Source organism: Somniosus microcephalus, chromosome 26 (genome assembly GCF_052327205.1).
Source record: "Somniosus microcephalus isolate GS21.2 chromosome 26, FLI_Smic_1.0, whole genome shotgun sequence".
Lineage (NCBI taxonomy): Eukaryota > Metazoa > Chordata > Chondrichthyes > Squaliformes > Somniosidae > Somniosus > Somniosus microcephalus.
In genome coordinates, this window is record NC_141012.1 from 22,131,428 (window position 1) to 22,199,522 (window position 68,095).

A 68,095-nucleotide genomic window follows, 5' to 3' on the forward strand; every position below is an offset into this window, starting at 1 on the left:
GTGAAGCTGTCAAACACTGACATTCTCTGTAGTTTGATGAGTCATTGTGTTCAGGACTCATCAAACATTTCAACTTTGTAGGTTTCAGATGGCTGTTGGTTCAGAGGATCCAACAGCCAGTTTGTGAAATCGACAAGGAAGATGTCGGGACTCCCGATCCAGGATGGATGAAGGCTGTAGGCAGAAACCAAGGTAAGTGAACATTTTTTAACACTCACCTTACATACTTACCACTCCACACTTGCACCCATCACTCACCTCTACATCTCACTTTCAGGTCCCTCCGACCCCCGCAGACCTCCTTCACGTCTCCTCCAACCCGACGAGGTTCTCCAAGGTCGGGAAGCCTTCACCTGAGAAGGTAAAATGGCACTAATCCTTTTTTCTGCCTGTTAACTACCTGTTAACTATCCGCCCCCACTTTCTGCTACTTTACCGGCAGTCCCACCTCCATGCCCGCCTCCTCGGGGCTGAGAAAATTCAGCCCAATGAGTAAAGTTCTCACTAAGCGTGGCTGTTTGGAGGTCACATTCAGGCCGCTCACCAGCTTTTCAATGCAAGAAACCGCGCGTGTGCGAAGATTTGAATTGACCGCACAGCCCGTTAAAGGGACCGCACGCCAAAAATAAATTACAGGTAACATTGGTTATGATGGGTGACCAAAAGTTTGGTCAAAGAGGTGGGGTTTAAGAAGGGTCTTAAAGGAGGACAGAAAGTCAGAGAAGTGGAGAGGCTTAGGCAGTGAATTTCACAGTGTGGAGCCGTGACGGCAGATGGCACAGTTGCCAATGGTAGGGCAAAGGGGGGGGTGGGTGGGGGGGAAAGCGCAATAAGTCAGAATTAGAGGAACGGAGAGTTGGGGGACAGGCTGTAAGGCTAGAGGAGGGTACAGAGATAGGGAGGAACTTAAACATGGGGATCAGAATTTTAAATTTGAGGCCTGTGGGACCGGTAGCCAATGTAGATCAGCAAGGACAGCATGATAGGTGACCAAGATACGGGCAGCAGAGTTTTAGATGAGCTGATGTTTAGTGAGTGGAGGATAGGATAGGATAGGATAGATAGGCCATGGGAGTATTGGAATATTCAAGTTTAAAAGTGACAAAGGTATGAATATGGGTTTCAGCAGCAGATGGACTGAGCTAGGGGCTAAGGTGGGCGATGTTAAAGAAGTGGAAATAGGTGGTCCTTGTGCTAGAGAGCTCAGCTTGGCATCAAACAGTCTGGTTCAGCCTGACACACAGGCTGTGGAGGGGGATGACAGTTTGTGATGGGATCCGAAGGCGATGGCTTCCATTTCCTCAGTGTTTAGCTGAAGAAAATTTCGGCTACTCCAAGACTTCTGTGAAGTGCCTTGGGACATTTTACCACATTAAAGGCGCTATATAAATTCACATTGCTGTTGCTGGCTGTCTGACAAGCGGTCTGGCACCACAAGGTAGTGGCAGGGTCGAGGGAGGGAGTGGAGAGGTAGAGCGGGGTACCATCAGTGTACATGTGGAATCTGACCCCCATATCTGAAGATATTTCTGTCACTGATTCTGAGCACTGTTGTGTATGTAACCTGTTCCACCTTAAGAGAGCTTAAGCCTGTTCCACCTTAAGAGATGTACTACTTTCTCAGGCTGCTGTAGACGTAATACCGGGGGTGAACACACCGGTATATAAGCACTGTGCAGTAATCTTGTATTCAGTGTAGTCCCTACCTCCAACCAGTAAAGACCTGTTTATTTGTTACTGATTAAGTCTGAGTATTAATTACTTGAACAACTCACAGACTTAACACTGGCGACGAGTCAGATTCTTACCCTGCGGCAGTTATTCCACGGCGGCTTCGTCCACAGACAGGACGTTGAAGAGAGGTTTCAAATCTCACCACCCCACTGGAAGCGACAGGCATTAGGACCCTGAAGCCTCCATCAGCGACTGAAAACTGGAGGACAGAAGGCATCCTGCAGCTTCTTTTTCAACCTCGGTGGTGGGTAAGCCGAGCAGCGTTGGCTGCAAAGACAGGGCTGGGGAAGTTGGAGGAGATAAGGGCCGCACTCGGACTGAAAGGCGCGGCGGCTGCAGAAGCTCAAGGTGCGAGAGCCGCGGGCACAGCGCGGGCTATCGATCGCACAGAAGATAAGGGCCGAGAGCCGCTTCGGTCGGGAGCCACTTCGCGATCCAGCGATCGCATCCGCTGATAAGGGCCGCACTCGGGCGATCGCGGCGAAGATAAGGGCCGCACTCGGGGGCTGAAGGGAGACGGCGTCGGGGGACGGGTGAAGACCGCCAAGCGCGGGAAAACCGCCATTTTGTGGGCGGAGGACGACGGCAAGAGCGGGAAGCCGCCATCTTTGATAACAAGTAAAGAAAAGAAAATCTGAGAAATTGCAAATCTACAATGCCTAAACACGGGAATATTAGCACCTTTGATAGTGACCTCGAAGATTGGGCCATATATGTTGAAAGAGTAAAAAATTATTGTAAGGCCAATAAAATTCGTGACCAAGATAAAGCTCTAACATTATTAAATTTAATGGGTGCGAAGACATACGGGCAATTGAAACACCTGTTATCACCAGATGAACCGGCGGATAAGACGTTCGATGAGATTGTTACTGTCCTGAAAGATCATCTAAACCCCACGCCGCTGATGCTAGCGGAACGATTTAAATTTTACGACAGAAGGCAGCTACAGCATGAAAGCAATGCTGAATATTTGCTGGAATTGCGTAAATTAGCGAAATATTGCCAGTTTGGAACGGGACTGACAGATGCACTACGAGACAAATTTGTGTGTGGTTTATTTAAACAGGATACACAAAAGCGACTGCTCGAGGAGAATGAGCTGACGCTTGAGAAGGCGGTCACTATGGCAGCAGCACACGAAGCCGCAGCGAGAGGCACGGCAGTAATGCAGCTACGGTCACCGGAGCTCAGTGCACACAAATTGGGTGTGAGTTCTGGCAAATGTTATCGCTGTGGAAAGACAACGCATGATCAGAACCAGTGTTGGTTTAAAAACCAAGAATGTAGAACTTGTGGTAGGCTTGGACACATAGCTAGAGTATGCAGGTCAGGGAAGAAGACCAGCAACAAGAAGTCACCGCAAGGAAAATACGCAAAAGTACACAAGGTGGCCGAACAGGAGTCCGATTCAGACGCTAGCAGTAATGAACTGGCTGGCTTAAGCAGTATTGAACTGGCTAGCTTAAGGGTACTCAACGTTGGTAAGGGTGCAGACCTCCAGACAATTTGGGTTACTCTTCAAATAGAAGGAGTCCAAGTAAAAATGGAATTGGACACTGGATCGGCATTGTCGGTCATGAATAAGAAAGATTACAGAAGGTTATTCCAACATATTCCCCTACAGGATACGGAGATTATATTGACAACCTACACGGGGCAGAGAGTGTACCCCATCGGGACAATAAAGGTTGCAGTGGCCAACAAGGGCGAAGGAAGTCAAATAATGGACTTATATGTGCTACCGGAAGGAGGTCCACCACTACTAGGCCGGGAGTGGTTTAGAAACATAAATATGGACTGGCATTCGCTAAAAGCCATAAAGAGTGAGAACTCGGTGCAGATAATCAGCCCAGACTCTGGAACTGATGATGGTAAGACCAACCCGTGTGCAAAAGACAAAGTTTCAGCACAGAATTCCACTGAGATAGAGAATTCTGAGTCTGTCCAGTCTACTGACATGCACATTTCTGAGGGACACCGGGCTCGAACTCAACTCCATTTCAAACTGCAACAGCAATTAGAACAAATGATTCGCCGTTTTGCGCAAGAGATGAATGCGACGAAAGAGTTCTTTGATATAGAGTGGGAACATCTGGAAAGACAACAGAAGCAGCTGCTGGAGCAAATGGAGCAGGAGCACACAAAACGTCTGATGTCAGAGGAGTTAACGGTCAGCCAACTCCTGCATATGCTGAAGGACAGGACTCTGAAATGGGAAAAACTTGAAAACGAACTTCAATATTCAAACGAAAGGGGTTCGGAGCTCTCAAAGGTTATTGGAAGAGCTGAGGTGGCAACACAGACTGAGATGACTGCAACAGAGCAGCCCTTGGATGCCAAAAGTACGCTGACTCACGTCAACGTAGAACAACAGACCGCTGAAACAGCTGCTCCGGTAGAGAGATTGAATAGTCCGATCAATCAATCTCCAAAAGAAGTTGAAGTAGCAAAATCACAAATGAGGTCACTAGTAAACGACTTGCTGAAAGCCCAGAAAAAGCTGGATGCAGAGGTACACATGAAGAAGTCTCTTCAGGAAAGATGTCTGGATTTGGAACAAGAGCTGGCTAACGTCCAGCTGGGTATGGAGGAAATAGACGACCCTCTCACTGGTCTAGCTCAGGACGACACCGAATATTACCATGACCTGGTGGACGACACCGAATATTACGATGTCCTGTCCTGCCCAGCTTGTAACTTCGACTCCCAAAGTGCAGAAATCATGGAGGAGCACCAAAAGTCTACGGAACATCGGGAGAAGCTGGCTATACGACGGAAACAGGAGGAAGAGAAGGAGGAACTGCGCATGCAGCTGGCAGCTGTGGCAGCTGACAATGGAGCCCAGAGAGTCTCCAAGAAGCAGAAAAGGAAAAGGAAAAACAGAAGATGACCCATCTGAACCATTATCACCTCTACCAGATCACACACGTGGTCCCTCCGAACGGAGCCAAATCAGTTCGGAAGTTCAAGCTGTTAAATCCATGAAAGGACTATTGAATGAGTAACGTGAACCGACTACACCACAGAGATTGAATCTGTGAACTGTTTTCCGCAGAGACTGAATCTGTGATATGTTACGTTAAACATGAAGTTATATATGTATATATGTTATTACGTTATGTTAAATGGGGGGATGACTATAAAGCTAAGAAGGGAGGAGTGTTGTGTATGTAACCTGTTCCACCTTAAGAGAGCTTAAGCCTGTTCCACCTTAAGAGATGTACTACTTTCTCAGGCTGCTGTAGACGTAATACCGGGGGTGAACACACCGGTATATAAGCACTGTGCAGTAATCTTGTATTCAGTGTAGTCCCTACCTCCAACCAGTAAAGACCTGTTTATTTGTTACTGATTAAGTCTGAGTATTAATTACTTGAACAACTCACAGACTTAACAAGCACCTCCTCCAGTTTCACTTTCTGTGCTTCCGGTAGTACCTTGGGTTATCTGTATTATGGTTTATTTTCAGTAGCTGTTCACAGTCCATGCTTTTGAAACGACACTGGCCTGGAATCTCCTCTGAATTACCACCCAGTTTGGGGTGCATTTGGGGGAGCGTCAACAGAAGAAAATGTGTTCTTAATGGCTACTGCCTCAAATCCGCCACAAGAAAAACTACACCTGAATTCTCCACCCCAAAAAAAAGCCAGTTCCCTTTAAGGCCCACCACAAGCCTTTTTGCCAAATTTAAATGGGGTCAAGTGGGCATAGCTAACCCCTCTATCTCATTCCCCAAATAATTACTGCCACTATATATCCATGCTTGTACGTGTGCCGCAAGGCATCTCTCAGCTGGATACCACATTGAGGAAGCCATTTTGTGTGCTGCCAATGAAGGTTGGTGTTTCTTTGCATGTGTTCTTTTTAATACTTTGGGGGTTGAGGCAGGATTTTTGCTGCTACTTTTACTCAGCTCTGCTCAAAATACTGCTTTGTATTCTAAACATGGAATTCTCAATGGGAATGCCTTACTTGGATGTTATGAAGAGATGGATGAACACGTGGAATGGACTAGGCTGGAGGCTCCTAGCATCAGGCATCACCAAAGGTATCTCTTTCCTACACTCACTCACTAGGGTCTAGAGACCAAGAAGATCTTACTTAGACATTCCCACAAGGCAGGTGCAAAAGAAGGAGAGGAAGTGGAACAGGAGAGCCAGCAGCCAGATGCCAGAGCAAGGAGAGCACAAATGAAAGCCCAGAGCATCCAATAAATAAAGACTGACTCACCAAATACAGTCACTTCACATCTGCCTGTTCTCCCTCCTATATGCCTTCACAAAGTCTCTCACTTTCCAGGACTCCTTCATGAGACAGAAGTCTACAATTCCCCTGACATCATCCAACTCCCAAAAGTTGAAAGCAGAGACAGAAATGAACTCACAACACCATGTGATCAAACCGTGCTTATTCTAAACAATAATATTCACCAGGAAGTGCCACAAAAATCTATTCTCCCTATCTGCAACTTCTTCTGAACACCATGACTAGCTTTCTGCCAGCTACCTTCCTTACTCTAGTTCCTAATCTACTGCTCCTATGAAGTGCTCCCTAAGTGGCATGACATTGAGTGGCCAGTATGCTTCCCCTGGAGCCTCAGAAACCTTGCGATGACTCTTGTCTCAGTGTAGTTGCAGTCCCAGAGCTTCCTACAGCCTGGAACTTGCAATAGCAGGAGGTGCTGGGCCCAAGCCTGAATCTCCCTCATGTGAAGGGAGCCTTAAGGAAGTGTGCTCACTGCCACTCTCTGGAGAGACAGTGACAATCTGCGCCCAATCCTTGCAACCCACTGGTGGCGGGCACAGGCTCAGAGTTGCTGTTGTCCCATTTAGGTCTTGAAAGCCATGTGAAAATGTTCAGTTCGAAGCATCTATTTAAGCATTGGTAACTGCCTCTCTGAATGCCACCGATGTCCTTCGAAGCTCTTCCTGGTGGCTTGATGCTGCAGCAATTTCCAGCACTGTCACGGTCTCCAGAGTGTTCTGCAGGTCGTGAGAAACATTTTGCAATGTGTTGCAGATGTGGATAGTGGACTCCTCCCACTTATCCATCATCTCAATCATATGCATGAAAACCGTCACCACTGCCGTCACATGGGAACAATGTTCCCAAATCAATGCTCTGCTGAAGTCTGCACCCCTGAAATCTGGGTCCGTAGGCTTCTCAGCTGATGGCAGTTGTTTCTTCCCATCCCTATGGAAATAACACGCTCCCTCTCTTCCGCTCTCAGTCCTCATTCTGACTAGAGCTCAATGACTCAACCAGTTATAACCCTATCAAGTGCCTTAAATAATTCCTAGCGATTGGGTATCTCTGTGCTGGTGCTTGTGCTAGTAAGAGGCCAGGATAGAGTAGGTGACAACGTGGCAGCATCTGTTGCTCTAGAAGTGCCCGGGCGATCATCAGCGTGGCTGGCCTCGTCCTCTTATGAGCTGAACAACAGAAGGGCGTGTTTAGCTGTGCACACAGTGACATTTTCCCTTGAAGAAATAGTAGCTGAGTGTAGCTGAAATTACATAAGATGAGCCTTGCCCAGCCTTTACAAACTTTCCCTTGCCAGCTTGCCTATAATCTTGCCCTCTCCTACGTGCTCTTCTGTCCTTCTGCCTACTATACCCAACGCCTCCTCTTCCTGTGTACTCAGGGTTTTCTGGAATGGTGGTCCTCTCCCGGTGGCCCTTCTGTGACACTGGTTGTATGTCTTTCTTTCCTTTGGAGGGATAGAAGGCAATGTTACAGGCTTGTAACTGTTATGGAGACTTTCCCTATAGGAGGTCATGTATGCCATAATGATGAGAGGTGAAGGTGCCTTATCCCTTTAAAAGAAGTGTTTTTTAAAACAGAAGCCCTTGTGTTAGGCACAGTAAGTTGAGAGAGTAGATTTGAGTAAAGGTACTTGAGAGTTTGGAGAAATTGCCCTTATCAGAAGTGAGTTCCCTTGCCATTGCTGAGGGGGAGAGTAGGTAAAGAAGTGAGTGAAGCTGGTTGAGTGGTAGAGGATGTGTATTGGCACCAGAGCCTCGACTTACCTTGGGCCATCCATGTGAAATCATTGAACCCCTTTCTACATTTGAGGCAATTATTGGGGTGCTGGAGACTGCACTGACTGCACCTGCTGCCTCCCCCCAGACAACCTGCACTACTCTCCTACGGGGCCTCCTGTCCTCAGTGTCCATCAGATGTGCCCCTCACTTCTGCCAACAGCACCTCCATGGACTCATCGAGAAATCTGGGATCCCTTCCAGCTGCTCACATCCCTGAGGCTGTTGCTTCCTCTGCCAACCAGTCGAGAAATAATGTTGCCCTTTAAATGGTTACAGCCTTTTAAAGGCTGCGCCAGAACTGCATTCTGCTCCCTCCTAGCAGTGGTAATCCAATGAAGGGCAGTTTTCTGGTCTTCAAACGGCCCTGGGTAGCTAATAAGGGTTCTGGGCCCAAACTGTGGCTGGCTCTCATCGGTGGGTGTTAAGACCATCCTAACCGCAACGTGCCAACAGGAGGCAAACTTAGGCTACCATTTGTTTCTAGGATGGCAGTAAGCCCTAGGTCAAAGTTCAAACTGTAATCTACTGTGGTTGGTGCTACTTGAGGAAAGTTTGTGCTTTTGTTGAAATAGGTTTCAGTGCTATCTTGCATTCATTTTGAATGCTTTATCTGGTTTGTGGCATACATTCAAGCACAGGGCAAGGGACGAGGTTGATGAAGGAGACATGTCTCTCCCAAATTGTTTGTGTGGGTTGTGCCCCTCTTTCCCTGCCACACTATAAATGCCAGAACTATAGCCTCTTTATAGTTATTTGTGTCTTTAGTTTGCTACATATTTTCCTTGGAAATTATAATACAAAATTATAAGATGTTATAAGTGGACACTGGTAATTATCAGTAATGTGACATGTAAAGGCATTGTTTTTCATTAGTTTTCATCATTTCTAATATTAATTCTACACCATATTTTTCCAAGTTTAAACTTTTGAGGTGCTTGCATTTTCAGCGATTTTGGGTATAGAGGAATAATGAGAAACCTCATCACATAGTTCAATAGATTGGGAACGGCTAGGATGTAATCACGTGAAAAAGTGGTTTATCGCACAGATAAAGAAGTGTTCAAGGGTTATTATGGTGAGGTACCAGAGGGTTTCCAGGGCTGGTGGTCCAATACCCCAGTTAAAATCAACACCTTTGGAAGAGGCAGGGAGATACGAGGAGATGAAGTAGTAGAAAAAAAATATATCTAAAAAAGAAAATAATGCTTGCAGCAAATGCTGGAGCAGGTTTTAAGCCAGATAGCCAAGTCGCAAAAAATTCATTTTTTATAAATTGTGCATCTATCTCCACAGGTCATAGAAACCTGTGTAAAATTATCTTACATCTTGGATTTTACAGTAATTGTAAAGAAAAAATAATTGTTAACCTTTCATTTTGTGATGGGCGCCGTAACCAAGTCTAACTTTTCTGTGAATGTTTTGTTGTAAATATTGACTAGAACTCACACAGAATATGCAGAAAATGTAACCAAACCTTTAGAAGTAATGAATATGTGGGCGTGATTGGAAGACAGCAATCTCATGAAAGGGTTTTGTTGATAACATAAGCCATGAGAGTGGAGTTAAGACATTTATAACCGTCATCTGAATCCGTAGCCAGCTTGTGCAATCACTCCCATTAGTCTTGCCAACAAATACTGCGATATTCATGAGGAGGTTTTTTTTGCGTTTTGAAGGTACTTTTTGTCGATATTCATTTTCATAAGAGACATCGTCAACCAGTGCACTCATCATTGGTGTGTGAAGGGATCCACAAAACGCTACGGCCTAGAAATTCGTCTTGGGCGGTGGCGCAAAACGCGCGGTACCGGATCGGCCGCCCGTTATGCGCAGCGCCTGATATTCAGCTCTATTGACTGCAGTGGAACTGAATATCAGGCGCTGCGTATAACAGGCGGCAGAGCCAGTACCGCCCACATTGCACCTTGGCCCGAGACAAATTTCTAGGCCTACAGCTTTAGTCAAACACCAATGAATATCAGAAATGAATATTTCTCTTCTTGTGCGGCTTAAATTGAACTGCCACCGCATGTACATACTTGCCCTCAACAAACAATAAGACCACCAATTCATAGATATTTACAATTTTATTTGTGCACAATTAAACAGATGTATACATGGTATACAGAACAGCCAATAAACGGTATTTATGCCTTTTGCAATTTAAAAATGCAAAAGAGTAAAATAAATCCCAATAACATATGAACCATCTTTTAGATGGAAGAACAGTAACTGCAGTCCCTCCCAACCAGAACGCAAGTGAAAGGGTTACAGAGTTTGGCATATATGATGTGTTTTTAAAAAAAAGAAGCACTACCACAATATAAAGGGGGAAATGGAACAAACCATTAATACGAGGTGGCCACGCATTTTAGCGACTCGGTCACGGTACATGAAGAATTCAGACTTTCTCATGATAATAACGGGGCAGACGAAACAACTCTACAAGTGATTTTTTTTTCGTAAAAGAGATTCAAAAATTTCCAAAAATTATCACAAATGTTTACAGGCAAGGTTATAAAATGTGCAAATGTGGACAAAACAAATAGCACCATAGTTACAATCCTACCACAAAAAAAATAATTAAGTTGTCAGTTTGGTTTTTGCATTGATGGTTTTGGAACCCAGTACACATAATAAATAATGTTGCCAGCATACAGAAAATGATTTATGCACCATGGAATATTGTCCCTCTCAGAATAAATTATTATATATAAAACATGGTGGTTTACTAAGAGATACTTGGAAGAGATCATTTTATAAACAGGCTCAGCTACCTACACTGTAATGCTCGAGTTTCGGATAACATCCAAATGTGTTTATATTTATACAGAACTGTACCACAAGCCTAATGTTCTACTTTTCTTTCATAAATACAGTTTTGTTAGAACGTAACACTTTGTAACTGATGACACCAGTTAAACTTGACTAAACGTCACTCAACATGTCATACTATAGTATTACTGGGTAAAATATTCTAATACATTTCACAAAGAACAGGTTATCTACCTAATACATTTCATAAAGTAGCACAGAAGATTGCCCGTTTACAAATAAACTAACTTCCACATCTCTGAAGTTAAGGATGGTCACCCCTTTTATCATTGACCCATCAATATATTACATTAGGGCATATATCCCTGCATAATATTGCAGCTGCACCTACACTGGTCCCTGTATTATTTTGTGCTCAATGGTGAATAAAACACCATCAAGCCATTAAAATCTTTGACTGCTTCCAACTTGGTGACAATTCGCATTGCGTAAGTGCTCAACAGGCAGTCATCACTTCTTACTTATTCACTACATGGTCAATGAAGTCACCAAAACAGTTTAATTTACAAATGTCAGAGGTAGACTTCAACATGTAACTTTCAGGTAATTTCATGCACAATTATGCATCACAGATCTCCATTTTTCCCAATGTGGAGTAGTTCTTTTTTTTTTCAATATTCCATTTGGATTCAGCAGTAACAGATGTAACTGTCACGAAAAGGTTGCTGGAAACCAATGATCGCCCGCCATTTCTAAAGACTACTCTATCTGAAACAATGTCCACTGATACCTCTCAGCAAGGTCTCACAGTACAAAAATCCAGCTCCTGTGGCTTCTTCCTTATACTGCAATGTTCTCTGGGCAAAGCATGCCCAGTATCAGCTTTACATTTGATGAGACGTCTCTTGAAGCCTTTGCCACAACTCTTTGAGCATGGTGACCATCCGCCAATCTCCCACACTGGGCAAGGATCGCCACACTGCCGTATGACTTCTGGTTTCTGGGTGGTATCACAATCAAATGCTATTTTACCATGATTGTCTTCACACTCAACAGATCTATGTTGCAGTCCATTTCCACAAGAAACAGAACACTGAGACCATGTTCTCACCACCCATTTATAACTGGGTCTTTTATAATCTGGTTGCCTTGTATCAATTTTATTTAATTTGCTCAAACTGTCATTGATCAGCAAGATTCCTCTTGTGTCTTTTTTATTGGAACTATGTGAAGATTTATCTTCTTTGTTGTCCTTCGGTAGATAGAAGGAATAGCGAACACGAGGAGGAGTCATTTTTCCAACTGATAGGACTTCAATGACCAATGGTTCCTGGATGGGTCTAAAAGCTTGAAGGCTTTCAACAGAAGTTGCTGTTCCACTATACCTCAACAAGCTTCCCTTTATTACAATGTCCCGCTCCACTGCAGAAACGATGTAGTGGCCATTGAGTATATATTTGCCGTGCTCATTCTTAACTGCCAAATAGTTGTCATCATTGGTCATGCCTCTGTATCCTCTTTGCTTGACATCAATGCTGGTGGCTCCAACTGGTATCGTCACAATATAATTGTACCCATGTCTGTTGAAAGGAAACATTTTATTTTATATTAAGTACGCTAAGTATTGAAATATTTAATGGGCATCTTTCCCCTTCACCGACTCTCTGCTCCACCTTTGGTGGCCCCAAACAAACACATTCTCTAAATTTCTTGCATTGCTATCTCTCTTTCCTCCTTCAAAAGCCTCCTAAAAACCTGTCTCCTTAACTGATCATCTCCCTTAACTTTTCTCTACCCCTACAAGGTGTCCATTTCCATTTGTGTGAAGGACCTTGGGACATTTTACTGTGACGAAATTGTATAAATGCAAATTGTTGAATTCCCCTTGTCATTTTCAAAGAGTATGGCTATTTAGTTATAGCGCATATGTAGTAAGTCACATGGTTAAACATATGGCTGAGAATGAGAAACATTCAATTAGTGGAAGATTGAGAGGGGGACCGGAAGTGGTGTTGTATCTGAGAGAATTATTCAGTCAGAACATCACCAACAGAGCGGTTTTCCCAGCCTGTTTAATATCAAATACTTTACAAGAAGCAAACACACTCTCAAATACAGACAAAGGAAATAGAACCTTTGGTGATAGCAATAAAATGAAGGCCATTAAACCTCATTTCCTTCAAAGTTTACTCCTTTTAATCTCTTTGGTAATTTTCTAGACTCAATTCCCTGTTTAGACTGCCCTTGAAACAGATAGATCCATATAAGAGCAATAATGGAGCAGCACGATGGAGATTCAACACTATGGCATGAAGCAAGGTTCAAATTCTCGCCCACACCTCCCCATATGGTGAGCTTTTGGTCCCAGTTATGCCATTATGGGGTTTGCTATGTGGATGCCTAGTGCTGCCCACAAGCAGGAAGAGAAAATCATCCCGGACCCTTAATGCTCCTTCCAGCTATACAGCAATATTGGCAGAAACTTGCGAGCAAGTTACCTGCCACTCATTTTGCCAGGGATAATATAATTGGTGTGAGGAAAGCTTAAAGCGAAAATAAAAAATAACTAGTATTAAAAAAACAGCAACAATGTTGCTGCCTGGTATAGGAACAGGAGAAGGCCATTCAGCCCCTCGAACATGTTCTGCCATTCAATTAGATCATGGCTAATCTGTATCTTAACTCCATTTACCCATCTTGGTTCAAGATTTCTTATTACCTTTGCATAACAAAAATCTATTAACCTCAGCTTTAAAATTTTCAATTGACCTAGCCTCAACAGCTTTTTGAGAGTTTCATATTTCTACTACCCTTTGTGTGAAGAAATGCTTCCTGACATCACCCCTGAACAGCCTAGCTCTAATTTTAAGGTTATGTCCCTTTGTTCTGGACTCCCCCACCAGAGAAAATAGGTCTCTATCTACCCTATCAACTCCTTCAATCATCTTAGACACCTCAGTTAGATCACCCCTTACTCTTCTATACTCAAGAGAATACAAGCCTAGTCTATGCAATTTATATACATGGCCACCATGTTGTTGACATCCCAACATTAGTTTGCTAAGCTTGGGCTTCCCAGATCTCAATAAATGGAACTTCTCAAAAATGATGTACATTTTTTTTTGAAAGTGTGAAATTCTACCACTTTTTTTCCCTTTCCAATTACCTTAACTCCCTGGGACACTTACCACCTGTGGTCAGAGCAAATAGGCAAGCTGGTCACAGGCCTTCAAATCCTGCTCTGACCTGACTGCTAAAATGTGTAAAAGCAACTCAGGGATGGCTTGCCCTCTGTTTTTTTTTCCCCACCTCATGTGGGCACCTAGCTTCCACTCAGTGGGGGGAATTTTGCCAGCCCTGGGGAGGCGGGTTTGGAGGCGGGACTGCCTGGAAAATGGCAGAAACTGGGAGCGGGTACCGATCCCACTCCCAACCCGCCTCCGTGCCATCTTCCCGGGAGGCGGGACCCCGACTCGCGCAGGGACCCATCTCCTCGAGGCGGGAAGGGGATTACAGCCACTTAACTGCCTATTATCTACCTGTTAACAGGCAGTTAAGAGGATTATCCCCATTTTACCAACACAAGTGCGGGCTTCCCGACGTCGGGAAACCCCGCCAGGATCAGTGAGGCGAGCAGTGGGTCTGCGGGGGTGTGAGGGGTCGAAAAGTCCACTGTGGAGGTGAGTGATGGGTGCAAGTGTGGAGAGGTAATATGGGAGGTGAGTGAAAAGTGTTAGAAAAAGTTTACTTACCTTTGTTTCTTCCTGCAGGCTTCAATCGTTGAGGATCCAGAGGTGCCTCATCTCCACGGCAGAGATGACAGAATGGCTGCTGCATTCTCCGATGTAGCAGCCATCTGATTTCTGCTCAGGAAAGAGGTTTGGTGAGTCTTCAGTACAAGGACTCACCAAAGAACAGTGATTGTCAGTGTTTGACAGCTTCTCAAAGCTGTCAAACAATGACAATTCATCTGTAAAAGATTTGACAGATGAATCGTCATACGCTGACTTCCTCTGTCACCGGCTTTCCCTTAATTGGCCTGCTAAGCCTGCAGGGCGGGCTTAACAAGTTCAATCAAGGGAAAATAACGTGGGTTGGCCGAACGTCATTGGGGGCGGGACTGAAACCCGACAACCAGCAGTCCCGCCCCCATTGATAAAATCCAGCCCAGTGTTTCCCTCAGAGTAATGTAGCTCCACATTGATGCTGCAATATTTGACACCACTGCGACATCTATAGCATGTGTTTTGGGCGATTGTTTGACTCTCTACAGACAATAAAGCTTCCAGAGAGCAGTACCAAAATTACACCAGGAGCACACATTTGCTGGTTCTATTTTATCTTCAAACAAGTTTCACTTTCTGGGGAATTTCCAAAGGATTAATGGGCATCCTGTCACTATGAAAGTTAATTTGCATAGACTAGGTCATTCTTCTTGCATCAGGATTATGTACCTAATTATGGAAATGACTATTATCTTTTATATAACTGTGAAATTCGAATAGATGCTAATGGAATTTTAGTGGGAAAATATTAAAGTTAAAAGCAATTAAATTGAAATGTAATGAAAAAAGAAAAACGTACATGGGTTTACTGAATAATCCAGAAACCTTCTTGCAGCTTTTGTGATCACCTCCACATATTCCGCATTTGTCAAACTTCTTGTTGGAGCCAAGCTTTCCATCGCACCCAGCTTTTATACACTTTCCTTGGACACATACTGCTGAAGTATCTGGCATACATGGAGTTCCATCTACCACCTTTGAGAAAGACATTGTGAATTATGAACCATCAGTGACTCGACCCTTTACATCTCATCCCCCGCAGACGGGGGCCCAGTTTTTCAAATTTAATGTTGACAGATAGATCAGCCATGATCTTATTGAATGGCGGAGCAGGCTCAAAGGGCCAAATGGCCTTCTCCTGCTCCTATTTCTTATGTTCTTATAGTCAAGCACTGATTCTTTTGGTCTCTCTTTGAAATAGTTTCCTTTTTGGCGACTGTCTACAATTGTGGAAGTGGACTTATGATGGAATAGTGACATGAACATCACTGCAGCCGTCTATATGGATTTCCCAAAAACCATTCATGCTATGCATCTTGCCACCTTTGCTGAAGAATGCGAAATAACTTTTTGGCATGTAGTCCAGTGATACAAGGTGGTGCTTCATAAATACAGACATAATTGAAAAAATATTTCTACTGCCCAGCGTCTTAGGCCAGGTTGATAGTAAAAGCAAAGGGGAATGCAGGGATAGCCTAATTTTGTCTGGGACACAGTCTAAAGAGCTTTTTGTTTTAAAGTAGTGGGTTTTAGTGACTGAGCTTGACATTATCCTATCAAAGATTGCTAAAAGAGCAATATTTAAAAAAATATATATTCAGTTCCAGATTTTAAGTAGAAATAAGATAGAAGCGTAACTGTAGTTTTACATAGAATAAAAAGTTGTCTCTAAATCGGCTAAAATGAAAATCAGATTTCAAAACAGATCCAGTTTGACGACGACCATGGCATAATGATAAGGTAAAAAAAGGCCCATTAATTGAGTGGTAAGAGGTTCCTTTCTTACCACCTCCATCTGCCAGCCATATGTGCTGGGCTCAGTAAGCTCCCTGCCAGAGTATTAAGCTGAGCATCCCGCCACAGAGAAAAACTAACACACTGTCTTGACCAAAGTACACCTCCTGTCAACTGGTTCACAGGGTGGCATTAGGCCCATTCACCCACACTTCCAGCCAAAGACAGGATTCCTAAAACAAAGTGAATTTGAAGGGAGCTGGAGAAGCAAGCAGAAAATTGGGGAAAATAACTAAATAGATGGGAGGCGAGGTGTTCTGAAGGTTACCTCAATTGTGCAGAAAGTGTTTGAAACTTTGATGAGGGATCAAATGGAAGGACAGGTATCTTTACAGAGAGACAGAATGGGTTCAGGAAGGGCATATCACATCTGACCAATTTACTGGATTTCTTTGAGGAAGTTACAGATCTGGTAGAAAAGATTGAGGCAGTTACATAGAATTACATACAAATTCAACACAGAAACAGGCCATTCGACCCAACTAGTATAGACGAGTGTTAAACTCAACCTGAGCCTCCTCCCACTCTAATTACCACATCCCATCTGCCCATATCCTTTTATTCCCTTCTCCCTCATGTATGAATCAAGTCTCCCCTTAAATGCATCAATGCTCTCTGCTTCAACCACTCCATGTGACAGCGAGTTCCACCTTCTCAACATTCTCCTAAATTCCGCCTAAATTCTTTATTTGATCTGTTAGTAGCTATCTTATATTTATGCCTCTTTGTTCTGGACACGTGCACAAGTGGAGGAGGTTTCTCCACTTCCACCCTATCAAACCGCTTCATATCTTAAGCACCACTATCAGGTCTCCTTTTAACCTTCTCCTTTCCAGAGAAGAGCCCCAGCCTCCCAAATCTGCGACCTCTACCACCTAGCAGGTGCATGGGAACGCCACCACTTACAAGTTCCCCTCTGTAGTGTATGTAACTGTCTACCTTTAAGAGACTATTGTATGTAACCGTTCACCTTTAAGAGAACTATTTTAGGTGTGGCACTACTTGTTTGGCTTCTGTATACGGTAATACCGACGGTGACCACACCGGTATATAAGTGCTGTGGCATGATTTATAGGGCAGATTCGCCCTGACCTTCGAATAGTAAAGTCCTGTTGTATGTTACTCCTGAAGTCTGTGTCGTAATTAACTGCACAACCCACAGACTTTACAGTGGCGACGAGTCCGATCGTACCCTGCGGCAACAATAATTTCAAAGCAACGAAAGAGCGTCGAAAAGAGGCAACCGCCCTCGTTATTCGGCTGGGAGAAAACTCAAGGCTGCAGCAATAGAAAGGAGGAAGACTTTAGCGTCATAAACTTCCATCAGCAACAGGCACTGACTGTCCCTTCTGCCACGGTGACTGTGAGTAAGGGAAAGTGAAAAGAATAGCCGGAGGATAAGGGCTGGGCACTCGACCACGGTCGAGGGGGAAAAGGAGCCGGACAAAAAGTCGGGTCCAACGGCGTCGTGAGAGACCGCGACCGGCGGGAAAAGCCGGGCGGTGACCGAAGCCACGAAGCGCTGCGACCGGGAGCGTAGGCGCGGGAAGAGAGAAACTCAGCCGCAGCCGGGGAGAGAAGCACCGGACTGCGAGAGGGCTGGGAGGCGCGATTGGGGTCCGAGCGAGCGGGAGAGGCAGAGCCGACCAAGAGAGACTGCGCGAGAGCCAGTCCAGCGGCTGAACTGTCCTCCGTCAACGGGGTGTACCCAGCGCCGGTAGAGCTGAGAGAGCGGGAGAGAGACAGAGCCGAGCAAGGGGAACTGTGCGAGAGCCAGCCCAGCGGCTGAACCTGTTCGCCGTCTACGGGGTACCCAGAGCCGGTCGCCCTGCCATAAAATAAAAAAAAAGGGAAAGCCTTGAAGCCGACGCGCAGGCTGTGAACCTGAAAGCCAGCGGCCGTCGCCCGTGGGGAAAGTGTACCCCTCCCGCCAGGGAAGAAACGTGGGAAGCCGCCATTAGGGGGGGAAGAAGACAGAAGCGGGAAACCGCCATTGAAACGGGCAGGGAGAGAAGATAAGAGCGGGAAACCGCCATTTTCGCGGGAAAACCGCCATCTTAGGAAAAAAAAAAGAAATAATAATTTAAAGAAATACTTGTGTTGTTCCCAAAGAGAGGAAGATGCCTAAGCGTGGTAACATCAACGATTTTAATTCCGAGGTAGAAGACTGGGCCACGTACGTGGAACGCATTGAGATCTATTGTGAGGCCAATAAAATAGAAGAAGATGACAAAGCTATAACCTTGCTGAACTCGATGGCCGCAAAGACATACGGGCTCTTGAAGCATCTACTAGCACCAGCTAAACCGGCGGATCAGACTTTCGATGATATTGTGGCTGTCCTGAAGGACCACTTGAACCCTACACCATTGATGTTGGCGGAACGATTCAAATTCTATGCGAGAACGCAACGGAAAGACGAAAGCAACGCAGAATACTTGGTCGAACTGCGTAGACTAGCGAAATACTGCCAGTTTGGAGGGAATCTGACAGAGGCATTGCGAGACAAGTTCGTGTGCGGGTTGGCAAAGGAAGGAACGCAAAAGCGACTACTCGAAGAGAACGACCTTACACTTGACAGGGCTGTCCTTATTGCAGCATCGCACGAAGCCGCAGCGAAGGGAACTGCGGAAATGCAGCTAAAGACAGCAGCACTAAGTGTGGATCAAATTACCTCGACAACAACAAAATGCTATCGTTGTGGGAAGACAACACACGACCAGAACCAATGCTGGTTTAAGAACCAGGAATGTAGGAAATGTGGCAAACTGGGTCACATAGCTAAGGTATGCCGGTCAGGGAAGAAGACCAACAACCAAAGGACCAACAACCAAAGGAAGCCATCACAGGAAAAGTACAACAAGGTACACAAGGTGGCTGAGAAGAGTTCAGACGAACAGAATTCAGACTCAGATCCAAACGGCCAGGAGCTGGGTAGTCTGAGAATTCACAATGTGAGTAAGGAAGCTGACCTACAAACTATCTGGGTCATGCTAAAAATAGCTGGAATCCAAGTGAAAATGGAGTTGGACACTGGATCAGCTCTATCAGTCATAAATCGAAGGGATTACCACCGGCTATTCTCACATATACCCTTAAGAGATACCAAGTTCGTATTGCAGACATACACGGGGCATAAAGTATACCCCATGGGAAAGATAAGAGTCAAAGTGAGAGATAGGGGTAAAGAACACCCAAGAATGAACTTATACGTACTACATGAGGGAGGACCACCACTTCTAGGACGGGAGTGGATCAAGAAAATAGACATGGAATGGCACTATCTAAAAGCCATAACGAGTGAGGACTCGGTGCAGACAATCAGCTCAGATTCTGAAACGGATGACGATAAGACCAACCCAAATATGAAAGACAAGGCTGAAATGGACTTGCCGACGAAGGTTGGAAAAACGAAGGCATGCATAAAGGCTTATGCTCCAGAGAAGAACAAAGTTTCAGAACAGAACTCCACCGAACAACGACAACCTAGTTCGACAGAAAATTCTGAGCCTGTTCAAGTTACGGACATATCCATGACGGAAGAACACCGAGCTCGGACTCAAACTTATTTCAAATTACGACAACAATTAGAACAATTGAGTTACCGTCTCGTACAAGAGATGAAAACAATGAAAAAGTTCTATGACACCGAATGGGAGAATCTGGAAAGACAACAGAAGCAGCTAGCTCAAGCAGAGAGCGACCATAGAGCCATCGTGACCAATTACCGATCACATCTCCCTTATGCTGTTCAGGAGTTAGAATATTTGCAGGAAGAAGCAAATGAAGAGGAATCTTCAGGAAGCCAGGATTTTATTCCAGTTCTTCTCTACGACTCCTTACAAGCAGAGTGTGAGAAGTTGAAAGAACAGTATGAACAGGCCCAGGTGACAATTCTGGAAGGGGTTAACTCGGCAACCTCCGAAAAGCTAGTTTCAGTGGAAGCATATGAGCAACTGAAGGTTGAACATGAGCAAGAAGTCCAAAGGCTGCAGGAAATTCTTGATGAGCTCAAGGCCAAGACAGGCTCATCGGTAGAAGTTCCATCCATAGATGAGAAATTAGAGGTGAAAGACATGGCAGAACATGAAAGACAAGATGTACAAGAACTCATAAAAATATTAAAGGAAACCCAAGACAAATATGGGGCGGCAATGACCGAGATTCAACAACTTGAAGAACAGATTCAACTGGGAATCCGTTCAGTGGAAGAAAAGGGAACTGTAAGAAACACAGAGACTGTAAGAATGGCCTCTGAACATGAGCTAGAGAGCATCAAGGCGCAACTTCTCCGAGCACTGGAAGCCAAAGTACAAGAGGAAAAGAAGGTGAAAGCATTGGAGGAAATGGTGGATGAAATGGAGAAGACTCTGACCCACAGTGTTCCCGTGGAAGAGTTAACGGTCAGCCAACTCCTTCATATGCTGAAGGACAAGACTCTACAATGGGAACAATCTGAACACGAGCTTCAATCTTCAAAGGGAAGGAGTTCGGAGCTCTCAAAAGTTATGGAAATAGCTGAGGTTGCAACACAGATTTTACAGGGATGCCAAAAGTACGCTGAATCACGTCAATGTGAACAGCAGAATGTTGAAACAGCTGCTCCAGTAGAAGGATTGAATAGCCTGATCAATCAATCCCCGAGGGAAGGGGAAGTTTTGAAATCACAAACGAGGTCATTAGTGAAGGATTGGCAGGAAACCCAGGAAGAGCGGGATGAATATGAACGCATGAAGAAGTCTCTTCAGGAAAGATGTCTAGGGAGGGAACAACAGTCGGCTAACGTCCAGTTGGGTACGGAAGAAGTAGCAGGCCCTCTCGCTAGACTAGCTCAGGACGACACCGAATATTACCATGACCTGTTGAGTGACACGGAATATTACGAGGATCTGGTCTGCCCAGCTTGTGATGAAAACTCCCAAAGTGCAGAAATCAGGATGAAGCACTTAAAGTCTAAGGAACATAGAGAGATGGTGGCACTACAGCTGGCAGCTGATAAGGGAGCCCCGAGAGTCTCCAAGAAGCAGAAAAGAAAAAGAAGAAGCAGAAGATGATAACCATCAAAATCATTATCACTCCTACCAGATCATGCACGTGGGCCCTACAAAGGGAGATAAATCAGTTGGAAAGTAAGGAAAATTACCAAGGCAATACAGCTGTTTGTAAAAGTCAGCATTGCTGGTTCAGCAGGACGGGAGTTCAAGCTGTTACGTCAAGGGGAAGACTAGTGGAGGAGTCACGCTAGCAATGTGAACCGGCTACACCACAGCGATGTTGTTCGGACCGAGTCAAGACTAGAGACTGAATCTATACACTGTTCCCACAGAGACTGAACCTGTGAACTGTTTCCCACAGAGACTATATCTGTAAATTGTTTACCTGAAGTTGAATATATGTATGTTAATGAGAAATAGTATGTTGTAAGCTAAAAAGGGAGGATTGTAGTGTATGTAACTGTCTACCTTTAAGAGACTATTGTATGTAACCGTTCACCTTTAAGAGAACTATTTTAGGTGTGGCACTACTTGTTTGGCTTCTGTATACGGTAATACCGACGGTGACCACACCGGTATATAAGTGCTGTGGCATGATTTATAGGGCAGATTCGCCCTGACCTTCGAATAGTAAAGTCCTGTTGTATGTTACTCCTGAAGTCTGTGTTGTAATTAACTGCACAACCCACAGACTTTACACCCTCCAAGTCACATACCATCCTGACTTGAAAATGTATCGCCGTTCCTTCATCGCCACCGGGTCAAAATCCTGGAACTGGCTCCCTAACAGCATTGTGGGAGTACCTTCACCACACGGACAGCAGCGGTTCAAGAAGGCGACTCGCCACCACCTTCTCAAGGGCAATTAAGGATGGGCAATAAATGCTGGCCTTGCCAGCGATGCCCACATCCCATAAACGAATAAAAAAAGCCTACTCAATCTTTCCTGATAGTTTTATCCTCTCAACATCCGTGTAAATCTTTCCTGCACATTCGCCGGAGCTTTAATATCCTTTTTGCTGCATGGGGACCAGAATTGCACACAGACTCCAAGTGTGGTCTAACCAAGGTTCTATGTAAATTTAGCCAACATTTTTAGTAAGAGGATAATAGAATTGTGGAACAGATCCCCAGCAGGGATAGTGCAAGAGAAAGCCATGGCAGCTTTTAAAATAAGGATTGGATGAATTCCTTTTAGCAAAGGGAATATCTCATTGAAACATATAAAATTCTTAGAGGGCTTGACAGGGTAGATGCTGAGAGGCTGTTTCCCATGGCTGGAGAGTCTAGAACTAGGGGCATAGTCTCAGGATAAGGGGTTTGGCCATTTAAGACGGAGATGAGGAGAAATTTCTTCATGCAGAGGGTTGTAAATCTTTGGAATTCTCTACCCCAGAGGGCTGTGGATGCTCAGTCATTGACTATATTGAAGACTGAGATTGATAGATTTTTGGACACTAAGGAAATCAAGGGCTATGGGGATAGGGCGGGAGAGTGGAGTTGAGGTATAAGGCCAGCCATGATCTTATTGAATGGCGGAGCAGTTTCAAGGGACTGTATAGCCTACTCCTGCTCCTATTTCTTATGTAATGTTCTTAGACGGTTATTAGTGCTAGAGTCATCGTAAGGAACTTTGATGGGAGGTTTGGAACAGTAGCCTAGATGGAAAATTGGTCTGATCTTGCCTAATACAGTACCAATATTACCAGATGGGACTACCCATAGCTAGAAAGAAAGGGACTTTGTGTCCTTCCAGCAAATAAACTGCATGACAAATAGGTATGAATTTGCAATGCTAATGTTATATCATTACAATAAATTTAGAATAATAGATTATAGGAGTGAAGTCTTATGAATTGGAAGCTGTGAAAGTTTTCTATGACAGGTCAAATTTAGAAAACTTGCAAAAATATCTATAATTCTAGAAATAAGCTTCCCCCATTATAAATGCCATGTGTGCACTGGCCTTAATACGTAGCATTACAGTTTTTGATATGCTTACCTTGGGTGCAAGAACATAGAAGTATCCAGTACCATTCGCTCTGCATACAAGTTTGCATTTGTCCTTGGGTGAAACCCCTGAATATTTGGGAACCCACACAACAGATGGCGCCAGTCTGTTCGTATTCACATTATATCCATTGAAGGATTCACACTGCTCCTCTCTGAAACTTTTACCTGTGATTCAAGTACAGACCAAACACAACCATAAATAGACAGTCAGAAAGGGTTAAATATAGGTGATCACATCTGTAGTGTGCCAATATTCTTCCTTCACCATAGGCATTTAACTCAGGATCTTTGCAGGCTCAAGAGGATGCTGAAGCTTTGTCATGAATGAACGGACAATGGCTTGTAAAGCAGATGTTGCCATAAGTACACACACACACAAAGCTGTTGTGTTCAAAATGCTCTCTCAGACTCTAGTGCCCATGACCAGTGTAATCGGGAGTCTAAGCTGTGCTGTCCACTAGCACTGTTGCCAAAATGACACCTGTAGCATGCCCAATGCCTGCACTATAACAGGGCATTACTTTCTATATGTGAATTCAACCCCTTCACCCTCTAAGGATAAGCAACTTCTCCCAGCCAATGTCAATGGCACTTGCTGTTTAAACAAAACCATTTTAAAAAATGAACACCAGGAGTAAAGAAAAACAGGAATGTTGTTGTTTTGGTGGGGGGATAGTTTAACAAATGTATATTTGTCATTTTTATGAGGTCCTGCACAATAATACAGGCCTATTGCTGTATGACTGACTGGAAATAGTTGGGTCTGAGCCAATTATTTCAAACGGATCCCTCCATGCTGTCTATGTTCAGTTTTATGACAGGGACAGTTTGAATGTCATAAGTGTACCTTGCACACACAAATAAAAATATTTATTTAAATTATCTGTACTATTTGACATTAGAAGATACCTGTAGACATGCCATACACAGTTGTGGTATTATTGATAGTGAATATAAAATGATTGAGTTTATCACAGCACTGTTGAGAATTTTCTGGCCCTTCAATACTTAACACCCCCACTGCAGTAGACAGTTTTGGTTTCCATTGGTGAAAATGCTTCTTTCAGTGCCCGAGAATTTATTAATACCTACAAAATAAGGAAAGATGTGCAAAATTATGAGGGGCATAGATAGGGTAGATAGAAAGGAACTTTTCCCCTTAGTAGAGGGGTCAATAACCAAGGGGCATAGTTTCAAGGTAAGGGGCAGGATGTTTAGAGGGGATTTGAGGAAAAACTTTTTCACCCAGAGAGTGGTTGGAATCTGGAACTCACTGCCTGAAAGGGTGGTAGAGGCAGGAACCCTCACAACATTCAAGAAGCATTTAGATGAGCACTTGAAACGCCATAGCATACAAGGCTACGGACCAAGTGCTGGAAAATGGGATTAGAATAGTTAGGGCTTGATGGCCAGCACGGACACGATGGGCCAAAGGGCCTCTTTCTGTGCTGTATGAATCTATGACTCTAGGAGATTCTTCCCCAAACTATCTACCATCCACTACTAATTTTCATTTACATCCACTGCTCTGAACAGAATAATACGCCTTGAACGGCCCGAGTGTATCACATCGTTATGCAAAAGATCCAAAGTCGCATGCTGTCTTCTGGCAAGTTACAGCAAAAAAATATCCAGCAACACTACTTTTAGTGAGAACAAGCTGGTGTGCAACATATCAAACACTTCCATATTCTAACACTCCGCAGTCCTGATCCTGACACTTTAATCTATTCAGCGAATCAGGAATGATGCCATATTGGCTCACATCCAATTATACATCTAGCCAGAGTTCACACTATTTAAATGACCAGAGTATAAACTTTGCAATTTTGCGTCATCAATTCTCCATATTTGGGCACTTGCCCACACAAAGTCATACGAGGAGGAGAAAGATATTTTCAAAGGTGTCACATTCCATAGCCTCTGAGCATCATATAGAATGCAAAAAACAATGTCAGCACCTCTCAAGGAATTAAAATATAATTGCCAAGTCTTTTTTGCCAGACATTAGCCATTTATATTCCAAAAGAAGTGCAGAGGTAAAAATAATTACTGAGCCTTTAAGGACATTTTTTTTTTTTTTTTTTTATAAAAGAAGAAACAACTTTTACTGTTTTATCTAAAAAAAAATCTCTTCACCACACTGGATCCCTTCAGAAATGTGCCTGAGTAACACTGTTTAATTACATGAGGAAAGTTGTATTATATGTAGGTAAAATAGGGAATGCTGTGTCATTTTTCATTGATCGAAGTCCAGCGGAGTAAAGCCATTCAGTCCCTTTAACTCATGTCCTACCCTTCCTGCAGTCATGGTATCTAACTGCCACTTGAATGACTCCATATTATTTTGCCTCCCTACCCAGAGGGTGTTCCAGGTATAACACACTGTACCTGCCATGTGAAAAAGACAATGCTTTTTCTTTTGTTGTTAAATCCCTTGGCCTTGGCTTATCAATATCTTTCTAAAATGAATCTCTTCTGGTGATGCCACAAGAATCTGCACAACAAACTCATCAGCCTTAAAGGCACCTATTAACAGTGATAAAGTAAAGGTTGGTGCAACGAATGGAAGATACGAACACTAATGGAAAAGCTCTTGCAGTTAATTATGTTAGTCCAATCGCTTGAGTATGCTAGAGTCTTGAATTAGATTCTCCACTATCTGTTATTCCATACTTAATGGGAATAAGGCTATTGGGCCTATGCTGCTAGGCTTCGTAGACCTTCTAAAGCATTTTTGAAGAGATCATTCTTTTCATTTTCTTTCACAGCTGAAGTATTAACTACTTCACATGAAGAGCTGCATCAGCATCAAGCACCTCTTGGTCAGGTTTAGCATGAGTCAGACACAAAATAAAGCTCTCTACTTGGCTATCAAACAATGCACCTCAACTCACACTTCAGAACAGTGCCACGTACTTCATCAGTATGAATTTTCCTCGGCCTTGTTCTCCTTGGGGCCTCTCTGGGTGAGATTGCCAACTGATGTTGAATTATGGATAGCTTCACAATACAAATTCATATCAACTGTAAATTAGCTTTGAAACTATCTAAATTTTGGACTTAGCTATCAAATTGTAAATGTTTCTGCTATCAATATGGGCTAGCGTCCCAATGGTGAAAGGACAGTATTCTTTCTAACCCATTAAAATTAATCATTTCATTAAAAATGATGATTGTCAATTCAGAAAGGAGAGGAAATTAACTTTGAGTCAAGGGACTAAGGCAATGAAAATGATTTGTTCTTTCTTGAGTAAGCTGCGGGGCAAAATAAATAGGCTTCATGATCCTTTTTTGCTCCTACTCTCCTATAAACTTAGTACTATAGAATATACACAACAGATTGGCCCTAGTATGCTAACATTATATGAAAAATGTAAACGTTATTAAAAGTTGGATAAAGTAACAACACAATATGTCTTTAATAACTGTCTTACCATGGTCAGGGCATGGATCCAAATTACAGGATCGGTACTTGACACGGATCCCTTCACAATACCTTCCACCATTGGCAGGGGTTGGTTTGTTACAGTCCCTCTTGGCAAGCTGCACGCCACCTCCACATGTACGTGAACATGATCCATAAGGACCCCACTTTCCCCATCTCCCGTCGACCTGTAATATGAAGTGGTCAACAGAATTCATTTAAAGCTTCATCCTTGCACCACAAGTTATATAACTGAAGCCAACATTGCAAAATAATACAGGCTGACACCATTATTAACTTTAAATGAAATCCAGATGTAAGTGAACAATTTTTTTTTTAGCCGTTTTAAAGCGGAGTTGATTGGGCTTGCTATTGCCAAATAATTGCAAATGCCAAAAGCTTTTGTGATACCGGTGATCAATTACTGCATTATTTTCATACATTTACACTCTAGATTAATAAACATCTAATTATTACTGAAATGAGATTCTCAGGACTGACCATTCTGATTTGTTTTGATATGGACCCAATGCTAAGAAATAATGACCACTACATCCAGCCAACTGCAGCATGTCAAAGGCAATATTTCCATGTTGAAGAGCAATTTGGAAGCATGCCTTCTGTGGCCAATTATTGTTATTAGTGGTGCTTATCTATTCATAAGGGACTTTGACCCAGGAGTCCCAGAATCACACCAGCGAGAGTCGTTCTGGAGTACACGTTTTCAAGTTTACCAGGAGTGGGAGATTTCTTAACCTTCTCATTATCCTATCCAAAGTGTTGTCAACTAAACATTCATCAACCTTTAATAAAATAAAGTACCATCTAGTCCATTTAAATGAATATACAGTTTAAATGTTTATCAAAAAACAAAATCCCTTATTCCCTTTCTTTTCTAGAAGCCTGTTCTGTTGAGTGTGTAATTTTGCAGGCCACATGCCCACTCTACACTTAAGAGCGTTGGCTCCAATCTCACATTAGTAACTGTCAATGTGCTTATTGTTCACCGAGACACCTCAGTTCAACTAATTATTTGCAAACTATAGCCCAGCCAAACGATTATCATGCTTCTCATTTCAAACTGTCCTTTTGTTAATATAAAGTGAGATTTATTTTAATTTTTGTAGCATGACTACCTATGTATATCTTAGATAGAGAAAATTGTGATGGCTCATTTATACCTACACTACACTTAAATGACTGTTGCACAACACAATATTTACTGCGTGGTTATTTAAATTGTATTAGATCTATTTACTATTTTAAATCTGCCAACATTTTAGATATAAATTTTGAACGGTTGTTTACAAAGATAACTGATTCATTTTACTGTATCTTACCATTATGAAAGGCCCTTACATTGAAAATGCTTCTGCATCTTTTTCGAAGCACAATATCAGATAAAATAAATCATGTTTTACTATATTTAACCACATTGCCTGCTGACAGTATAATAACGAGAAGAGCTATTTTTTGACATTATGTCATAAACAAGTGTAAGGATTCATGTCCATCAGGCATCTCTGCGGGATAACTGTAGGACTGTAAAACTGATGGGTTTCTGTGCTTAAACTGTTAGATGTGAGATTTCCATACTCATTAAATTTTACTGGTGTCTATTTTAGGAGTTATGAACTCTTAGCAGGTTAGCTGTCTTATGACATTAATGATTTAGCATTCGTACCATGTATGAAAACTTCCTGCCAACTATGATCACTGACATATTTAATGAAACTCAAATGTTCTACTTCCCAGATTGTCAAGTGCAATGCGGCGCAAGTAAAAAGTAACTAATTTATACAGTCATTTTAACATGTGTATATTTAATGGTATAACAAGTTGCGTCCAGAGGCAAGTGTAACAAGGACAGATATCTGTTGAAACTGAAATTGAAACAAAAATGATAGGAGGTCAGCGAAGCAAGGTTATTGATTTTCCAGCCAACCATTGAGGAACTAGAGCTGGAATATTTTCTTACATGTTAATTACTATGTTCATTGTGAGTGAAGTGAAACATTGTAATCAAATGAAGCCAATACCCATGTATGGTCCTAGCACCAAGATTAGGTGCATATCATAAAATATCCAAGTTATGCCTCATTTAACATAATTTATATTTTATGAAATTATTGTACATAGATGACACTCATAAAATGTACTCTAGATAGATTTTATGATCTAAACTAACTACAACAGCAATTAGGAATAAGGACTATATTCATGTGAAGCATAAAAAGAGCACATGCCACTGAATGTCTGAATACAAATACCTAGCGTGAAATGAAAAAAGATATTGAGTGTCGCACAGGCACAAAGTTCTTTTATAATGGTAATTATTCATCGACCTTACCTTGTACTTTGTCACATCATGGGTTGCCACACAGACTCCTTTCATGCAGAACTTTCCGTCCCCACAGTTGGTTCCGTCTGCCCATGGGAAGTGTCTTGTCTGGCACACCAGCTGCCCACGGGCTTTCCCAGTGCACCACAGTTTCAGGCAAGGCTGCATGTATGGGCATGGCTTCGAGTTAATCCCGAAAGCTAGTTCACACTGTCTGTTCAAGTTGTAGCTTTCTCCTGGTAAGCTATCGGGTAATGTAATAGGCTTCATCGGCTCATCTAGTAGGCAGTCACCTGTGGATGGAAGAGATTAGCCACTGACATTCCATAGCCACATATTGTTACAATTAAAAATAAATTAGGCTTTCTCCTCGGGAAACTTAATACTACACAAAAACGCTAACAATTCACTCATATCTGCGTTGGTCGTGTATGACTCACAGTCAGGTATGTTTTAAGCTGGGGAAGTGGTATACTTTTCATAACAGATGACCAAATCTATTTTGTAACTCATTCGGCTAATGATGGAGGAACCAGTATTCATATACTGTAATAAACATCTGGAACTACTACATCAACTATAGGAGTTAAATGGTGTATATCACCTGTGCAAATAACATACAGCACTGGTCTGATATATCTATATATATATATAAAACAGTATGTCTCTCTGTACAATCAAAAGTTATAGAGCGTACCTACACATGTGTTATATCAAAAGAAAGCTCATCATTAGGAGACTCTTGTAGGCATATTTACTTCTTGGTCGGACAAAAATTGTTCGCACATTATACAAAAAACCTTCAAAATTCCACTCATTACCCACTCATTAGTATTGACTGACGTCAAGGTCGACCAATCCTGTGCTGTCATGATTGACCAATCCTACAGTTCAGTCACCTGATGGTTGACCAATTGGTGTGTGTGTGGGTGGGACTAATCGTTTTCATCTCAGGGATCTGTCAGCCATTATACAGCAGCCAGGCCAGCTAAAAACTTTGGTAATCCAGGTCAGTTTCTTTTTAAAAAAAAATAAGATTTACCAAAAATGTTTTATAAGTACTTTAACTTTCATCTTTGAAGGTATTAAAAGCTAGAAATGTTTAGGTTAAAAAACAGTGCAAAATGGGCCTAGGCGTCTCCAACTGCCGACAGCCCAAATCCAGTCCCAGGCTCCCGGCCCACACATCCACCAGGCCCAAAAAAGCCCTGGAAACTGCCGACAACCCAAATCCAGTCCCAGGCTCCCGGTCCACACGTCCACCAGCCCCAAAATTGCCCTGCAACATGGGGCTCCCCTGCTAGTATATATATGTACCAGTATCAACTTTTACATGGTGTTCACTGTATAGGAGGCAATCGAAAATTACATCTTATTGTTTATGTTAAGGAGGTGACAAACATTTATTCAATGTTTTGCAGATATTGAATGGTTCCATAAGTTATTTCAATTAGCTACCATCAAAATAGTGAAAATGTAAGAACCCATTACAATCTTTATGATCTTCACTGTCACCCCCATAAGAGTTTCCAGATTCAGATTTTTCTAGTAACTTTGCCACTATCTTGAGTTCTGTCCCAATCATACAATTGTTGTGAACAGGAATTACCAACTACACCATTCTTTAATCCTTGTGGCGATCTGCATCTCTCAAATCTATAACTTGATATATGAAGTAATGGTTCAATGAACATAAGAACATAAGAAGTAGGAGCGGGAGTAGGCTATACGGCCCCTCGGGCCTGCTCCGCCGTTCAATAGGATCATGGCTGATCTGAACCTAGGCTCACGTCCACTTCCCTGCCCGCTCCCCATAACCCTTAATTCCCTTATCAGCTAGGAAACTGTCTATCTCCGTTTTAAATTTATTTAATGTCGCAGCTTCCACAGCTCTCTGAGGTAGCAAATTCCATAGATTTACTACCCTCTGAGTGAAGAAGTTTCTCCTCATTTCAGTTTTGAAACGGCAGCCCTTTATTCTAAGATTATGCCCCCTAGTTCTAGTCTCACCCATCAGTGGAAACATCCTCCCCGCATCCACCCGATCAAGCTCCCTCACAATCTTATATGTTTCGATAAGATCGCCTCTCAGTCTTCTGAATTCCAATGAGTAGAGGCCCAACCTACTCAGCCTTTCCTCATAAGTCAACCCCCTCATCTCCGGAATCAACCGAGTGAACCTTCTCTGAACTGCCTCGAGAGCAAGTATATCTTTTCTTAAATATGGAAACCAAAACTGTACGCAGTATTCCAGGTGTGGCCTCACCAGTACCCTGTATAACTGAAGCAAGACTTCCTTGCTTTTATACTCCATCCCCCTTGCAATAAAAGCCAAGATTCCATTGGCCTTCCTGATCACCTGCTGTACCTGCATACTAACCTTCTGTGTTTCATACACCAGGACCCCCAGATCCCTTTGTACTGTAGCACTTTGCAGTTTCTCTCTATTTAGATAATAACTTGCTCTTTGATTTTTTCTGCCAAAGTGCATAACCTCACACTTTCCAACATTATATTCCATCTGCCAAATTTCTGCCCACTCACTTAGCCTGTCTATGTCCTTTTGCAGGTTATTTATGTCCTCCTCACTCACTGCTTTCCCTCCCATCTTTGTATTATCGGCAAACTTGGTTACGTTGCACTTGGTCCCCTCCTCCAAATCATTAATATAGATTGTAAAGAGTTTGGGGTCCCAGCACTGACCCCTGCGGAACACCACTAGTTACTGATTGCCAACCCGAGAATGAACCATTTATCCCAACTCTCTGTTTTCTGTTGGATAGCCAATCTTCCACCCATGCCAGTATATTACCCCCAATCCCGTGATTTTTTATCTTGTGCAGTAATCTTGTGTGGCACCTTGTCAAATGCCTTTTGGAAGTCCAAATACACCACATCCACTGGTTCCCCTTTATCCACCCTGTTTGTTATGTCCTCAAAGAATTCGAGCAAATTTGTCAAACATGACTTCCCCTTCATAAAACCATGCTGACTCTGTCCGATTAAATTATGCTTATCCAAATGTCCTGTTACTGCTTCCTTAATAATGGACTCCAACATTTTACCAACCGCAGATGTTAGGCTAACTGGTCTATAGTTTCCAGCCTTTTGTCTACCTCCCTTTTTAAATAAGGGCGTTACATTGGAAAACTGCTAATCTGCTGGGACCTTTCCTGAATCCAGGGAGTTTTGGAAAATTACCACCAATGCATCCGCAATCCCTACCGCTACTTCTCTCAAGACCCTAGGATGTAAGCCATCGGGTCCAGGGGATTTATCCGCCTTAAGTCCCATTATCTTACCAAGTACCATCTCCTTAGTGATTTTAATCGTGTTTGAAATGCCTTTGAAATTCTCCGTGCTATTTCTCAAGTTGAAATAACATTCAAGTTTAACTCCAATTCAATAACCTGAATAATTTATACACACAAGGCAAGTAGAATCATAGAATGATACAGCACAGAAGGCGGCCATTCAGCCCACCATGCCTGTGCCCTCTCTTTGAAAGAACTATCCAATTAGTCCCACTCCCCCACTCTTTCCCCATAGCCCTGCAATTTTTTTTCTTTTCAAGTATTTATCCAATTCCCTTTTGAAAGTTACTATTGAATCTGCTTCCACCTTTCAGGTAGTGCATTCCAGACCACAACAACTCACTGCATTAAAAAAAAATTCTCCTCATCTCCTTGACGGTTCTTTTGTCAATTATCTTAAATCTGTGTCCTCTGGTTACCGACCCTCCTGCCAATGGAAACAGTTTCTCCTTATTTACTCTATCAAAACCCCACAAAATTTTGAACAGCTCTATTAAATCTTTCCTTAACCTTCTCTGTTCTAAGGAGAACTATTCCAGCTTTTCTAGTCTCTCCACATAACCGAAGTTCCTCATCCCTTGTATAATTCTGGTAAATCTCCTCTGCACTCTCTCCAACGCCTTGACATCCTTCCTAAAGTGTGGTGCCTAGAATTGGACACAATACGCCAGCTGGGGCCGAACCAGTGATTTACATCAGTATTTAATATACAAACGGAAATAATATTATATAAATAATGAGCCTAAGACAAAGAAATCCATTGTTAGGACAACGTCGTAAAAAGCTACAACTGTTATTGAACCGGCACAAGAGTACTTCATAAAATCGTGTTCCATGCTTCCCCTCCTTAGGAATGGAGAATCCTCCGCAAAATGGTCTCTTGTTAGATTCAATATAATTTCCCCCTTATTTTTAATTAATGGAAATCTTATCCATATTTGATTTCTATAAAAGTTATGCTTACTGGGAATGTTTTTTTTTATTAAATCCTGTTTTCTGATCCAAGGAACACAGCTGCATATGCACTAATCCTTACAAATGAGCAATTGCACCATAAGGGATCTCAAATCACTTAAACTTTGAAACTATCTGGCTCAATTAGACTTTGAATTTAGACAGCTGTCCGTGTCAAGCAACCTGAACAGAGCCTCTGAACTCTGCCTGGTTCATTCAGTCCGAAAACTATTAGCTCAGCAAATATTCCACCAGCAGTAACAGGATTAACAATATTGTGCCATGTGATTATTATCAGACACACAGCAATAGAATGCTGCTGCCCCACCCTGCAGGTCATCAGTTGTTGTCAAGCATCATTGTAGTTACAGCTCCTACAACACTGGATGCTCGGCCTGCTTGTTCTCATCCCCGATCGTTCCATCAATCTCTGCACAGTCATCCTTGTCCTGATGAGCATGTGACGGCTAGCAATCCTGTTCATCACTCAATCGTCTTTGTTTCCTTATTCCCAACCATAAGAGTTTCTCCATCCATGCTCCCATAAATCCCCTACACCTTAACCCCTTTGACTGGAGTTAAAATCAATTTGAAACAATGGCCTGGAATTTGCGGTCAGCAGCAATGCGAAGGCATTCACTGCTGGCCCCGAAGTACGCTTCGCACAAGGATCTCGCAATCCCCGTGTCGAGAACTGCGCCAGAGTTGCGGTCAGTTGCCAGTTTGTCGTAATTCCAACCGCAAAATCCAGGCCATAGATATATTTCTTAAGGCTAAGTGGATCAAGGGATATGGGGAGAAAGCAGGGACAGGGTACTGAATTTGGATGATCAGCCATGATCTCATTAAATGGCGGAGCAGGCTCGAGGGGCCGAATGGCTTACTCCTGCTCCTATCTTCTATGTTTCTATGTAATATTACGTTTCCACTCTGACTCTTCACTTAGGTACTAAGGTGGTGCAATATTATTTCTATACATGGTCATACTTCTTAGTTTCCATATCAAAATATGCATTCCAATCTAAACACTTCAATTCATGTTGTGTTTAAAATAATGGGATAAATATATGATGCTAACTAGATGCTTAATTTAACTCTGAATTCAAATGCCTTCCCTTTAAATATGGTTGGATGCCGGATTAAAATAACTCGTTTTAAAAAGTAAATAAATATAATTGATTGTTACTGAACAGAATACCTAATGTGTTTGTGTATATATAGTGCTACATGCAAGATAGAAGGTAGTCAAAGCAATCCCTTTATTTATCCAGATAAATAAGGTGCCCCTAAAATTAAGCCTTCACGATATGAGTATTCGGCTATTTCAACAAAATCTCAGCTTTCAATCAAATCTAATTTGAAATGAGTCTGAGTGACTCCTTAGAAAACATGGATAATGCATAATTATGCATTTTAGGCATATTGTGCATGTTGTTAATTTGCACATCAGCCAAGATTAAATTGATTTAATAAAATTATTCAACTCTAACTAAAATCAGCAGAAAACAAAGATATCTTGTTAAACTGAGTTTTAAACATTCAGTTTCTCTACATATTTAAAAGATAACAGAGTAGAATTCATGGATTCTGCAATTCTACACCATTTTTAAAATTATACGCTGAACTTGCTAGTTACATTTACATCTCTGTAAATTAGCATACTGAATTATTACCATGCACATTGAAATTGCCAAAGTAGTGCCGAGTTTTGTGCTATGTGAACTCATGTCAATTAAAAATTTAGTTAAGACCGCCCAAATTCATGTCACATAGGATCTTTTACAATTGCCAAAGGTAGAGAAATTCTTTTTGATCCTTCTAGTCTAGATTCAAACCCAAGGCCCAGAAGTGAATGAACATTGTGCCACTCAATTCCCTCCAACCCTATATTATTAAGTTACATATATTTGGCTAGAAAGTCCTCTGTAGATTACATTTATATTAAGTGCATGAAATGGATGTAATTCCATGAGAAATATCCAGCCAAGGGACTTGTGACAGGACATCATCATACATTATTTAGTTTGAAATAGACAGCTTTTAATAGGATAAACTATAGTCAAAGTGAAATAAATAAGTAAAGATTTTTGCAGCCAGGGATATAACCTTCCATATAGGACATTAGAGCTCCCTTATGCAATGGACTTTTCTGTAACAGGTCTCTTGTACAAGACTTTTGAGTATATAGAACTTCACTGATTAATACAAGTGATGGTCTATTCACATTTTTAGCATTCACTGTACAGAACAAAAATTAAAAACAACCTCACTAAAAATACTAGTCGGCGTAGGTGTTTGAAAACCAATTCATGATGAATCTCAAGATTAAAATGTCCCATCAAGTATAAGTTGTGCAGCTTGCCCACTGAAGTGTCTATTTTTCTGCCAAGCAGCAGAATGGAACCCTATCGTATTAATTATAATTTAAATTTTTCTGAAGGGGAATTCCGCAATTAGAAAAAAAAAAGCCCTGCATTTCTGGACACTTATTCTGGATTTACTCATGCATTTTTCCTCGATGCTACATAGTGCCTTTGGAACTTCATTATGCTTGCTGTTGCATTTTGCATTAATATCAATAAACGGTGTTGCTAATCTCCGAGGTAGTAACCCAGTTAAAATAAGGATCACAGTATTACCCATATCATGAATTGAACCGTTAAAAAAATGTATTCACATTACTGCTGCTGACCAGAACTGGCCTACTATCAGGTGAGTGAGTTTGAAAGAGATAAGTGATTGAACAGGACTTACAGCATATTTTTTCCTGATTGACAAAGTCCAGTTATGAACCATTAGCATTTCATATTACATTTTTCTCTAGCCTTTTTTTTTTTTAAAGACAGCTGCTAACCCATTTCAAGTTCAACAGCTGATCTCATACACCAAACCCCTACTCAAGGAGAATGGTTGGCATGTGGTGTGGTTATAATGCATTGTTTTCCGATTTTTTTGCTTCTCTACAATGGGTCGATTGTTTGAGTTGTGAAGGACAGTGTGACAGTTTTGTGAGGGTAACAGTTCAGCCCACAAAAAACAACATAGCAAATGAGCTGTATTGTTCTTCGTGAAATTCTGTTGCGAACAAAAAAAAAGTGGAAGAGGTGGGTTATTCATATAAGTAAACACATTTAAAATTCATATAGGCTTTGTCACGCAGCAACGGTTTCCTGCTTACCATGCCCACTATCCAAGAAGTCTGTGATGATTGCAGCGCTGCACACTGACCACGGTTTAGAACGATCAATATGTATGAGGGTTGGAGACATCATGTGATTGTCCTTCAGCTTCCCGAACACATTTTCACACGCCTTGACATTATCATGTGGCATATTAAACACGTGGCCTAAAACCCAAAGACAAAGGAATTCCAAATAAAAATGCAGTCATATACATCCCTCCACATGACAGCTGTCCATCATTCTGCCAGCGCCATTCATACTTCATCTTGAGCCATCCTTTGTTCCTTTACCTGTCCCATCACCACCTCCTCTGGCATTCAATGTCTCTCAATGTCTCTTTATCGCTCCTGCTTTCTATCCTATCACTGACCTTCCCTTTTGTTCTTTCATCCCCTCCCCCTTTTCCCAGCCCCCAACTTGCTTTAAAATCTGTTCCCTTTCCTGCTTTTTTCTAGTTCTGATGAAGGGTCATCGACCTGAAACATTAACTCTGTTTGAGTTTTTCCAGCGTTTTCTGTTGTTATTTCGGATTTCCAGCATCCGCAGTATTTTGCTATCATATAGATCCTGTCAGTTACTGGAGATCCTTCAGGATAAACCAATGCAAATAACTAGTTTTCTATCAAAGGAGACTGCAAAATATTGTAAGATAGTGTACGTCAAAAAGGATACCATCAACTACAGACTGGCACTGTACTCAATTGTTTCACTATACCTCAGATATATTTTGCCTCGTCTCTATATATCCTTCATCACTGGGATATGTATATTCCCTAACTATGCTATCAATAATGTTCAATGATCAGCTTTCAATGGCAAAAGAGTAGATAATCAGCTTTCGCAACCCTCCCACCAAACTCAAGCAAACTAAATGTCTGAAAGGTTTGTGCGGAAGCCAGCTTCTTCTGAAGGAAGGCCATTCAGCATGGTCACTCCACATTGTCATTGTGATAACGCTTGTAACAGGCTCCACTCATTCAGCACAGCTGCAATAAAGATGCCATCTGGCATCTCTCCAGGAACTTGAGGGAACAATGCCAACTGACGTCTAGTAGTGACTGGTGCATTCACCAGATCTGGACAGTTCAGTGACTAATCAGCAAAATCTCAATGACAATTTATTGTAATATCCAAGGGCAAATAGCTAGCAAACAGTGCTGTCTCTGGATTATCAATTCTCCTTTGTTTAGTTTCCTCGACCATAACAAATATCGGCACACACCAGTTAATGGGCACATATTCTTCAACTTGGATCCATTTCCCCTCCCTTGATAAAAATACTTGGATGAAGGCAATATTTTTGCCTGCTTTCAAGAAAATGCATTAAAAGGTTTTCACTAAATTTACAAAATATTTTACCTGGGCTGAATATCTGTCTTATTTAAGATGTTTACTTTATTCATGGGATGTGGGTGTCGCTGGCAATGCCAGCATTTATTGCCCATCCCTAATTGCCCTTTGATACAACAGAGGGCAGTTAAGAGTCAACCACATTGCTGTGGGTCTGGAGTCACATATAGGCCTGACTGGGTAAGGATGGCAGATTTCCTTCCTTAAAAAGGACATTAGTGAACTAGATGGGTTTTTAACTACAATCGGATAGTTTTATGGTCACTATTACTGATTCTAGCTTTTTAATTTTATCTTTATTTAATTAGCTGAATTTAAATCGTGGGATTTGAACTCATGTCTCCGGATCATTCATCCAGGATTACTGGTCCAGTAACATAACCACTATACTACCGTACCCTGCCACTGTACAATAGCTGGAGAACTAAAACAAAATGGGGAGCAAACATACAGAAAGGAATGTTGGATATTGCTAAATGTAATGCAATATAATCGATACCTAATTCATGTGCAGTGGTAAAGGCTGATGGGAGCCCATCGTCTTCAATGACAGAGCAGCTTCGCTTCGGGTCACACATCGTCCCCACGTCCGCCATCCCCAGCGTGTCACAGGTCTGAGCGCCGCACAAGTCCTAGAAATCAATCAAACACACACCCTTCATAAAGTAGCTGTGAGCTTGGCACACTGGTGGAAGAAGTGTTCACTGGAAATGGAAAGTGCAACCATTTAAAAAAAATAAACTCTCCCACCATCCGCGTTTAAGGTTCCACGGAACTGCATGGTGGGCAAAGTCTGTAAGGCAGTTGGTAATAACTTCTAACAATGGTAGGTTTAAACAAAAAAAGGTGAGGGCTCATTATAGTTGCGAATTCATGAAATGTTTTCAACTCAAGGTACAGACCGTCCAAGTACTAAAGTCACATCTGGCAAGCTAATGCCTGGTTAAATCATTCAGCGCGGAGTTTATCACTGCCAGCAGATTACATGTGTTTGCATTTTATTGCAAATGTCATGATTGGGAGGCTGGCTGACATATGGTAAGTTTTTTTTTTCCAAAAGTTTATTTCGAAGTAATTTTCTTTAAAAAGTCACCAACATATTTTTGCCAGCTAAATACTGAAGAGTAAGACCCTGGTTGGAAGCAGTCCTGCAACAGCTTGAAGACTGGTCGTCATAAGCTGTGTGCCACTGTACAGATTTATAGCTCTTATATGCAGCGAGTGTAAAGATCAGATTGAGTGCATCCCAAAGAATTGAAAGTGTACAGCGTGTGTTTTAGTTTCTAGTAGTATAATAAGCTCCTATTACTTTGCCACACCAAAGGGAAAGTTGCATTTTGTATTACTTTTCCCCAAAGTTGTCTAAATACAAAGGCAAGTTTATCCCCATCTGATTTCATACAGAAAGAAAATTATTCTTCCCGCATTCCAGGGTAAATGACAAGGGATCCCAGCTTTAAAGCATGGAGAAAGCTTGGACCACTTGTCATTTCCCCAGCCAATTTCTGGAAGAATGCACAGTATATTTTACTCTCAGGAAAGCTTACCCAGCCTTTACTCCACCTTTCTGTGGTGGGAGAAATGTTCCCCGCTGCATCATCTCTCATTCTGTCTGGTCGTACTAACAACGTACCTCACCGCAATGTGGTGGAAAGGGTTCTCTGTGCAACCACCACCTACATTGCTTAGGAGGGGCAACATTTCTGAGGAGAATGCAGCCAGTAAAACACGTCAACCATTACACCACAGGAAAACTTATTTTCCAAATCAACACAACCAATTATTCAGAATGTTCCAGATTGACGCCACGTGATAGTCAGAGTGATTATGTTTTGACACTGGTGTATCTTTAAAAGTATGTGCAGTAGATCCAGTTTAAATAAAATGTCGCTGTAACCTAGATACCATAAACTTATGTACTCCTTGAAACTGTTCTGACAAATGGTTTATATTTGTAGTCCCAACACACAGAAGATGGTAATACTAGAAGAGGCCAAACATTCAGCAAGATTTACCAGTTTAACAGTTCCCATCCCTGGTGAATCCTTTTTACCAACTACAGCACTGTAAGTGATTCCTTTCAATGTTTTGACTTAAAACAGCTGTAAATTAAGGGGGTAAAAATTCACATTCACAGCTGAATCATCAACTGGGATTAAGGTACTGCAGAAGATGGATTACTGATACACGGATCTGATAGCTTGTACATTGCTGATTGGTTATGTCTGTTTTAAAACATCAATGATAACATGATCCACTCGTCCCAGGGCTGTGCAGAGGGAGATAAGAGCTGGGGAGTGAATCAGTGAGTGGTATTAGGCTGGGCGCAATTTGGCTGCAGAGGCTGTTTGTTCAGATAGGCCCCAGTTTCTTCCTTCTCGGCACAAGCACAGATTCTGCTCCTGCTGTGTCTCACTTTCACAATAGTAATGGCCCGGAATTTACGGTCTTGATGACGGCGAACTGGCAGCGTTCACCGACAACCTGCCTTTGAAACTGACCGCAACTTCAGGATCTGGCGCATGACCTGAAGTTGCGGTCAGTCATTGACAGCTCCGAAACAGGCTGCGCTGTGCCCCCTCCCCCCACAACAGAGCCGGCAATCTGTGCAATCAGCCAAATCAGGGAAACTGATGAAAACTTTGGCCCTTCCACAGTAATTACGCTGTTAAATTCCCCACTAAAAGTCAGATCCAAAGGGATTAGGTGTAACTGGGATTTTGACATTGTTATTAATGCTAAACAAATGTTAAGGGCCTGGAAAACTAATTTTAATTTCGTGCAGTGTGAAATTTGTCCATTTTAATAAAAATTTAAATTAAGAAACTTTTCAAAAACATTTTTTTTTTTTTTTTTTAAAGTTTGTCCATTTTTATTTCAGGTTTGTCTTTTTCCCATATGAGCGCCCCAATCTTTGTTTCACTCTCGCTAACAGTTTTTTTTTAATTAGAATTTTAAAGAGCTTCCTGACTTCCTTGGTCGCTGTCTGTGAGAATGCGGCCTTTTGATTGGCTGCTCAGACAGCCCGTTGACGTCACCGCAGTTGGCACAAGGGGGATCCCCACTAACTCCCGTTGATTTGAATTGAAGGTCAGGAAACCCGAAGATCTTGACACAGGGATCGCGAGATCCTTGTGTGAAACGTACTTCGGGGCCAGCGGCAAACGCCTTTGCTTCGCCGCTGACCGCAAATTCCGGGCCAATATTTCCTGGTTTTGTGAAAAGGTAGTTTAGTTTGTAAATGAGATGGCGAATCTGTGGTTTCGCAGGTTGAGTTTCTCGACACAAGATATCATTTCGCTACAATGCCCCTTTAAGTGTCCGCAGTAAAGCTGAAACCTGTCCTGATGAAGGGTCTCGCTGCCTTTTGTCATTTAGGTGCTGACTGACCTGCTGCTGATTTCAAGCATTTTTCCATTTTTATTTCAGATTTCCAGCAAAGTTTTTTTTTAAAATCTGTACGGCAAAATTAAAGATAAATTATGTGAAAGTGTATGACATCTCTGATTTACCTCCAAGTGCCCTCAGTTGCTTTCCTTTGAAGCACGGTAGGTAACATCAGAGGTGGCACAGTCTGAGCTGTTCCAAGACTTTTATGCGAAATCCCTGATGACAGGGTCTTTGTATTCTGCTAGCATCTAATGCTTCTCTTTATCAGGGATAGCAAAAGTGAGTTTCAAACAACTTAAAACAAAACAGAAGTAGCTGTTGTGATTGGTATATATCTTGCACCAGTGAAGGGTATGGCAAAATGCAACGTTTTGATTTCACTGCGTTAAGGATATAATTGATTAGATGAAAGCTGATGATGTGACTGAAAGGCAGATGTGGAAAAAAGCAGATCCTCGTGTACAAGTACTCAAACCGGTGGGAAACAGACCTGAATATGACCTTTGACATCAGAGAGCTCTGCAGGTGATTAATTAGACATCTCCAATACTGAAGCCATTTGTCACAGAACATAACATCCCCATAGAGACTAGTAAAAAGGGAATGAGCTGAAAGATAAGACTAGAACATGGTGTCATTTCTCTCCCTGCATTGTAGCTTTATGAGAATTTAAGATAATATTGTTCTGTCCACATAAACCAAATTCAAAACCTTTCTCAAGTCTGACCTGTTTCATGATCCTGTGAGATATATGTTCACAAAGAATGTTAGCCAGAAATGTAGCTCATAAACAGCAGAACGTGAATACCAGCCCAGCATACCGCAGGTACAGCAGGTCCAGATATTGGGTCTTTGCCAGTAGCACCAGTGATGCATGTTCATGATTAAACTACTGCATGTTTTTGAATTGTTTGTGATTCTTCCGACCCATCAGGGACACTGTTTGCAAACATAAAGATAAACATCTCAAATAACTGAGATCCACACTGATCCTATATTATACCTCCAGCCTCTACAATACCATGTTATGCTTGTTATGTTATCAAATAAAATGCACTTCAATAGTGGGCAAAGTAACAAATGAGAGTCTGAAGGGGCAGTGGGAACAACTGATGGGCTTGTAGGAGGATTGACTGATAAACATTTTAAAACATTTTTTAGAGAGTCGATACCTCTTAGAAGGTAAAGAGACATTGGCTTCCATGGGGAGCGAACTCCCATGAACCAATGCTATATATCTGTGGTATCTTGTCTGCTGCTCTTGCTCACCTCTACCCTGTCCTACAACTAGAACAGTTAGACAGAACATAATAGAAACTTCAGTCAGGCTGATGCCAGTGCTGCTCTGCACTATCCAAGGAAAGGGAGGTCGGCGGGATGGGGGTGGGGGGGATTTACTATTTGTAGTGAAATTATAAACACACCCATAAAGATTTACAATTTTGCCACAATTAGCTAACAGAGGAAATCTTTCCCCAGGATCAGAACACAAGTTTAAATCTAAAGGTTTGGATTTTTAGCATGTCTTTTTCAGTTTTCCAATATTTTTACCTGGTAGAAATGTCAGATTTTGGTTTAAGATATGGCATTCAGTTCAATCTCCACTTATTCAAGCCCATTAAACTCAGCCAGAAATGAACAGCTAAAATATAAAAACACCTTTAAATAAATGGTACTATACCAAGGAGAATTTGACTCCAGTCCAAGTTTTTTTTTAAACTGGCACGGATTCAAATTCCTTATAATGGAGGATTTTGCTATTGTACAAGAAACTGGACCCTGAACTGATCAAGCCAATCAAATTCAGACCAACTCAGATTTCCTCCCTGGATAAGTGCTCATCACTATGACCTGTAACATATTAACCTGCCAGGAAACTTGAGACTTCCCTTGTATAGATCCCTCCCCCTGATACAGATCTGGTCCCCTGTCATCAGTAACTTATACTGCTAAAATTAAGTATTGCGAACTTTTACCAAGGTCATTGAAATTTAAACCCGCAAATCAAATTGTCAAGCCAAATTGGTACAGGTTACTGCAAAACAGAAATTCAATTTAAAAATTCTTAAACAAAGCGGACTTTTAAATTTGGATATCAATAGCCAGCTATACCCAAATATTGGAAGGGTGTATGCGTTTTTTCCCTTACCTTTTTGAAGATGCTGACTCATGCTGGGTATTGTTCAACAGGCAATGGGAACCCTCTGGTACCATGTACAAGTGCCTATATTTGAGCAGTGAGCCCAGATAGTGAGTATTTGCAGACAGCGGGGGCAACACAACTGAGCCCAGTCCTGCCCCTATCTGATGCCCTCTCACACACACTTTCCAACATGGCTACTGTGGTAAACCACTGTATTGTATATTGCCACCTCTGGGTGGCGCTGTGTATGGAGGCATGCCTCAGCTGACTCCACCCACCACTGTGTGGGTTTCGTTCAGACTTGTTCAGTCACTCACGAAGAAGCATGGTCTCTTCTTAGCTAATAAAAGCCTTATTCATCTCTTCTTTCGACTCATCATCTCTTCTTCGACTCATCACCTTTTATGAAGTAATTGATAAGCGTATCAGCTACCTAGTTAGGAAATAAATGTGGGAGCTGTTTTTTTCCTCTCCCTAGACAAAGATTTCTGAGGACACCCACCACACCATCTAACTCAACACAGACCAGGGACTGAACGGGAGTCTTCCCTGGTCTGTACGGTTCAGCACCACACAAGCGATGGGTTTACCCATCATGTTCTCAGGTGAGCTTCAGATGGGCATTAAGTTTTTCTGTAATTTATTGCAGAGAAGTACTACTAATTCTGGTTATATAACATATTGTGAGTGTGTGTGTTTGAGGAAGCCAGTATTCTGTTGTCCATGAGTAGGAATTGTGCAGCAACCATTTTGTTGACCTGAGTGGAAGAGTGAATGGTGCAGGAACGCTCAGGGGCTGGGTTCACCTTGAAATGTGGCCGTGCTGTTTTCCCTCTCACTGAATGTTATCGTTGTGCAATTAGGCTCTTTCGTGAATCTCGTGCTGACCACCACAAACTCGTTCCACATCTTATGTAGGTGTTTGTTCATAGAACAGTCACCAAACTTGAAAAGTCGTTCATTGTGTGAAGCACTTTGAAAGGTTCAGACATTCTGACCTGAAAACGAGCTACATAAATGCAAGAGTCTCTTTCTTGATCATTCCAGCATCTGTGAGGAATAGTTGCAAATGAGAGAGAGACAGATACAGAGAGAGGGAGAGAGAGTGGCAGAGACAGAAATAAACACAGGCCCAAAGACATTTCCTTCTTACTGGCAAAGCTATACTGAATACTTTAGTATCACAATTTTATTCCCATATATGGTGTTAGAACCTTATCTGTAGCTGCTGTCTACACAAAAGGAGTCACAGAGCACCCAGGGGATGAATTACAATTGTGCAGTGAGGCACTGTACAATATGCTTGCTTCTTTTGAAGGCTGGGGTTTGAACCTGGGGCTACATCCTAAAACCCATCTGCTATCGCCTTCTCATTCCAATCACTAACTGATTAGTTGGGTTCAAGCCATTGTTTCAGAACACTGTGTACTGGTTTAATATCTCTTCTAGTGGCTAGCTGACAAGATTCTAAACTAACTTTCTATAAATCTTGGCTAACAGAAGTCCATTACTGTTCTTTAAGATGCATCAAAATCAGAATTTTTTTTTTTTTAAAAAGGTGATTTTTAATCTGACGTTGGAAACCAAACCACCGGAAAACACAAGGCTATCTGGCCCATTATATGGAATGCCTAGGACGTCATTTGCCTCCCAGCACCTCACTTGTGCCACGATTTCCAATCTAGTTGACATACTTGATATGAATGACAATTATCGCACAATTCTTAAATAAGAGAAATTTCTGGAGGGAAAAAGTGGATATTACGGGGTATATTCCCCTCCCTGTGTAAAGGTAAAAATTATTTTCCTAAACTATTAAAAACCAATGACAGTTTAGCAAAAAAAGGAATTGACTTTACACAGAAAGAAATGCATCCCTAATGATTATACTTCGGTACAAGGTAACAATTCATCACAGAAATCATGAGCATTTACATCACTCCAGACAGACGGGGAAAGGCTGTTCCCACTAGTTGATGGTACAAGGACTAGGGGACACAGACTTAAGGTTTTGGGCAAGAGATACGGGGGGATGTGAGGAAAACCTTTTTTACGCAGCGAGTGGTGAGGACCTGGAACTCGCTGCCGACAGAAGTGGTGGAAGTGCAAACACTCAATGTTTTCAAGGGGAGACTGGATAGGCACTTGAGGGAAATAAACTTGCAGGACTACGGGGATAGAGCGGGGGAATGTGACTGACTGGATTGCTCTACAGAGAGCCGGCACGGACTCGATGGGCCGAATGGCCTCCTTCTGTACTGTTATGACATGATACCCCGTGTCAAGTATTTTGACCTGATCTAGCTGATAAAATCTTGATATGTTTATATGACAAAGTTCAGTCTGAAAAACAAAACAATACACAGCAACCTGTATACATGGTGTGATTAAACAATGAGGACTAGTTCCACATGAAGCAACAGATTAAGTGATTTTGATGTGTTCATGTAATTAGAGCCATTATGTTAAAGTCAGGCGGTTTGTGCTAAGATTTCAGCCAAGATTCTCCCACTGAATGACTGAACTGTGCAATTAATATGAAATTAAAGGATCCTAAATGGTCTACAGAAATGACTGGTACATGTTCCGGCAAAATAGTAGACTTCAGAGCAAGAATGCTTGACTTAAAAGTTAGCGTTTAAGAAGATTGTAGGCAGCCTGCTTTAACTTTGTGATGTTAAACTGACCAAACAGTGGGCTTTTTTTTTTGCAACATTAGAAATTCTACTGGTAGTCAGAGTCTAGTGAGCTGAGGGCACAATGAAAAAGGTAGAGGTCAACGCTGCTCATTTTCACTACTCTCAACATCATGCAAGTATCAAAATGGTAGGTGCAGTATAACTGCACCAAAAGACAACACTTATCAAGGCCTGGTGGAATATGTGAAGTGATTTTGGAATGTACTGTATATCAAATGTTAACAAAGAATTCACAAGCCTGCCTCCAGGTCTTTTACACATCAAAATGTGAAAGAATGTCAGATCTTAACAATACTGTGTAAATAGCAAAGAAGAAATATATAGTAGGTGTGTTAATTACACAGGCACAACTTCACCTCTTTTCATAATTTGCACACAAAAAGGATGCAGTACTTAAGAATACAAGCATCAATTTGTAATACATGTTTTAGCATGTCGGATATATTCTAATAGCTTCCCATGGAATTGGTGTTAAGGACCGAACAGAGAGTTTCCAATACTATAACAACAACTTGTATTTATATAGCACCTTAATGTAGTAAAATGTCTCAAGGCGCTTCACAGGAGCGTTATCAAACAAATCTTTTGACACTGAGCCACATAAGGAGATATTAGGGCATAATACGACAAGCTTGGTCAAAGAGGTAGGTTTTAAGGAGCGTCTTAAAGGAGGAAAGAAAGGTCGAGAGGAGGAGAAGTTTAGGGAGGGAATTCTAGAGCTTGGGGCCGTGGCAGCTGAAACAGGGCCACCAATGGTGGATTAAAATCGTGGATGCTCAAGAGGCCAGAATTAGAGGAGCGCAAATATCTCAGAGGGTTGTAATCTCGAGGAGATTACAGGAGATAGGGAGGGATGAGGCCACAGGGAGGGATTTGAAAACAAGGATGAGAATTTTAAAATGGAGGCGTTGCTTAACCAGGAGCCAATGTGGGTCAGCGAACACAGGGGAGATGGGTGAACGGGACTTGGTGCGAGTTAGGACACGGACAGCAGAGGTTTATAATCATATGATTATTATGATGAGGAATTTTCCAGGAAATTCATATACATTAATATACTTTGGTCCATTTGCAGGTTTACTTAATGCTGAACCAAAAGTGAAGTAGATTCAAATTAAAAGTTCTGCATGTTTAGCAAGTGGATTCACTGCACTAAGAATCACATAAACTTTAAGGGCACAGAGCTCTCCTGAGGTACGGGCCAACATTCCTCCTCAACCAATGCCACCAAAATAAACAGGTTGATTGGTCTTCTCATTGCGGTCTCATTCCTGGCACAGAATGGCTGCTGCGTTTGCCTACACAACAGTCACTTCACCTCAAAAATGATTCCTTATGTGAAATGCTGAGAGATGTTGCGACATGATAAGTTACAATTGCAAAGAAATTCACCCACATTGAAGCTGGAATCAGGTTAGATTAGACCTAAATATGTGCTAGATTTGTATGTTGAGGTGATAATAAGGTTTTTTCTTCATCTATTGCGATGATGCAATGGAATTTTGATAATGCCATTTTTCCCCATCTTCATGCAGGTTAAAATGGCTTAGTTGCTTTTTTTTTGAAGCCTTTTGTTTCTGTGATCTATTGAGATGACCAAACCTAGTTTGCAATTACTACAAATGGGCCAAAACATAGGATCACCAAGGGCTATTACATGCTGATACTTTGTGATACTGTTAATTATTGGATAAATATAATAACAACTGGCTTAATGATTTGGGAAATAACTATCCCTATGTTTGGACCAGGATTGATACTTGAGTGAAGGAATAATCTATCAGTTTCAAGGCTGTGTTTTCTTCTATGCACAATCATTCCAAATTAGATATAGCAACTAGTATTGTTTTTCTAACCCTGTAAATTGACTATTTGTCCACAATTCCTAAAACCTTGGCTCCTTTGCTAAGTTTCCACTGCTGCCCTTTTTGTTCAGCACTCCAGATAAAAGCTTCCTCTGCACAGCATCTCCTAAGTGGGGTGGAGAACTCTGAGACCCCTGCAATAAATTCAGATCAAGGATATCCAAATTCACTTTGAAGTCCCCACATTAGCAAGGTCAGAATAGCAGACGTGCCATCCCCTTATGGCTTCCGGAGGTCAAGAAGTGTGTAAACCTACTATGATCACTCAAACCTTCTCCCTGGGTCTGAATATCTTCCCATGAACAAAACACACTGTTGATTGAATTTAACTGCTCAGGTCAACTACCTCTTTTTAGTTCATAAGAAATACTGCAAGTGACCTGGTGTTTTGAAAGGGACGCCATCTTGAGATATAAAATATATCGGCCCGGATTTTGCGGGGCTGATGACGGACTACGCTCAGTGTACGCCGTCGTAAGCCTGGTACCAAGGCCCCGCGAGTTCCGGGTTTCCGTGTGCGCTGTGCATGCGCGAAAACCCAGAACCTGCGATCTGTCAAGGTTCGCCTTGAGAGATCTACCGGACTGACCCAAAAATCACTTTAGCTGGTGCAGAGTTGGGCTATTTGCCCAGCAGCTGCCCAGCAAATGCCCACAAAACCCTTACGCCTGGTAAAAGCAGGTGCAGTGCCTGCCTTCACCAGTGTAAGGTTTAATATAAATGTAAAACTAAAAAGTTAAAAATAAAAAAAATCCACAAACATTCGTTTATGCAAATTTTGTCCCAGGTTAAAATGTTTACTTTTTTTTTTAATTACATATTTATAATAAATGCTTCATTAAAGGGGCCTTTAATTAAATTTAAAATGGGAACATTTATTTTTATTCCCGTTTTGTAAATTATTTAATTATTTGGGGATTCCTCATATGCCACCTTCTCAAGGGCAACTAGGGATGGGCAATAAATGCTGGCCTTGCCATCGACGTTCACATCCCATGAATGAATGGAAAAAAAAGTGAGTTGCAACAATTCCCCTGTAAAGAACATGAAAGTTTGTTAGTTTATGGTTATGCAATAGCTGCTAACTTAGGAGTGAGTGTACATTGGACAGTAGAACCAATTTTAAAAGGAGACGTTGCCTATCAGAACACAATTTCACTTGGTCATGAACTATTTAAGTTACAGATGAAGGTAGTCACATTTGTAGGAACTTCATAAACCAAAGCAACTGAAACTGCAGGACATCAAACTCTTAATGAATATAAAACATTTTAAAAAAGTAACGCTGACTATGGGAGTGAAAGTTAAGAGTTATCACACATCGCAATTTCCAGGTTTATATATTATGGTAGAAGCACTTAACACATTCCTTTGTCCAATACTTTAACAGAAGCATTAACTTTTTAAATAAACCAGCTAACACATCTATTTAGTGACAGAGGAATTTGACATTAATGTATTAAGCATTTGTATGATAATATCACACAGCGTAAATTCCAGGTTCCAGTCAGTGTGCAGATAGATGTTAAACACTTTGTGAATGGAGTTTCCATTGATCTGTGAATGAAGTTTCCATTGATCTGCGGCGTGCATTCCACAGCCCCTGACCGATTAAACAATGGAAAATTAATGGTCAGAGTTTCACCATAATGAGTTTGTTTATTTAAATGTAACAGAAGTGCAACTTAGTTTGGTTACACATGAAGTGAATTGGGAGATTGCCATTTTCCAACAGAAACTCAGTTCCACCATATCAGAATTCATTGTAAACCAATTCTACTGTACCAGTAAACTAAAGCAATGGCTTTGTGGCTACCCTTAGGTTAATAAGCTCACGCTTTATCTTTTTCATTGTGCCCATCTGGTAAGTGCCATCAACCGATGTGGAAAAGATGGCAAAACACAGGCTGGAGAATCGTCCACTTCCAGCCTCAGCGGGCGAGAAGTGGGCGGGCCGCCTGCCCGAAACCGGCATCAGGGGGACCTGACCCAGGTTCGGGCCTCGTCTGAACATTGTTGGTGAGCTGCAACAATTGGGCACTCAGTTGTGGGAGGGCAGGAAATGGGCCGGTTACTATGCTGAGCCGGATGGGGGTGGGGGTGGGGGTGGGAAGGAGCCAATCCCTGAGGGAGGGCAGCACAGGCCGGCAGTGAAGAAACATAGTTTGGAGTGGTCACCGGCAGTCCCTTTAAGGAGCGCTGGTTAGATCGCTTACCGCCTTCAAATGGGCAGAGCGTGCGCAGCTCATGTTCCACCCGTCTGCACTTCAAATTGCAATCGAGTCCTACAGCAGCGTAGATCCTGGATTTGCATATTTGAACAGCCTCCCCACTGGAAACGGGCGGGCGTGCTGTTTGTCCATTTACTGGCCCACCTGAAAATTGCATTAGGCAAGCCTTGGACTGAGGAGCCCTCTCCCTCCAGGCTCCAACTGCCATCCGCCCATTTGTCAGGTGAGAAATGTGCAGCCAGCAGTTTTAAATCACCCCCAGTGAGTGAGGCAGGAACTAGATGCCTAAAGAATGTGCTTTTGGCTACACCGATTGCAGACTCGATGGACCGAATGGCCTCCTTCTTTGCTGTACTAATCTATGATTCTATAATACAAGTTTTGAGAAGATGTCACAAACTCCATCCCAACTATCTCTTAAATCTCCAACCCCTCGAATACCATTTCAGCACAAAGAATTACTGGTCACATTGAGTTGAACTTTGCATATGGCCATGTATATTGACCAAACAACCTGGATGGTTCAAAAATCAGGTGATTTGACTAAAATAGATGGTTCCATCTGTAAATAGCATGATTTTCTAGGGAGGTTCCGTAGACTACAATGTAGTCATGAACAAGATTAGTAAACATTGCTTATACTCTAGTATATCGCAAGCAAATTACATCACATGGCTACTTACAAGGCCTGATTCTAACATAACTAAGACTTAGACCTGAACAGCTAAACAGACGACAACATTTTTTTTTTTACTTCCTATGTTCTTACAAAGTTTATAGTTGGAGCATCTGCTCTCTTAAGTTTTAGAGAGTGAACCTTGGCTTTGAATGCATCAGAGGACAGGACCCTATAATCGCAGAGTGGAGCTGCTTCAAGCCTGGGAACAAAGCCAGTAAGGCATGAAAACAAGAGTTATGGAAAGGCAAGTGACCATGGTATACAATAACAGAACAGAGCATGAGAAAGTAAATGGTGTCTGGCCTGGGAGGAGGAGAACAGAAATGCTGAAAACAGGTTAACAAATTATGCATTTCTAATTTTTCCTGATATTTTGTGTCAAAAAGAAATGTAGAAGTCAACAGGAAATGTAGAAATATCGACAGGAGGATACATCTGGAGCTGAAGGGAAACAGAACTCATGCACACCTCGCCCGAAACCCATGTCTGCTGTGGAAGCTACATGTGTAAGTAGAGATACATTCAGAAAGCAAGTGCAGTACCATGGTGATTGGAGTTTTGAAATACCTGATTCAACCTATCTCAGGATAGAAGGTCGGAATGTATCAGTTGATCTGTCCCTCTAAACCATAATAGGACTAGAAAAGCACATGCAAACACCTGTGATCATAGTGCATACAAACAAAGCTTGCAGCTCTGCAACACCAATGATCTCCCAATAACACTAGTCACAACAAGAATTAGCAGTCGTGGTGCTACAATTTACCTCAGTGTCGTTGGGCTCGGGGAGTGGAACATTAAATCAGGCAGGGTCCCACTCTTATTTGCTATCCAACGGCCCCTGCTGTACACTTGCATGGGCATCAAAGAACGGAATCGAGCTCATCTTGTGATGCTCTCCATAAATGAATAGTCTGCTGACACTCATTGCGTAGGCTACTTAAGAATGACTAGTGTGGCGAGGTGCCAGAGGGCAGCTTGTACACTTGGAACTGTATCCGAGCAAGAATAAAAAGTGGAGGGAGAAAAAAAGGGAGCAAATAAAACACATTTTATGATTTAGATTGATTTTACTTGAGTCGGAATATCAAGAGCAAAAATGTAATCAATCTTGTTTCTATTCAGTTGGCTAGAACACTTCTCACAAACCCTGTTACGGTGTTTAAACATTACCTGATTGGATCAGGTTAAAGACTGATTTAGCGTTGCTATTTTCCTCTGACCTGGTATATAGTTAATTGAGTAAGTGTCCAAACTGAACATGTGCCATTAATAACCAAACCATCAAGAAACTGGTTTTGTGAACCTGAGGAGACATTAGTAGTCAATGATTGACAGGATAAAACACACAAGCTGTCCAAATGAAGAAGAGCAGACACGAGTTTCAGGGTCAATGCTCCAGTGGTCTAGAAATGGAGCTGTTCTGGCATGTTGAATTTTGATCTATAAAAACAAAAATGCATGAGTCTGCATTGAATAGGACATGCTAATTAAAGAGCCAGTTTAGTCCAGCTCATTGCTAAAATTTTTGTACCTGGTACCTATCCTCCATAACAATAATAAGATGCATATGGAGCTATTGAAATAAATGGGAAGCAGAAACTCAAGCTGCAATAGCATAATGACCCCATCCTAACTCAGTCATTTTCCTTCAATGGATAACCCATTGACACAAAATATTATATAACTATGAATTACTAAAATTAGTGTGGATTTTTTTTTTACTGTATATGCATAAGAGGAGTTGCACTAAATCCTCGCTGATACATTTTCTTTGGAAGCATTGTAAAATGATGGTATAAATTGGGTGCCTTACACGTTTTCTTGTATCAGAGAAGGAACCACAGTGCGTGATATATTAGATGTTAGCAGGTTATGCAGTGCAACACAGCCTAGGCCTAGTGTATTTTGTCGCATGGCACAGCGATTAAACTTGTTGCATTTTAGTGAAAAGTCAAATTTCTGATGGAGCAGAAGGGGAGTGTTGTTGGAGCTGTCCAGGTGGAACTGACAGCACAGCCACGTCTTAGGCCGTAGAATCGTTCAGTATTCCAGTGAGGAAAGGTCTGTGCAGACAAGGAACATACGCTGATAAGACACCACCAAACTGGAGACTGACTTTTCAGTGCTCTTAATGGGTACTGACAGGTCATCAATCACAATAGAAAAGGGGATGGAGGAACATACCTGTTTTGTGAAAAGGACAGCAGTGTCATAATACTCAGGATTCTTATCGCTGGCCTTGTTAAACTTCTTCTGCCACACACAAAAGTTTCTCAGAGTTAGCGCTGCATTGCTGGAGATTTTCGGGCCCTTGTCTTCATGATTGATGACCATTAACTTCACCACCACAACGCTGACAGGGTTCAATATGCTGGGGTGTTTGTATAACCTGGCTGCCACTGCCATTAACATCAGGACGTAGTGTTTAAGGTCGTCACCGTGGAAGTTGGCCATGGACTCATCGGCCACGACTAAGGTTTCCACAAAACGGGGAACTGATGCAAAACGCTTGGATCTACCGGACTTTTTACCCGCAAGTTCCCCTTTAGGTGAAGGATCCATGGTATGGGATGCTTTAAAAGAGAAAATTTAAAATGTGTTAGTAGGCGTCTGATGCTGGCTATGCTAGTGTTTGCCTTTATTAAATAGACATTTGTTTTAAGAGTACAACTTAACCCACAAACAAAACAAGATCTTCATGTACATCGATAGAACTTGCACCTGAGTGGAATATGCACCTGATGATATGGGTACCCAGCCATAGGTACGACAGTATTGTAAAATTGCTTTTCTGGTGGATTTCTTGGCACACCAGTGCCACCGGGTCCCAAAATGCCCATCTTATAAAGCTGGCAGCAATACCACGGTGAAGTTGCCAGATTGTTAAGCTGGGAGAATTTGTTAAAATGGCCAGCATTAGCAAGTCTGGCAAATACACTTCGGGATAACTGCTGACAAGTGTGTTTCAGGAGCCAGCAATACTGGCGTGCCCCTAAACTAAATACACAGCTTAAAAATACAAGGACATAATTACACTGCTAGCCAGAATGCCAATTAAAGCTGGGTTCAGTAGCTGACTATCCACGGTCAGACTTGCCAAATCCCATTCATCAAAAGTATCATCAGTTTTAAATAGCTATCCACCAATTATTGTACTGGGTTCAAGAGGCAATGAGATGCCGTTTTGTAGAGAGAAGAGAATGAAGGATATGCTGAGAAGGTGGGTATTGGAGTTGATCTATTTAAATGGGCCTAATGGCCCTTGATGTATTTACTATCTACCATCCACATCTATGGGAGATGGAGCACACAAAGTTGCAACTAGAAGATTGTTTTAAAACAATGTTAATGTCAATGTTAATCTTGCTGATCTGTTGATCAATAGAATTTCCCTTGAATTTAAAGAAAGTCAAATAACAAAATCCATTTTCAGTCAGCCGGTCAGCATGGAAAGTAATTAGATAAGTGACAAATATAACCGTACTGAATGAGCTAATGTACTGTGTGTTAGGTTTGCTAGTTATGGTGATCACAAAGCATGTGGAACAATAATGTGTGGAGTTTGCACATTCTCCCCGTGTTTGCGTGGGTTTCCTCCGGGTGCTCCGGTTTCCTCCCACAGTCCAAAGATGTGCGGGTTAGGTTGATTGGCTATGATAAAAAATTGACCCTTAGTGTTAGGGGGATTAAATACGTGGGGTTACGGGGATAGGGTGGGATATGTGTTGGTGTAGGGGTTACGGGGATCGGGTGGGATATGTGTCGGTGCAGGCTCGATGGGCCGAAATGGCCTCTATCTGCACTGTGGTGATTCTGTGAATATTGATAAATGCTTCATCATCATCTTCAGCACATTGAAACATCAAATCAGCATGAGCCATTATAGTGGCCCTTTTGGTGGTCTTGCAGCTCCAGATTTTATGAGCTCTCTGTAGTTAGAAAACCTCACATGTCCTGAAGTTGTTTCATTTTAAAAATGTAAAACTGGGTTCCATTTTTCTCTTTCTTAGGACCATAGGCCTGGTACCATTGGGTTATTGTATAGAACACAGCACATTGCATGTGTAGAAACAATGAATTTGCCCAAACTGTTTGGTCTCCAGAGATCTGAATGGTGGGACGTTAGCCTTGCTGGAAGCATTGAACCCGCCCCCCACCCATCCCCCCTGCATAGCTCTGTCCTTCTATAAACTGCGTACAATAAGTTGATCTGGCAATGCTGTCAGCCAGGGTTGGTGCATGAGGTAGGGCTATCTCTGAAAAAGGAAAATAAGAAATGTTACCAAAAAAATCATAGAAATGCATAGAAAGATGGAAGAGATATACTGTATTAGTAAAATAAATGAATGGAATCAAGTGATCTGATCAGCTATGTGAGCACCAAATGTGTCATAGCATAATAAAGAACTGCAACACTGCATGAGAGTTCACTGCCAAGATCTATCCATTAAATTTAAAAAAACTGTCCTACTTACTAATATTATAATGGATATCCCAGTGCACTTTGTACTGGATAGAGAATGGAGATCTGTTTAAGTAACTCGCTGTCCTCTACTCCAATGTAAATTATTATTTCACCCTCCTTTTCTCTTAAAAAGATGCCAACTCTTACTGGGGTAAAGTTTGGCTGGACCGAACAGCCATCTGGGGGTAACTTGTCCAAATGACCATTCTTCATGTGTGAAGCTAGACAGTAACTATTGGCAAGACTATTCAAGCATCAATAGGCATCAAACTGTATCCAATCCGTTCCTTACCCGACATCCATATACACCCATTTTCTGCCAGGGGATGCTGGACATTAATCGGGAGCAGGAATTCCAGCTGAATTTTATTACCTCCCTAGGCTGCAACATTGAAGCATCCCAACTGCTAGTCCAGGCAAGATCAGCTAACTCAACATAGTGGAGGAATCAAATCCGAGGCCTTTGAATCTTTATGGCTTAGCACCAAAAACACACCGTGCATTTCCCCACTAAGGTATCGGGGAAGCTACTGATCAGGTGATTCTGATAATCTCGGAAATCTCCAAATCTCAAGTGGTTCGTAAAGAGAATAGAATTCCATGATTGAATTGCACCATTTAACTCACTGCCAGTCAGTCGTTAGTCCTGTTCCAGTTAAGGGCAAGCTGAATTTGTCCAAAAGAGAGGTGACAAAAGTACTGTGTCACAAATTGTTCTCAGTAGAAATTACCTTATGATTAATAATTAATGTTCTAAGTGATATACAGCATAAAGAGGGTTTGCATGTAATCCAATGAAAGCTAGGAGGCACAGCACAGTCATTTTCATAAAGCTACAGAATATCTTAATTAAGTTAGATAACCTCATTCCAATTGTCCTGGATTCCCTCGTTTCATAGGCTGTGCATTGAGGGTAAATATTGGTTACTAGAGGATAGGCTTAATCTTATAATTGTAGTCTAGTTGATATGAATAGGGGAGGAGAGATGCAATGGGCTCTTAAGCGGTTTTGAAGGCATTCATCAAAATGGTACTTACGCAGTTGCCAAATATGTTGAATAGTTTTCTACAATAAAGGTTTGTCTTAGATTTAATTATCATCCCACTGTGTGAGACAGTGGTAGAGATGGAGGAAGGGTGGGTGGGGGGGGGAGGTGAAGTGACAATAAAGCAATCCGTCACGTATGATCTGAGCTACAACAATAACTTGCTTGCATTTATATAGCATCTTTAACATAGGAAAATGTCCCAAGGCACTTCACAGGAGCATGAGAAGACAACGAACAAGTGATGCTGAGCCAAAGAAAGAAATATTAGGACAGGTGACTAAAAGCTTTGTCAAAGAGATAGGTCTTAAAAGGGAGAGCGCGAGGTGGAGAAATTTCAGAGCTCATGGCTTAGACGGCTGAAGGCACGGCCGCCAATGGTGGGGTGAGGGGATTGGTGGATGGGACAAGAGGCCAGAGTTGGAGGAATGCAGAGATCTTGGAGGGTTGTAGGGCTGGAGGAGGTTACAGAGATAGGGAGGGGCGAGGCCATGTAGGGATGTGAACAGGAGGATGAGAATTTTGGTGGGCCGAGAGCCAATGTGGGTCAGTGAGCACAGGGGTGATGGGTGACCGGGACTTGGTGCGGGTTAGGGTACGGGCAGCAGAGTTTTGGATGAGTTCACGTGTATCGAAGGTAGAAGATAGGAGGCCAGTCGACTAGGATAGCACTGGAGTAGTCAAATCTGGAGGAAACAAAAGTGTGGATGAGGGTTTCAACAGCAGATAAGCTGAGGCAAAAGTGGAGGCGGGCGATGTTACCGAGGTGCAAGTAGGCAGACTTTGTAATGGAAGGGCTATGGGGTCGGAAGCTCAGCTCAAGGTCAAATAGGCTGCCAAGGTGCAAGGTTGCAGTTTCACCTTCAGCCCAATAGTGGCCAGGGAGGCGGGGTGGAATCAGTGGCAAGTGTCCAGAGTTTGTAGCTTCGGTCTTCACAACGTTTGTAGAAAATTGCGGCGCATCCAGGACTGGATGTGGGAGAAGCAGTCTGACAGCACAGAGGCAGTCCGGCAGTTCTGTGCCATGCCATGCTGCAGATTACGACAAAGTAAACGCTTGATATTGAAACTGAACATGTGTCGGAATGAACTAAACCGGGAAATGTGGGATGTCGTTGTGCAGAACTGGTCCCACAGCCTCCAAAGGGTTAACAGCTAAAGCCATTCCAGTCACGGGGACACTGTTGGTCCGTCAATGATTCAGCTGCAAGATGTTTGAGCCGCCGCCGCTGTTAAGGAGTGAAAGCTCATCGTGGCTCTGAGAATCATAAAGATGCGATATCACAATCACCAGAACATTAGAAACACCCCCACTCCCGCCAATGTGACAGGGCGGCAACAGATGTGGATAAAATGCACAGCTGCAGTGCGGGGGTCACACATGACAAGTTTGATCACGTGAAATGCAGGGTTCAACCCCTCTGTAGAGATACAGTAAGGGGAGCAGAACACATCCTGACAGAACCAGTGTAAAGAAGGAGCTTAAAAACTTCAGCTGACTGTCACTGGCCCCGAGAGAAGGAACGGGGAGATCGGGGTGGGAAGGAAAGGCGAAGTTTCACTTTGCAGTAAGAAAAATGGTTCTGGAAACCGCAATCCCGTTAGCGCCAAGTGTAATTACAGTGACTGCAGTTACAGTTACAGTGTGCAACATCTCCTTACAAAAAGGCACGGTGCGCATTTGCAGTGGTTGCCTCGGACATGTCAGAGTTTTACTGCATTTGATAAATATTTTACCCATATAAAGTCAGAACTGCAGGAAATGATGGCGCAAAGGCGGGAAAAAGAAAGAATTTTGTACAAAACGGCTGAGTCTGCAGATTAGCAGAGCAATGCGCACAATGTTGTTACCGGCTTCCTGGTGTAACTGGCCGGCTGGTCACTTCCCGACCCAAGTCAGTTACCGAAATTGACAAATCCAAAAAGTGCTGACTGTAGACAAAACCTGCGTTAAATTAAAAATTTAAATGCAATTCAGTAAAATATAATCAGTTAAAAGGAGCCCCAACATGTTTCAATGTCATTGCAGCTGTGTGACCGGGAATTCTGATGTAGATTTGACGTAAATCAGGGAAAGAGATTTTGACGCGCCTCCTAAATTTAAATGAGTCTGCAAATTGCAAATGCTCTTGCTAGAGAAATAAAATAAAAAATCAGATCACCTTTAAATTTCTCGAGGACTTCTACATTGGCGTGGGTCCCGCTCACGCCGCATCGGGAGGTGGCGTTAACCGAGGGAATGGGGGCGCTCCTGCGGCGGATAACGTGAGTGCTGTCGGCACCTGCGCCGGCCGGGGTCCCGCTCTGGTTTTTAAGCGGTTGGATGAGATACTCCGATCCGTTGGAACCAAAAGCTCCGTGCATCCCGTCGCACAGGCTGACAGCTGCAAAAGATCCCGGGTCGGCATTGACAGAGCCCGAATAGAAACAGTGGCTCAGGCTGGTACCCCAGGCGGCACTGGGCGCTGCGGCCAGCGCCTGCACGGTGAACGCCGGCGCCAGGAAATTGGAGTCGGGCACCAAATTCAAATAAAACTCCTCGTCGAACGCCTCGATTTTAAAAGCCACTTTCCGCCGCTGGACATCTTCGGTGCTTCTTTGCAAGAAGTGCTTCTCCCTGGATGCAGCGTCGAGCCGGACCGGGGTGACCAATTGACTTTCCATGGAGAGAGTGGACTCGGTGAACAGGAGGAAAAAATCCAGAATTATGATCGATCTAGTTACCGCTAACATTGTTAAATTATTCTTATTTTCTTCCAAACAAAAAAGTGAGATTCCTTTTTTTAAAAATAAAAGTCCAACGCCGATTCTTAATCTAAAAAAAGGGGGAAAGCGGGGGGAGTTCCTTTCGCATTAAAATAAATCCAGAAATATATTCTCTCAGCAATCTGTGAGCTCTGTAATGTAAAATCCACGGCTGCTGGCAGAGTGCTCCATTACCTCTGGTACCTGTGTGTTGGAGTGTGGAGGGAGCCTGTGCTTTATATACATTCTGTCATGTGTAAACAGCCGTGCAAATCAGGGCTGGGACCTCCTGGAAAATGCTTATTGGATGTATGTGTGTGTGTGTTTTTAAATATAATGTAGTGTTTCAACCACTTAGAGGCGGGTTTGCCCCCCTCCCCTCCAGATATTACCAGTGCACATCCTATCACGATAGAGATGTGTTGCATCCCACCCAGAAGAAGGATTGACCGTGGCCGGGATCCAGGGACCTGCTCTGTTATTTGAAGACCAAGTACCTGACAGGATGAATAACCGAATGTTGCACCAGCGCATCTCCACCCCGCCCCACCCCGCCAGTTAACTCCTTCAAGTCATTGCCAGCATTTCGCCGCATTTAGAATCAAGCTCCGCTAACTATATTGTGGCGTGGGATCGATTACAGATTGGCTTTCGGGATAAATCGGTTTTGATCGCTTTGAGGTTGGGCTGCGAGCCTGAAATACTGCTCGCGCGCCTCCTTCGGTGCTTTGTTAAAGTGAAGCCGCTCACACACAAGGGTCGCTGATCATTCGCCGGCGTTTGAAGGACAGACACTGAATAAAGGCGCATTGCCCTTTTAATTGTGATGATTGCTTGTGTGTCCTTATTGAATGGAAAGTAGCCGATATCCAAACTAGAATTAGACTAGTGAATCTGATGGCCGCATTCTTACACACACACACATTCCACGGACAAGACATCTTGGGGAGGAAAAGCACAGATAACAATCGCCCCAAGTGTCTTGTGGAGAGCGCAGGAGATGCAGCTGATCTTTTGACATAAAGCTTCACAGCTGGCGCTAGTTCTCGCCCTGGATTCTCAGCCCCCTGCTTTCCACAGTGTAAAATGAAGCAAGTTTGGGAGAGTGTGTGTGTTAAATCATTGCATCTCCCGGCAATTTAATTCCGATTGCTCAGTAAACGAAGCAGCAGGGCAGAGAGATACACCGAGGCTCTGCATCACACACACACACACTCGACTTGACGATCAGACCCTCCAAAAAGGGGACGCTCTCCAAGAATATCAAAAGAGTCATCGAGCGAGTCCCAGTCTTTCTAACATCTGGAGATACCTTTAAGAATGATATTTCGCTCGGGAGTCCTGCAACAATCACGAGATCTTAATTGCCCCGCAATGTAGACATATTTCCACACTCCACTTGTTACTGTTACACAAACATACCATTCTCTGAACGGTTTGAAACTTGCAGTGAAAGTATGCTGTAAACAAAGATTATTCCAATCGGACAGACCTGTGCCACTAACTGAATGCAGATGTTTACACCAATCTCCTCGTGTTAAAGCAATTAAAGGCACACACACACACAATCCTCGGATTCCTGCAGATCGGATTGTGTAACTGGCCAGTGGGAATGCGGGGAAACCATATCAACGGTTTACTAAAGCAATTAGAAAAATGAGTGAAAGAAATTATTTATTTACATTCGGGATAGTGATTGAAGCGATTTGTTTATTATTTGGGGTAGAGGGTGGTTTTTTAAAAATAAAATGCTGTCGACCTGATCGCTTCTTTGGGCGATTTGCTGGCCAACAGCGCCGACCTCGTCCTGTCGCTAAACCCGGGTACTGCAAGCGAGCTCGGCATCTGGTCTGAATCGCTGCCCGGGAGATCTTCCCGACCGCCTGGGATCCCGGGGGCAAAGGTCTTCACTTAAAGCGGAGAGCCGGAGCCGACCCCTCCCCGGGTCCCGCAGGGCCTGGGTTCATGTCAGAATGGCTGCATCAGTGTGGCCTTGTGGACTAGTCGCTACTTTCTCAAATGAGCTATCTGTCCCCAGCCCACAATATAACAATGCTTACATTATATCGACCGGAAGGATGATTGAGAGAGAGAGAGAGAGAGAGGGATACATATAAAGAGAGATGCGCCAGAAAACAGACCGAGCTAGCAAAATAAACATCTGATAACTCAGGCTGGGATCAGGGCAGCACTAAAGTTATCATCTGCCCTCTCTGAATATATCTTGCTGTTAACAGTTAATCTCAATAGGGAACAAATCAGGGGTCGTATTCTTCCTTGCAATATTTATGCAATGACGGCTGCACCGACTTGTTTTGTATATGTCTTAACCATTACACTGAGCTTTAAACGAGTCCAACATTCATTATGTTCCCCTCCAAACCAGTCTCCCCCATCTCCGACTTTCAGAGAAGTACTATGTGATTGCGAAATGTTATGTTTCTCAAACTTGAGGGGGCCCGGAGGTGTTTATCTCCTTATCACATTTCCCCCTCCTCGTTGTACCCAGAGAGTTGTGTTTTACCGCAGGGCTTGTTAGAGATAGGGTCTGATCTGGGGCGGACTCTGCCGCTGTCTGGAACAGGTGGGTCTCACTGTGCTGGTTGGAAGGTTCTGTTCAAGGCTCAGCGCCGCCACCTAACGGCGACAACTGGTCTTGCCGTTAATTTCAACCAGTTAAAGTGTAATTGCAAAGGAAGACTTGCATTTGTATAGCGCCTTCCACGACTTCCGGACGTCCCAAAGCACTTTACAGCCAATGAAGTACTTTTTGAAGTGTAGTCATGTAGGAAATGTGGCAGCCAATTCGCACACAGCAAGCTCCCACAAGCAGCAATGTGATAATGACCAGATAATCTGTTTTAGTGATGTTGATTGAGGGATAAATATTGGCCAGGACGCCAGGGATAACTCCCCTGCTCTGCTTCGAAATAGTGCCATGGGATCTTTTACATCAACATGTCTCATTCGAAAGATAGGACCTCCGACAGTGCAGCACTCCCTTAGTACTGCACCGGAGTGTCAGGCCTAGATTGTAGTGCTCGAATCCCTGGAGTGGGACTTCGGACCCACACCTTCTGACTCAGAGGTGAGGATGCTACTAACTGAGCCACTAATACTCATCCCGCCCTGTTTAATTTTTAAGCCCTCCCTGGTAATCTTCGATTCCTGGAGCCTTTAACATTGCCAATTCAAGCAATGCTGGCCTTTCTGATATAACAATAGAAAATGCTGGAAAAACTCAGCAAGCCAGGCAACATCCATGGAGAGAGAGTTGAAACCCTTCATCAGAACTGAGAAAAAAGCAGGAAATGAAACAGATTAAAAGGCCAGTTTGGGGGCTGGGTAATGGGGGAGGGGATGAAAGAACTAAAGGGAAGATCTGACCTTTCTGGCCTTTCTGGTATTGGTTTGTCGCATTCTAATTATAGAAATAATTCATAAGTACGTGTCTATATCAACACAAATAGGTGAGGTAACAAAGTATTTACGTGGTCTAATATGACAGCATGAGTGTTACAATGAACAGGATCAAAGGTCCTGATAAGCACTCCAACATTTTACCACCATTCAATACAACTGTTAATCGCTGTATTATCAGAACTTCAATCTAGCAGTCTATCAACACAACATACAAAGGGGTCAATTTTTCCTGTCTTCACCCGGCATTAATGGGGTGGTAATGGCCTCAAAATGGAGTTGGTAGCCTTACCGCCGCCCCCCCCACCCCCCCCCAGCCGTTAACACCGGTGGTATTGCGACTCCATTTTGAAAGGGGCCTAAGAAAGGTGTCCAAAGTGCCCACCAGTTTCAGACAATGGGCCCCTTTTAATTTGGAATCTGTGTCTTATAACGTAAATAGGACCCCGATTGCCATTTTTTGCAGAACTAGTGTCACGGACAATGGAATCAAAGATGTCCTTTAAAGGTAAGAGTCGAATTATTTTCGTGGAGTGGTCCTCTGGGACCCACAAAAATAACCTGGGCCGCTGCCAGCCCGGGACCCCCCAACCTGTGAGATCGTGACCACCACCGCAACGTACGTTGTTGGTGGTTGCTCGGGCCTGATCTTCAGGCCTCAATCCAGCAAGCTGCACTGGGATGATCTGCGGTTCACCTGCTAAAATTAAATGAGGCTAGGGCCTCAAAAGGCCAAAGTACAGTTTCCCAAAAGTCTAAATTGACCCCAACCTCTTTGGGCTGGATTTTGAAGCTTCTGACCCACTGAGAGTGGAGGGGGGTGGAGGGGGCCAGTAGAACACAGGAAATCCGAAGTCTGGGTTTCCCCGCACACTAACTCCACAACGTGAGTGTGACATCATGGCCAGTTTTCCCGCCCGTAAGCCAGCCTGACAGCCTGACTGACGGGCTTGGTTTCCAGTCGGGCAGTGAACACTGGAGGAGAGGCCTCAACCAGCAGGTAGGTGCGGTCTTCAATTGGGGGGGTTCCCAGCCCGAAGGGGTCCGATCCCCGACCCTGGGGTTAATTCGATCCCCAACCCCGAGGATGAGTTCCGATCCCTGGGGGGAGGGGGCAGTCCGATCCCCGGCCCCCGGGAGGGGGGGGTGCGGGCAGGGGTGGGCTGCTGGTAGGTGAGCTTGGGAGGGTGCCGTGAGGAAGCACTCCTGTTCCTCCTGGCCCACAAAGATTGCTCCCCGAGGCTGTGCTTGCCTCTCTGCAGCTACCGGGAATCCCAAGCCCCGGGAATCTGGCCGGCCTGCAGTTATACCTGCACAGCAGGTTGAAGCAGAGGCTTCAGGCCTCATTATAATATGTAAATTGCCAACCCGCCTCTTAGCAGCGGGTTGGCAGCCCGCCTCCCCGTCCCGCCTGAGTAAAAGTTGTAAGTGGGCGGGTTGGAGGCGGGATTTCGATTTTTTAAATTTTAACTCCCCCGCCTCCAACCCACCTGTTTTTGATGTTAAAACTCCCCCATTGAGTCTAACCAATTGCAGTCACTGAATGTGATTACCATGTTCCAAGTAAGAAACCCATTGGACTCCATGCAGTACCACTTCTGAATGGAACATTAAACACAACCTCCCCCTCCCTCATGTTCTGGTGGTTTAGGTGTTTGTTAAAGACACCATGGCATTTTTCAAAGAAAGGCCGAACTCCCAGTAACGTGGCCAACATTTCTCCCCCAAACAACACCATCATCATTTTCTCATGGTGATGACCATCTCGAGCAAGAAAAGGCCCAGCCACCTCCCGTTGAACTTCAAGGCACCACCATTCCCAAGACCCTAACCATCAACATCTCGGGGGGGTCACCATTGATTGAGCTGAACTGGACCAGCCATATCAACACCATGACTACAAGAGCGGGACAGAGGCATGGTACTCTGCGATGAGTGGCTCATCTCCTAACTCCTCAAAGCCTCGCCGCAATCTACAATGCTCAAGTCGAGAGTGCGATGGAATATTTGCCACTCACCTGGATGGGTGCAACTGTAACAAGAAGCTCAACACCATTCGGGACAGAGTAGTCTGCTAGATTGAAGGTGCTGCCACTGGACTTAACATCCACCCCTCCACTATGGACACACGGTGGCTACAGTGTATATAATCTATAGGATGCACTGCAGCAACTCACCAAGGTTATTTTTAATAGTACCTCCCTCCCCTGCGACCTCCATCACCAAGAGGAAGAACAGCAATGTTGTGAGAACACCACCACCTCCAAATTCCCCTCCTAATCACACACCATGCTCACTTGGACATATATCGTTCCTTCAGCATTGCTGAGTCAGAATCCTGGAATTCCCTACCTAGCAGCATTGTGGGAGTATCATCACCACAATGACTGCAAGGAAAAGACCCACCACCACCTTTACAGGGCAAGTAGGGAAGGGCAATGTCTGCAGCCTTGTTAACAGCGCCCACATCCCAAGAACAAATATAAAAAAGAAACTGGTTAGCTGGTCTTTCATCTCATTGCTGTTTGTACAAAATGGCTGCCATATTTGCCTACATATGGCCCGGATTTTGCAGTCAGTGGTGAAGGAACGGCGCCCACCGTTCACCTCGCTGACTGCAGCCCACAGGGTTTTCGCAGGCTTTTGAGGGTAGACTTGTTGTCATTCTGATCCAGCACAGGGCATCTGTGGCATGCAAGAAACAGTGAGGCTCTTCAACCAATCAGATTGAAGAATCCTCACTGAGACACGAAACCAGGAAGTATAAAGCAGGAATTATAAAGTAGATTTAAATCACGTACGGAAAGTGAAATAAAGATTGAAAAAGAAATATGGGATTAAGAGAGAGAGATAAAAGAGACAGACAAAAAACATAAAAAATTCAGAAAGAATGCGACTTCACATTTGTAAAATTAAATTTTCAGGGCCAGAGCGGTTTTTTGGCAGTAATTATAACTGGTCACACTGTTAAAAATTCACTTACATCTGAATGTACCAGCCCCATCTTTTTCTGCCATGTTTAGTGGGTATCTAGTGGGTAAGTACCCCAACTTCACACCCTTACATTGATTCCAGTGCCGGGTCTATCGGTGAGGTTCTGTTATAGGGCAGCCTGTGGAGGGACAGGGTAACTCAGACCGCAACTTCCAGATTTCCACGTTTGACTGCGCACGTGGGGATTCCGAAGGTTGCTGTCCGATTTATTCCATAATAACGGTGAGCGGTGTTAGCCTCACCGTTATTCTCAATGCAATGCCTGGGTCAAAAATCACTGTCCTTCAAAAATAATTAATTGCATGTGAGGTAATTTGAGAGGCATGATAGGACATTAGATAAATGCAAGTCTTTCTTTCCTTATACTTATTCATTTAATATAATTGTTAACCAGAAATCTATCTGGTTCTTTTTTAAAGGAATTAATCAATTTAGCATATTTGATTTTGCTGAGAGCTTATTCGTGCTTACATTGCCAATGTCACTTGAACACCTTTGCACTTTCCTATCGTACAATGCAATGTGTTATCTCACTTGTAATCTGTAGTGGAGGTGCTGACAGGCCCTGTCCTGTGATCACCTCATATGACACTTAAGTAAAGCAATGATATCACCGATATTGTGTTAGGAAGTTCTATCTAATCAAAATCTACCAAGTAATTTACATTCTTCAAAGGATGGTTATACCGTCTGTGGGGCTGTCAATGACTTTGAAAGTTAACATTTTAATAACACTTTTTAAGGTGTATATGGATACGTGCACTTTTGTTAAAGCAAGTGATTCATGTACTAAACTGCTTTGTAAAGAATAAAGACTGACTTTCCATACTTAGAGCAAGACAGAGACAACAACAAGCACAGTGCATCTACTTTTTTTTATTCATTGGATGTGGGCGTCACCAGCATTTATTGCCCATCCCTAATTGCCCTTGAGAGGCTTGCTAGGCTATTTCAGAGTCAACCACATTGGTGCAGAGTCAGATATAGGCCAAACCAGGTAAGGATGGCAGGTTTCCATCCACTTTCCCATTAATGAGAGGTGGGTTTATATATGACAATCCAGTAGTTTTTAACTACCTTTTTATTCCAGATTTATTTAATTGAATTTAAATTCAACTGTCATGGGTGTGATTGGAACTCAGGTCTGTGGATTACTAGCCCAATAACATAACCACTATGCTAGCATACCACACTTGCAGTACGAATCATGATGATTTGATCACACTCAACACAGTGCTGCAGTAAGTATTTAAAATGTTGGTTGTTATAAAGCCATGGTGGGATTGACATGCCCTCTGCACTCGGTGCTACAAATAAATGTGATGCTGTGTCAAGGGTCAGGATCTCCAGACAGCAATGTTTATCTTTCCCATTAAATGTCGCTGCATGACATTCATCACATCAGAACAGTTCTCTGAGGGAAGTACATTCAATCTCAAGTAACTCTCCCCCATGAGCAATGTACAAAAAGATTGTTTGTAACTCCCCCTACTGGGTAGAAATGCCAACCTTTCAGAGCAACAGGGCGCCAGCTAGAGACTTGCCATGTGTGGCAGGTCTGTCTTCAGCCACCTCTTATTGTATCAGCATCTCAGAGCAAATCACAGTACTTCAATACGTGTGAATGTTCAATATTGCCTGAGATTTAAGGATGGATTAAGGATGGATGCTCTGCATACATCACTCTGTTCGGCCTCTTCCAGCCTGGTTTCCATGTCATGCCTCCCACAGCAGCACAACTGTGATTGGAAACTGAGAGGAGTTGGTGGGATTGAAACTGTCCCATCACTTCATACTGCCAAACATGACACTGGGGTGAAAGCCCTATTTTAATTTTTTTTTTTAAACAGAACATCTGCTTTTGTCTGTAATTGATGATCCAGTAATGAAATTATAGAAATTTAGGGCTTTGAAATACAATTTCGGAAATGTGATTTCATTAGTGGTCCATTAATTACAGAGAAATAAGCATTCGTGTTTATGCTAATAGAATAATTTCACCCTTACATGATTTCTGGACCATTGTTCTTTTTAGAGGCAAGGTAATCCTTGATTCAAAGAAAAAAGAAAGACTTGCATTTCTATAGCTCAGGGCATCCCAAATCGCTTTACTTTACAGCCAGTGAAGTATTTTTGAAGTGTAGTCACTGTTGTAATGTAGGAAAGAGAAAAGGTAAAACCTTTCATATCCATGATAGCAGTGAACTACAAATAGTATCACCTTGGCCACCTGTTAATAACGGGGAGTGAACACATACAGAGCGCTGAATTTCCCACAACTGGTCAGCAATTATCAGTAGAAACAACAGATCTGCCCAGTGCAGAATTCAAGAGCAGATCTGTGCTCACTCATGTCAGAATGTGGCTTGAGGTGGACCTGGGGAAAAAGCAGCCCTGTCCCACATTCACCGTCACCAGGCTGAAGACTAAGAGGGGGTATTGACCTGTAAAAGAGAGAAATTGCATTTATATAGCATCTTTTACCACTTCAAGATATCCTAAAACGCTTTACGAACATACGAATTTACAACCAATTAAGTACTTTTGAAGAGTAGTCACCGTTGTAATGTAGGAAATGTGGCAACCAATTTGTGTACAGCAAGATTCCCACAAACAGCAATGAGATAGATGATCAGATAATTTATTTTAATGGTGTTGGTTGAGGGATAAATATTGTCCCCAGGACATCGGGGTGGGGAACATTG

At 42.8% G+C, this 68,095-nt stretch overlaps 1 protein-coding gene across 1 annotated transcript; it reads right to left on the bottom strand.

Moving 5' to 3' along the window:
* Positions 1-9,855: 9,855 nt before the first annotated feature.
* On the bottom strand, positions 9,856-60,716 carry LOC147100339 (A disintegrin and metalloproteinase with thrombospondin motifs 15-like). The gene is made up of 9 exons (XM_085967948.1): positions 58,394-60,716; positions 52,905-53,293; positions 38,210-38,342; positions 36,357-36,524; positions 28,920-29,203; positions 26,580-26,757; positions 23,132-23,307; positions 15,141-15,316; positions 9,856-12,136 (listed from the first exon to the last, which is right to left on the bottom strand). Exons 1-9 carry the CDS (start codon positions 58,962-58,964, stop codon positions 11,350-11,352), a joined length of 2,862 nt encoding a protein of 953 aa, XP_085824074.1. The 5' UTR covers positions 58,965-60,716; the 3' UTR covers positions 9,856-11,349.
* Between the last annotated feature and the right edge of the window lie 7,379 nt (positions 60,717-68,095).

Coding starts and splice junctions, on each gene's coding strand:
- LOC147100339 (XM_085967948.1), bottom strand. CDS start 58,964: ATGTTAGCGGTAACTAGATCGATCATAATTCTGGATTTTTTCCTCCTG. Junction 38,343..52,904: donor CTGTCCTTTTCACAAAACAG/GTATGTTCCTCC, acceptor ATTGATTTCTAG/GACTTGTGCGGCGCTCAGAC. Junction 23,308..26,579: donor GGATCCATGCCCTGACCATG/GTAAGACAGTTA, acceptor CTTGAATCACAG/GTAAAAGTTTCAGAGAGGAG.